Source organism: Phascolarctos cinereus, unplaced genomic scaffold (genome assembly GCF_003287225.1).
Source record: "Phascolarctos cinereus isolate Bilbo 61053 unplaced genomic scaffold, phaCin_HiC Scaffold_5;HRSCAF=322, whole genome shotgun sequence".
NCBI classification, from domain to species: Eukaryota; Metazoa; Chordata; class Mammalia; order Diprotodontia; family Phascolarctidae; genus Phascolarctos; species Phascolarctos cinereus.
The window spans coordinates 330,342,017-330,414,105 of record NW_027555958.1 but is presented as its reverse complement, the minus strand read 5'-3'; the positions used below and the strand labels follow the sequence as shown (position 1 = coordinate 330,414,105).

Sequence of the window (72,089 nt, the reverse complement as noted above, 5' to 3'; positions counted from 1 at the left end):
ATCTGTATCTAATATCTAACCCATTGAAATATTGAAAGCATATAATTAAAGCCTACTAGATTGTAAACTCCATGAAAGCAAGGGTGACGTGATATCTAATCTGTGTATCCCTACCTCAAATAATTACAGATGGCCCCTGACTTCTCAATTGAATCAATCAATCAGAGATATGAACCAGGTGTGAACAAGGCCTAAACAACTCTATTGAATCAATCAATCAGTAAGCCAATGGCCTTAGACTTAGTCTTGGTTAATTTGGAAGGAGGGAAAGCCATTGGAAGAAGAAGAGTAATGCTATGATGGAAGAATATTGGCAACAGCTGAAGAGACCCAGTCAAAGCCTATGGGTCTTGAAAGGGCAGATTCTGACATTCAATCACTAGGAAAGAGAAGTTCTAGCAAAGGTCCTGAGGGGACTCACAGTCACTTGGGAGGCTGGTTTGGCAAGAAGAGAAAAGAGAAAAAACCTCTGCCTCCTCCCCTCCCTCAACCAGAAGATGACCTCTTGAACTGTCAGGCTAATGGAGCTGAAGTATTCATAGGCCTTCTAGCAGTGTTCCCAGAGCAGGGGCACCTGGCAGCAGTCTACTTTAGGAGCCAAGACAATTCTAGGCCCACTGAGGAAAGGTAGCTCTATGAGAAGCCTACAGAAGAGTTACCTCATACCTAAGAAGACGAACTTCATGAGGGCCCTACAAAGAAGAGAAAAGGATTCCCAGCAAAAAGACTTCCAGGAGCTGTGAGTGACCCTCTTTGCTATATCATGTGGTCGAAGTTTGAGCCTGCTTTTCCCTAGACTCTCTGTGTACTGGTGGGAGAGTACACCCTTGGTTTGGGAATGGATGTCTTGCACCAGCGGTTCTTATTATACCCACCTCAGGAAATTTTTGTTGTTGTTCAGTCTTTTCAGCTATGTCTGACTCTTTGTGACCCCACTGGGGGTTTTCTTGGCAAAGAAACTGGAGTGGTTTGCCATTTCCTTCATCAGCTCATTTTATACATGAAGAAACTGAGGCAAACAAGGGTAAGTGATTTACCCAGTAAGTGTCTGAGGCCAGATTTGAACTCAGATGAGTCTTCCTGATTCTATCCACTGTGCCATCGAGCTTGCCCCATTTCTAAAAGTGAAGTAAGTAAGGCTGGCTGATTGTGTTGGCTAAAATCTTTGAGAAAGCCATCTATATCCTGATTTTCTCCTGACTTTTCTATCTCAGTTGCCTTTGCTAGTTCTTTATCCAGGTTAAACCCACTCTCTGTAGGTGTCCCCCAAGGCTTTCTCCTGTGCCTTCTTTTCTTTTTACTCCATGCCACCTCATTTGGTGATCTTATCAGTTCCCAAGGATTAAATGATCACTTTATAAAGATGATTCCAGATCTTCATATCAAAGCCTTAGTCTTTCTCCTGAGTCTCAATGTCATGTATAACTATTTGCCTTTCAGACACCTTGAAGTTCCATAAGTATACCAACTCAACTTGTCCAAAACAAAACTCATTATTTTTTCTCCAAATCCTCATCTCACCTGGACTATTACAATAGTCTTCTAATTGAGCTTCCTGCCTTAAGTACTCCCCTACTCCAAACCATCCTCCACTCAACAGCCAAGGTAATTTTTCTAAAGTTTTATCTAAATCACATCACATATGTACATGCCCTGCCATGCTCAATGAGCTGAGTTGACTTATTACTTCCAGGATCAAATATCACCTCCTTTGGCATTTAAAAATCTTCATAATATAGTTCTTTTCCAGTCTTTTCCACTTATTCTGTGTTCTAGCTACACCTACTTGCAATTCTTCTAACATGACTCTGCCATCTCATGTCTTAGTGCCTAGGTACTATCAACACTAATTGTCCCTAATAACTTGAATGTTCAATGTCCTCCCACCACCTCTTATTTTCCATGGCTTCCTTCAAGAATCAGCTCAAATACTACCTCCTACAGGGCTTGTGGAGACCTTTCCCAATCTCAACACCCACCCCAGCTGACAAGCTAATTGTCCCTTGGGGACCCAGTCTTCCAGTGCTACTGTGAGCTGAAAGAGTTAAATCAGAGCCTGCACTACATTTGTATCTCTCAGAGTGCCTGGTAACCTCCTATGTACATAGCAAGTGTTTAATATTTATTTGATTTGGTTGAAAATCAAATACTTTCAATGGGCACAAAACTAATTAGAGGTCACAGGTAGAGGCTGGTATTTAGCTTAGCAGTTCAGTGTGACCTTAGGGAACACAACAGTAATATTTCATCTATGTCAGTCTTGGGCCCAGAGTCCTTAACATTTTCATTAGTGACTTAGATGATATAATAAAGGAGATGCTCAAAAAGCAAGATTAATCAAAGAATAGAAATAGAGGAGGAGTTTTAAGTAAGGAAATAACTCTTTGGTGAATTGAAATAGTAAGGGGGGAAAAATAACCAAGGAGAAGGTGAATGAGAACAAAGTAGTATAGTAAACCTGGGAGGAAATCAAATTGAACTGATTCAAGATGAAGAACTACAACGTGGAGGGGAAAGAAGAGTAGTCTAAGAGTTAGGAGACTTGGCTTCTAGTCTTGCTCAGACAGAGATGACGGGCCCCTTCTCCGTGGTGGGGGCTCTTCTGGGTGGTGGTAGAATCATTCATGAATATCTTGGTGTCATCTCTGACTCATTGCTTTCGTTGGATCTGAAAATGGCTTGGTGGCAAAAATGCTGGATTTGGTGTCAGAGGAGCTATCACTTACTACTTATGTGACTTTGGGCAAATCATTACATTTCCCTTGGCCTTTAATTTCTCATTTGTAAAATGAAGGGGTTGGACTACATGACTCCTGGGAATCCCTTCCAGACTTTGAATGTAATATTCTTTAGATTATAAGCCTGTCCTATCTAGAGACTGTCTCCTTACTTGCATCCCTTGCAGTCTCTTGTATAATTATGGGCACAGAGTAGGTATTTAAATGAAGAGAAATACATAAAACAGAGTTTCCCAAACTTTTTCAGTTAAGAGATCTTAGTATCTCTGCAAATTTTTCACCCATAAGCCAAAAGAAATACCTAAAAGTTCTGTTTATCCATCAATAAATATTAATTAAACTCCTAGTATGTGCCAGGCACTGGGCTAAGTGCTGGGGATTCAAAAAGAGGCAAAAGATGGTCCCTGCCCTCAAGTAGCTTACAGTCTAATGGTGGAAACAACATGCAAATGCATGTGAACAAAGCCAGCTAGATACAAAGCAAATAGGAAAAAAGATAAATAGAAGCTGTTGGAATTAAGAGGGGATGAGGAAGTCTTCCTATAGAAGGTGAGATTTTAGTTAGGACTTAAAGGAAGCCAGGGAGGTCAATAGTTGGAGCAGAGGTGGGAGAGTGTTCCAGGAATGGGAGGCATCCAGAAAAAATACCCAAAGCCAAGAAATAAACATCTTATTTGTGCAACAGTTAGAAGGTCAGTGTCACAGGACCAAAGTACCTGTTGGGGAGTGCTCTATGAAAGGCAGAAGGTGGGGTAGGTTATGAAGGTCTTTGAATGTGAGAGCATTTTGCATTTGCTCCTGGAAGCAACTGGAATTTATCAAGTTGGGGTACACGGTCAGACATGTGCTTTAATAAAATCACTTTGGCAGCTGAACAGAACAGAGAGAGACTTGAGGCAGGCAGAACCACCAGCAGGCTATTGTAATAATCCAGGTGTGAAGTGATAAGGGCCTGCACTGGAGTGATAGCAGTGTCAGAGGAGAGAAGGGGGTGCATTCAAAAGATGTTGCAAAGGTGAAACCTACAGGCATTGGCGACAGCTTGGATATGGAGGATGAGACATAGTGAGGAATCCAGGATGACTACTAAGTCGTGAGCTTGAGCAACTGGAAGAATGGTGTCATCCAGTGTAGGAATGGGAGAGTGTTTGGGGGAAAGATAATGAGTTCCATTTTGGATCTAATAAATTTAGTATGTCTATTGGACATACAGTTTGAGATGTCTGAAAAGCAGTTGGAGATTCAAGGTTGGAGGTCAGCAGAGAGTTTGGGGTAGGGTGGGTAGATTTGAGAATCATCAGCACAGAGACGGTAATTAAATCCGTTGAAGCTAATTTGATCACCAAGTGAAGTAGTATGGAGAGAGAAGAGAAGAGGGCCCAGGGCAAAACCCTGTGGGACACCCATTGTTAGAGAGTATGATCTGGTTGAGGATCCAGCAAAGGAGACAGAAAAAGAGTGTTCAGATAGGTAGTGGAGAACCAGGAGAGAATGATGTCCTGAAAACCGAGGAGAAGAGAGTGGTCCACAGAGCCAAAGGCTGCAGAAAGATCAAAGAGAATTAGGATTGAGAAAAGTCCATTGGATATTTAAAAATTAATTACTTTATTTGTAGATTTCAACATTCACTTCCATAAGCTTTTGAGTTTTAAATTTTCTCCCCCTCCCTCTTTGCTTCCTTCCCCAACTTGACGTGCAATCTGATATAGGCTCTACATATACATTCCTATTAAACATATTTTCATATTAGTCATGTTGTGAAGAAGAATTGGAAACCAATAGGAGGCCACAAGAAAGAAACAAAAACAAGAAACAAAACAAAACAGAAGGAAAAAAAGAGCAAATAGTATGCTTTGATCTGTATTCAAACTCCATAGTTTTTTCCCTGGGTGTGGATAGAATTTTCTATCACGAGACTGAGAAGAGCTAAGTCTATCAAAGTTAGTCACTGCACAATGTGGCTGTTACTGTGTACAACATTCTCCTGGTTCTACTCACTTCACTCAGCATCAGTCCACACAAGTCTTTCCAGGTTTTTCTAAAGTCCACTTGCTCATCATTTCTTATAGCACAATAGTATTCCATTACATTCATATACTACAATTTGTTCAGCCATTTCCCTATTGATGGGCATCCTCTTAATTTCCAATTCTTTGTCACCACAGAAAGAGCTGCTTTAAATAAATGTGGGTCCTTTTCCCAATTGTATGATCTCTTTGGGATACAGCCTTAGAAGTGCTATTGCTGGGTCAAAGGGTATGCACATTTTATAGCCCTTTAGGCATAGTTCCAAATTGCTCTCCAAAATGGTTGGATCAATTTACAAAGCCACCAACAATGCATTAATGTTCCAATTTTCCCACATCTTCTCCAACATTTATCATTTTCCTGTTTTGTCATGTTAGCTAATCTAATAGGTGTGATGTGGTACGTCAGAGTTGTTTTGATTTGCATTTCTCTAATCAATTGTGATTTAGAGCATTTTTTCCACATGACTGTAGATAGCTTTAATTTCTTCATCTGAAAACTGCCTATTCATATCCTTTGACCATTTATCAGTTGGGGAATGACTTTTATTCTTATAAGTCCTTTGGATTTTGCAATCAAGATCATTAGTGACTTTGGAGAGAGCAGTTTCAGTGTTATAATGGGTCAGAACCTGGATTGTAGAGGGTTAAGAAGAGAGTGGGAGAGAGAAAATGGAAGCACCTATTGCAGACAGCCTTCTCAAGGAGTTTAGCTATAAAAGACAATAGTTAGTAGGGATAGAAGAATCAAGTGAAGGTTTTTCCAGGATGGGAGAGGCATGGGAATGTTTGTAGGCAGCAAAGAGTGAGACTGTAGAGAGGGAGAAATTGAAAATAAGTGATGGATTGGGGATGACAGAAGGGACAATATCTTGGAGGAGACAGGATGGAATAGAATCATTTCAATAAGTAGAGGTTAGCTTTAGTAAGGAGTGAAGCCACTTTATCATATGAAACAGGGGTGAAGGAGAAGATAGTTCTAAGGTACCTAAGTGATAGGAGATGAGGAAGAAGGGAAAAGAGGGAATTCATGGTGAATGGCATCAGTTTTTTTTCTGTAAAATGAGACAGCAAAGGGGCAATGCCATAGGACGTTTGAAGAGGGATGAAAAGGTTTAGAAGAGCCACTTCCCATTAGACAGTGGGATAGTGAGTTGAAAAGAGTTGGTAGGGATAGTAGGATTGCCTACAAGCCCTGAGGGTCCAGTTGAGGTTGTTTAACATAAATTTGTAATGGAACCAATTAGAATGATTAAATGATTTTCTCCACCTTCATTCAGCAGCACATGTGTGGGAGTGATCCAAAACTGAAGCTTGGCTGGGAATAATCAGCAGTATAAGGATGCTAGGGATTCAAGAGAGGAGGACAGCATGGAGATGAATTGGTTCACCAAGAGGTCAAGATGGCAAGAGAGTGGCTAGTGCAGGAAAAATGGCCTGCAAGAGAATTGAGGGATCAAGGGATTAGAGTTCACAGTGTGGATGAAAAATAGGGTTTCCTAAGGGAAGACAGAGGGAGAGGTAAAAAGCCAATAAATTATGATGGGATGAAAGCATTTTAGAATTCTTGAACATAGAAGTGATGTAGATGACAAGTTCAAGAGTATGACCATCATTGTATGTAGCTGAGGTGGGGTAGAGAAGTAGCTCATGGGAGATGAATAGTTGAGGCATTGAGTGGTTAGGGTATTTGAGGAAGAATCAATACTTATATTAAAGTTCCCTAGTAGGAGGGCAGGAGTTGAGGAGAGAAATTGTGAGCCATGTACTTGACTCATTGAGGAAGAAAAGGGAGTGACCTGGGAGATCTGTAGACAATAGCTACCAGGATTTTGATTGAGTTCTTGCTATTCACATCTACCACTCAAAGGAAGAGGAAGGTACAGAGTGATGGAGGAAGGGGGAGAAACTGGAAGTGGTAATGAGGAGCTAGGAGCATTCCAACTCTCCAACCTTAATTAGTAAGTTGAGGAGAATGAGCAAAATTGTAGTCAGTGTTGGAAAGATTGGTTGGAGAGTCTGTCATCAAGAGGGGGTGGGTGAGGAAGTGGGGAAAGGAGGTTTTAATAATATCTAGAAAATAGGAGTGTAGAGGGAAATATTTAAGATGAAGGAAAGTTTGTTGCCGACAGGCTCAGTGGAGTTATGTTGAAACTTCGAAGTAGGAGGATTGAGAAGGGATTTTCAAGTAGTTGGGTCCAAAAATTCATAAATATTGTGGGAAAATATTATGGCATTGTTTGAATTTAACCTTGTGTGGTGGAAAAACTAGACCTGTTGCTTAGAAACCATGTTTGTTTAATGCTTAACTCAGGGCCTAGGTTATGCTGACCAGAAACCCAGTCAGATTGAAAAATTGATGCAAGGAATGTAAGGAGTTTTCTCCCATTATACCTCTCAAGAACCCAATTATCTTATCTGGAAATTGCCTCCATGCTGGCCAATCTTTTACTCTTTACTTGTTCCTTTGTTCCAACTCTATATACTATATAATTTATAGACCTTGGGAGAGAAGCAGAGCACTCCTTTTTTGGTTCTCTCCTCTCTTGGAAGGCTTGAACGAACAAACTTCTTTCTAAATTATTCCAGTTATGGATTTTGTTCTCAGTTAAAAAAATCTGTGTCAGAAGAGGGATCTTTAATGGTTAACTTGAGAGGTAGGATTTGATCTAGATGCAATCACTCTACACACCTAGAACCTGGTGAGTTACACCACCTCCCTGCTTCCCCTGGTGGTCCAGGTTCAGGTGGAACACAGTCCAGTCACACTTGGCCTCAAACTAGGTCTTAGGACCAGACCAGGTGTCCAGAAAGTAGGGGGCTGTATACCAACTTGGCCTGGGGAGTTATTCAGGGAGGGTTAGAACTAGCCTAGCTACTCTTATGGGCAAATGACTAGTCTTCTTGGATTGAATATCCAAGAGTTTAGGGAAGAGGGGGCAGATCTGGCATCTATTAATTCAGCCAGTCCTCCAGCACATCTTTCTTTTCTTCTCTATCTCCTTTTTTCCCCCTGTTGTATTTCTCTTACCTTCCCATGACTACTGGAAAATAAACTGGATACCTGGTCTACAACTATATACTGGCAGCAGCAAATGCAAGGGCCATTAATTGAATCATATGACCTGCCAGGAAAGAATCCATTATCTATTTAGTTGATTGAGTTACCTTAACAAAGTGGTTAGCTAATATCAATCTTACACCCATTCACTCAGGATAATCTAGATTAATGAGGAAAGCTTGGACATACACCAGCCAAAGTAAGTTGTCCATTTTCAAGCTTATGCTCCTATCCTAACAACAGGGAACTCCTCTTTTTCCCTCTCTACCATCCCTATGAAATGTGAGATACACAAATTTAGAGACATCTTCATTCCAAATGTTCATGTAGACTAGTTGTCCATACCCAACCTGTGGTTCTTTAAGCCTTCTGAGCTTGTGTTGGTCTGATCAGCCTCAGTCAGACACACTGTACTTTGACACTGAAATAGTGATGACATTTTGGTCTTCTTTAAGCACAAAGGACAACAACCAAGCAACCCTCCCTATGAACTTCTCAGGAAAACCTTTGTCTTGTGTTTTGTCTAGTGTTTGTAGATTCTGCTGCCTTAGAAGCTTTCTAAGCCAGCCATAAAGACTCCTGTGAAAACAAATAAACTGTAGTCAGAGAGTTTGGAATGCTAGGGAAGGTTAATGAAGTTTCATATTTGAAACACTTTTCTGTAATCTGATGTTAAACTCTCCATCCCAGGTAGCAGGGACTTACTCCCACTTTAGACTTCAGTGGGAGATAAGGTTTTAGGAAGCGGGGGGGGGGGAACCCTATAAGATATTTTCTCTTTGTCATTTCAGCTCTGGACAGTTTAGGGTTACAGAGAAAGTTGGACAAGCGAGGAAAGGAGAACTTTTTTCCAGTTTGTAGAAGTTTATGGCATTACAAACTAATTAGAGACTTAAATTTGTAAGTTAAATGTAATAATATCTTTGTAAATTTCTAAATTATAGTTTGAAGATTTTTGTAAAAGTTGAAATATTTTAAGAGTACATGAGAATGTGAGATTGCCACTGTAAATCCTTACTGTAAATCCTTACAACAGGGATCACTGAAAGCAGTGGGCTCTGTCACTTGAGGTGCTATCAGTTAATGATCCTTGGGAAAACTGATTTGAATGATACCATTTGTGATTATAAATCCAGATTTGATTGAGTTTGTTGTAAAACTAAATTATAATGCAGTCCCATTCAAAGTGTGATGTGTTCTCCTATTAGGAAGTTGTGATTTTTGACCTTCTGTAGATGCATCAGAACTTAATGGGGGGAAAAACAACAATGATATTTGGCATTAAGGTGACATGTTGAGAAAATGCATGGAAGAACTAGGTAGCGCAGTTGATATGGTATGAGTCCTGGAGTCAGGAAGACTGGCCTTCCAATCTTACCTCAGGCACTTACTAGCTGTGTGATCAGGGGCAAGTCACTTAACTATGTTTGCCTTAATTTCCTTATCTCTAAAATGAGTTGGAGAAGGAAAATGGCAAACCACTCCAGTATCTTTGTCAAGAAAACCCCAAATGGGGTCACAAAGAGTTGGAAACAACTCAACAGCAACAACTTTATACTGGTCTTTTGTACTCTGTTAGTATAGAATGCCAAACTGATAGATAGATGAAATGATTTTTCCATTTAAGATGATTTGGACTTGTATTCGACCATGAGAAAATCAAATTAATTCTGATTCTCTATCACCTCCAATGTGTTGTAAACTTACCTATGTCATGCTTGTCTCTGAGTTAAGTTCAGAAGTTCAACTTTCCTCTCTAAGCTAAGTCATACCATCTTAATTCAAAGAAATATATTATCTCTACACATCTTACTATGTACAATTAAAGGAGATCTGTTATCTTGTTAACAAGCCTTGCTAGATGCAGGTGGACACCACCAATGAGTTCTCCCTAGCAACAAGATGGAAGGAGGGGTTGCATCTAGCTCTGCATTCTTGACTTCCAATCACATTGTTTGCCATCATCTATGATACTTCAGACTTCTTAACCAATCATATTGCTTCATGCTCCCTCTTCTTTGTTCTCTTTTACTTCCCAAAACTGTACGAAGGTTAGTAAGCCCTACCTCGTGGTCTTTTGAGTGACTGAGGAGTTGAGAGACCCTTTTTATTGGTAATTGCTAGCCTTAAGAATAAATTGGATGTGCACAGAATTTTGTGCCTCAGTCTACCTTAATTTCAATTGCAACAACCAAATTGATGTTGTTTGACTGGCAAAAAGTTTTGTGGTATGTTTTCAAAATCCATGATATTGTTTACATTGCTGTTAGGCTTATAATTTTTCTTGTATTATGATTTTTTGGAAATCATATAAGAAATACAATTTTTAAAAATTGATATCCAGAGAGTAATAAAATTGTATCATTGGAAAATTAACTCCTCTTTTGGCGGACTGTTGTCATTAAGGTTTTTAAAAAAAACATCAAATATTTAATTGGGTATATTTTACAATTAATAGTAATAAGGTAATAACTTAAAAATAACTTGGGAAAGTGCCACAGACTTTTAAAAAATATCAGAGAAGTTATTTGGGGCCTTGCTAGATTTTCAGTCCCCTGGATCTTCAGCCTTAGCAAGGTCATAAATCTTATTAACTCTGCGAGATGTTGCTGAAAGAAGCCTGAGAAGTTCTAAAATAATAAAAATGCTTAATGAGAAACTAGGATCTCTCATAGCTTAAGTTAAAACATTGCTTACGAAAGTGTACGTGGGATAGTATGTACTAAAGTCACATCTTTGAGCCAGCTTAGCATCAATAGATTCAGATTTAAATATTTTATTTTTTGGCTTTAGTAAGTAAAATGCAATATCTTCAGATATGGATGGCTATCAGCTATGTGTAATCATAGAATGTGATTATTTTCTTAATTTCTAATGATTGATGTCTGTTCCAGCTTGGATTTAAACTTTAAAGGATGTATAAGACTTGTATATATTTATTATTTTTAACTGATTTATTTTGATTTATCAACAATCACTTCCATATGCTTTTGAGTTTAAAATTTTTCTCCCCCTTCCTCCCTACCACCCTCCCCAAGACAGTGCACAATCTGATATAGGCTATATTGTATATAATTATTATTAACTGTTATTGCAACAACATGAGAAAAATAATAGTAGCTATACCTAAGCTGTGATTACTGATTTGAAGTTCCTTTGTTTGAATTCTACATAATATGTAACTTATAAACCCTGGAGGAGGGAAGGGGTGTGCTATCCTTTTTTGGCTCTCTGCTCTACTGAATGACTTAAACTTTTTCTAAATTATTCCAGATATGGATTTTGTTCTGAGCCAAAAGTATTTGTCCTAACAACTTAGTAACCATTTGAAAAAAATTATATTTTAATTCCATTCTTAAATAACTACCATTGCTTACTAATTCTGGAGTGGCAGAACCAACAAAAGGTTGGAATGAAACAATTTCTAGCCCAAGACAACTTAGAAGATTGGCAGAAAAGGTTTGTTCCACTGGGATGAAAGTGGAGAGCAGTCCAGCAAAGGCCATTCCCTGGAAAGCCAGCAGCAAGCCTTGGGAGCGACTGAAACGGGGACCATGTCTTCTGGAACTCTCAGCGCACAGACAGAGCTTGGACAACTGGTCAGAAGGAGATTACAGGGGTCCCTTTGCTGGTACTGGGTGCAGGACTTTGTTGCATTGCCCATAACTGGTTCGTATATCATGGAGCCACAGTTGGGATCACACAAGATTTAGTGGCTTCCACATTAAAGGAGTAGAGGGCTTGGAATATGATATTTAGAGGGCAAAGGAGCTAGGATTACAACCAAAAATCACCTGCCCAAGCAAAACTTGAATATAATTCTTCAGGGGCAAAATGGTTATTGAATAAAATTGAAGACTTTCAAACATTCCTGAGGAAAAGACCAGAGCTGAATAGAAAATTTGACATTCAAGCACAAAACTCAATACAAGGTATAAAAAGGCAAACAGAAAAGAGAAATCAAGGGATTCAATACAATTAAACTATTTACATTCCTCCATGGGAAGATGATATTTGTAACTCTTAAGAACTTTATTAGAGCAGTTAGAAGGAGTATATATAGAGGACATGAATGTGAATTGATTAAGATGGGATAATATCTAAAAAAATAAAATTAAGGGGTGAGAAAGAGGGATGCAACAGGAGAGGGGGAAAGGGAGAGGTAGAATGGAGTAAATTATCTTACATAGAAGTGTAAAAGGGCTTTTACAGTGGAGGGATAAATGAGAGGAGGTGATGGGCAATGTTGGAACCTTTCATAGGAGTTGACTCAAAGAGGGAATAACCTAGGCACTCTGTTGGGTTTAGAAATCTATCTTCCCCTACAGAAAAGTAGGAAGGGAGGGGGATTTAGAGAAGGGCACAGATAGAAGGGAGGGCAGATTAGGGGAGGCAGCGGTCAGAACGGTGAGCTACCCTTAGCTAGTAGTTTGAGTGGTCTCCAACAGATGTTGAAAACTGCTGTTTCCCTCAGATTAAAAATGTCCCTTGGATCCCTGAAGCAGGGAACCTCAGTGAGCTTGGGAACTTGGAGCCATTATCATGACCTTGCTACCTGAAGATACCATTAGAGTTAGACTCTGAAGGCCTGTGTTTAAGTCTAGTCTGCAAAAGTACTGGCTATTTGATCCTGGACAAGTTAATTTCTAAAATCTAAGCCTTAATTTCTTCATCTGTAAATGATAAGAGCAGCTAGGTGGCTCCGTGAATAGAAGGTTGGCCCAGAAGTAAGGAGGACCTGAGTTCACGTCTGACCTCAGACACTTAATAGCTGTGTGACCCTAGGCAAGTCACTTAACCCTGTTTACTTCAGCTTCCTCATCTATAAAATGAGCTGGAGAAGAAAATGGCAAACTATTCCAGTATCTTTACCAAGAAAATACCAAATGGTGTTACAGAGAGTCAGACATGACTGAAACAACACACAACAAAAAAGTTGCATAATAATAATAAATAGCTTTGTGATGCTCCATTGACATAACATGTATAAATTATATTGTAGACCTCATTCTATACACAAAAATCAGTTATTAATACTATTAATTTTTTTTCCTCAGAAAAGGAAATAATTCTACTTCTCCATCTCAAAACCCCATCTAAGAAGTATTTAAGGACTATGGAAAGATTCAGTATAAAATAAAACCCAATAATAATACCACTTTGCCTCTGTTTAGAGATTTATGCTTTTCAAAACATCCTCACAGGACAGCCCTGAATACAGACTGTATTATTCCCCCCTCCCCCATTTTACAGCTGGCGAAAGCTGACACACTGAGATTATTTCATCTGCCCAAGGTCATGGAGCCAGTTAGTTAAGAGACAGGACTAGAGTCTTCATGCATGCCAAAGAGGCTGCCTTTTGGCTGTCTGTTCATGCCACTGTGATATCTACTCTGTATCTTATTTTGCTGATCATTCTCTTTCTGAAAAAAAGGTCTCTCATTAATAGAAGCTAAATACTTTTAAATGTGTTTATGCCTCCTCCAGGAATGTAAACCCTACATTTTATATGTTCTGTACCATTAGCTGATTCAGAAATACCACAAGAGTGGAAAAATAGCTTATTATTCATAGTTTATTAGAGCCGATTTCTCTAGCCAAGTAAATTATCCAGCAAGTGAAGCCAAATGGCTTCCAGCCTCCAATCCTGCCCCAGATGCCCAACTCTACCTTAAGCCTAGCTTTGTTTACATAGAACCACAAGACTGAGACGAGCCCTGGGATTTCTATCCCTTGCAATGTGATCCTGCAACTGCCCACGCATTTCTTCCGCTAGACCCTTCCATCGGACCGACCACTGCCCACAGTCCTGTTGGAGCACAATCTGTTCTTCCTCGGTCAATGCTTTGAGGAGTTTTCTACATTGTCAGCTGGTTATTACTGCTGGATAAGCCAGGCCACATTTCCCCAGCTGAGCTAGAGAAGGCCTTTTCAGAAATAAGGAATTTAGTGTAACAGCAAGTGGACTGATGTTTACACCGGAGGCTCCGTCGCTGCAGTTATATAAAGGGGTAAATGCAACTTTCACATAAAGTCTTCCCCTGCCTTCCCAGCAGGCAAGTCCTCCGCGTCAGTCTTCCACACAGGTCTCCTTGGTTCTCTTCCAAGGCGGAAGTGATTACTATTTCCCTTCTTTGCCATATCATACTTGATACCTTTCTGTATATTATCACAGGCAACTCTCTAAGGCTATAGGTTGCAGAACAGGGAGAGATCTTCACTGGTGGAGAGAAGTCCCCTTATTGGAAGTTCCCTATGCTAATGAAATCAAGGTTCAGTTTTTAACATTTTTTGAACTGGTAAGCAAATTGAAATAAAAAGAGGAAGCAGGGAACATTTATATGGATATGAAATTATTTGAAGATCTTTGAAGTCCCATGTCTGGTTTTCTCTCTACATCCCATCTAACCTGCCTGCCCTGCTGCACGTGCGCACACACACACACACACACACACACACACTGTGTACCTTTTATCCCGACCTATTAAATTGTAAACTTCTTAAGAGCAGAATCTGTCACAGCTATCTTTGTGTGCCCAGCACCAAACACAGTACCCTTTGTACACAGTAGGTTGCACTAAATGCTAGGGAGCTAGGTGGTGCTGTGGAGAGCACTGGGCCTGAAGACAAGACCTGAGTTCAAATGTAATCTCAGACACTTAGCTGTGTGACCTTGGGCAAGTCACTTAACTTCTGTCTGCCTCAGTTTCCTCAACTATAAAATGGGGATAATAATGGCCCCTACCTCTCAGGGTTCTTGTGAGGATCAAATTATTACAACTTATAACTTATATAACTTACAAATTATGTAATAAAGTACATAACTTATAAATTATATAATATAGACAGATTATAACTGTAAAGCGCTTAGCAGAGTACCTGTCATGTAGAAGGTACCTAATAAATGCTGAACTGAATTGGAAAATAAATTAAGGGAAAAGTCCTTGTAAATAGTAAGGATAACTGATGTTTATGTAGTGGTCTTTTGAGAATTGACTGGCTACAGGGATCTGTGTCTAAGAGGGACAGAAGTTCTCATTCAAACCTGAGTGAGATTTTGTGAATATAATAATCTTTTGAGTTGGTAGGCAGACTTGAGTCATGTCTGGGGTTTTTGAAAGACACAGTCTACAAGAGAACAGAATGAAAAGGAGTGAGGATTTTGTGAGCTAAGCAGTAGCATTAGTGAATGAGGAGAAACCCCCAGTCCTGTCTAGAATTTAAGCCGATCAAAGTTACAGAGGTAACAGGCTGTGATAGAGAAGGGAAAGAAAGACAGAGATAGGCCCTTGGGCCCCTGCTAGCATCGAGGCAGAAAGAGCTGACTGAATCCGTTCACTGGACTTGCTTGTTAAGGATCTGAGGAAAGTTCCAAAAGGTCTACTCCAGGGGTGGGGAACCTGCGGGCCTCGAGGCCACACGTGACCTTCTAGCTTCTCAGCTGTAGCCCTTTGACTGAATCCAAACTTCACAGAACAAATCCCCTTAATAAAAGGATGTGTTCTGTAAAACTTGGACTCAATCAAAAGGCTGTGTACCTGAGGACCTAGAAGGTCACACGCGGCCTCGAAATTTCTTCTCCCCATACCTGTCCAGTAACAGGTATTGCTCACTTTTTTCACCTGCTTGCTTTCTCTAAACTGATTTTGCCTTGAATGTTAAGAAGAGGTTAGCTAGAAAAACATAAATTTTAAATGAGGACAGTGAGCCAACCTCTGTCTACATGTCAGGGATTTTACTAACTGGGAGTTCTGTGCTAGTGCAATTGTGCTAATTCTTTTCATCTGATATAAACTCCATAAAATAATAGAGAAAGGGACAAAGTGGATTTGAGGGGAACATTATGTTGGTCATGTTGTTGGGGAGGGTGAGTGAGTAGCTAGGTAGCATAGGGGATAAAGGGCCAGGCCTGAAATCTGGAAGACTCATCTTGGTGAGTTCAAATCTGGCTTCAGATGTCAGCTATGTGACCCTGGGCAAGTCATTTAACCCTATTCGCCTCAGTTTCCTCATTTGTAAAATGAGCTGGAGAAGGAAATGGCAAACCACTCCAGTATCTTTGCCAAGAAAACCCCAAATGAGGTCTTGAAGAGTCTGACATGAGTGAAACAACTGAACAATAAACAACATGTTTCCCATAGGCTAAAAGTGAACTAACTTTTGTAACAAAGTATGGCTGATTAAATCTACAGCCTACAGAATGTGAGAAAGAAAGAAAGGAGGCCTGGATAAGATTTAGCTCTGTCCTTTCAGAAGGTAGGAGGGAGCAGAAAGGATTGCGTACCTTCTGCAGCACCACCCAGTGGTGTTAAATTTATATAGCATTATAAGATTTACAAAATGTTTTATATGTATTATTTAATAATTTCAACCAATATTTATTAAATGCCTACTGTGCATCAGATACTAAACTAAGTCCGGGGATACACATACAAAATGATACATACCTGGCCTACATGATGCTGCAATCTTTAATGGAGAATGCTACTCAAAATAAACAATAGAGGGGGGGAAAAGGTAAGCTTAGACCAGCTCACTTAACACCTGATGGGAAATACAAAAAAGAAACATGAGATTCCATTTCACCTAGCCCCCCTACTCTTAGCACCATCCTCAAATCTCTCAAGCTCCTAATCTGTCCTCCATATAGCTGCAAAAGTGATTTTCCTAAAGTGAAGATCTGACCATGTCACTCCCTCAATAAACCTCTATGGTTCCCTGCTGCCATTAGAATCAAATATAAACACCTGTTTCACTTTTAAGACCCTTCATTCACAACCTGGCACCAACCTTTCTTTTCAAAATTGATTTCTTTCCAGCCATACTGACTCTGTTATCAACTATCTAGGACCTTAGGCAAGTCACCCCTGGACCTGTTTCTTATCTAAAAAATGAGGGATGGAGACAGACTAGATGATTTCTAAAATCTCTTCTAATTCTGAGATTCTATCATTCTTCTTGCCTCTCAGACCCATCTGGAGGTGTGGGTTAGTGAACACTTGAGTTATAGAGGAGCCTTGACTGTTTTCTCTCCAGGGGCAGAACTCACTGGTTCAATGCCCATGGGCTTTCCTCTACAAAGTCCTGGGGAATTGAAGCGGTGTAAATGAGGGCGGGTGTGGAACTGCCTTTAAGGTCCCATTCAGTTGAAACTCTGATTCTATAATTACACAGTCAGATGAACTGTCATCAGACAGGTCCAAATAACAAAAAAAAAAAATTGGTCAAAGGCTACTTTTGTCTTTTTTTTTTTTTTGCTTTTTGGTGAGGCAATGGGGTTAAGTGACTTGCCCAAGGTCACACAGCTAGTAAATGTTAAGTGTCTGAGGCTGGATTTGAACTCAGGTCCTTCTGACTCCATGGCCAGAGCTCTATTCACTGCTCCACCTAGCTGCCCCCAAAAGCTACTTTTGACTAACATTAAACATGAAGCTAAATAAAGGAGTCTCAATCTAAGAAAGGTAAGTGTAGTAGATAGCAAACCCGATCTACTTAGTCTATGGAAAGGGCTTTTAAAATAGTGCTGTGGAAATGTTATTTTTAATGTTCATAATGTATTTCAAAAAGACCATGAATAGGTGGAGTATATTAAAACAGCACATTCAAACACAGATTAAATGTGTGTGTGGATCAGGTAAGACAGGTAAGAAATCATTTCATGTACTTTAAAGCACAATATACTGCAAATGCTAGCTAACCGAGAGTACTAAGTGGTGAGGGAAATTGATCATTAACCACGTAATGGATGTATTTCATTTCTATCTGAAAAAGTATTTTTTCCCTTCCTTGCCAGATTAATCTGTCTAAAGTATGTCATTTCCCTAGTCAAAAGTCTTCAATAGATCTCCATTTTGTATCAAGTCCAAACTACATAAGGTCCTCCACATTAGGCCCCAACCTATCTTTGCAATTTAATCTCTAATTACATCTACTCTCTGCTCCACCCAAACTAATCACTGTTCCCTAAAAATACATCTTTCCCACCCCTGCATGTTTGTTCATTCTGTTCTACCTGTTGAAACCTTACCCATTACTCAAAACTCATCTCAAATGTGACTTTTCATGAAGCATTTTCCTGTTTCCCCAAATTTATACCATTTCCTTCATCTTCTGTAACAATCCAGCCTCTCTTATGGCACTTACCATATTCTATCTTGGGTTATTATAATTTGTGTATGTATTTTGTCTCTGAGAAAAAGGTCCTTAAGGGAATGAACCTGTATCTTACCATTCTATGCCCCAAAGTGCTTAGCATACTGGCTTGCTATCTCAGTGGCTCAATGAGTATTTGTTGAACTGCACCTGTTAGCAGAAAAAAATTCCTTGAGGGCAAGTACTATCTTACCAATACCTCAGTTTGGTGTGGATTTGACACTAAGGTCCTCAAAGACTTTCTGAGCAAACAGAGCATGAGCTTTGGTCATGTTCCGAGATATGGTGTTAGCAACAGTATGTGTCTGTACATGTATGTATTTACAAACATGTACATGCATACTCATATATATACATAGAAGTATGTTATGTCATATAAATGGTATAGATTATATTGTTTATATATGTGATTATATGTGTGTATGTATATATGTGTGTAGATAGATATAGTCTGTTGCTCAGATCATATCTTGGAACTTCAGAGCTTGTGTTCTCATTTGCTTGTAAAGTCTTTGAAAATATTACTGTCAACTCTACACTTAGATATGCAGATAGAGAGATGGATGGATAGATCTGATTTCTGAGGACCAGAGGCTCATGACCTCTTACTGATGGTTAGTCATGTCTTAATGAATTTTTCAGTGCGTGGCAAATCTCCATCACTTGGTACAGTGAGATGCACATAAGTGTGTACGTGTTTGTTGAATTACCGAATGAGGAAGATTTCCACAGAGAGGCCATCAATTGCTGTATCCATAAGTTTGATGCTAGACAGTCATTGATGCTGGATCATATGGACAGCCTCATTCTACAGATGAGGAAACTGAGGCCCAGAAAGATCAAGTGATTTGCCCTGGATCACTCAGCTAGTAAGTCTTTGAGGCAGGATTTGAACCCAGATCTTCCTGGCTCCAAGTCCAATGGAAAGAATTCCACTGCACTTTAATACATTCGGGTTTATTTATTAAAAAACAATACAACAACTGCTTGACATAGAGGGTGGGAATATAGAAATGTCACTCCTTATTAGGTAACTAGCCACTTACCACTAGCACTGTTAACAAATGAAACAAGACTTATGTAGGTGGTTTGTTTTGCTTTTTTTTTTTTCACTGAAGATCAGCTTGAAGTAGACTAATCCAGAGATCTAAATGGGAAACAGCATTTCATCTGTTGGGTCACATCAAAATACAATGATCTACTTTGTCCAGGACTTTCAGCATGGAAGAGATTTTCCCTAAAGGACTGTATGTCATGTAAGACAGAGCCTGTTCTTTCCTGCTGCTGTATATAGTGTTATTGTTGGTCATACTTCTCCCTTGACCATACACACAGCCATCCAAATGACCAGTCTTGTAACTAACTGCATGAAGACTATTTCCCAGAGAAGATTCAAGGATACTTTTAATTAGTGCTAAGCCTTTCCTCTTCTTTGACGACTGAAATTCCAAAACGGGCTCCTAGAGCATTTCCATAAAAATGGAGGTGAAGAATATACACACAATCTATTTAAAATGACTTTATTAAAGGTTATTAATATAAAACATGACCAAGTACAAGTTGTCAGTAAGAATCTGTCTTTTGAAAATGCATATCAAAGAAAGGGAAAAGCATCAAACCACAGACAAGGCCTTAGGTTGTGCTGTCAGGACGGAGGCTGGAAAGCCAGCTGGGGTGACTGACAAGGCTGCCTCATGCTCTACCAGCTGCTCCCAATGTGTCTAGAACTCCCAGCATTCCAAAGGGAGAAACCCTCAGTGGGGCAATGGTGGGGGGAAGGGAAAAGAAGACAGGGGAAACCATGCCATTCTGAGAAGAATCACAGCTTTCCATCCTGCTTGAGGGAAATTAAAAAGATGCTGTCACCTAAAGCATTACTTGAAATCCTTGAGTTGAATCCTAAGGGTAAAGAATGCAGGGAGGAACTCTAGCTGTGCACTCTGCAGTGGAAAATTTTGTTTTAAATAAAAATGCCTGTTTTGATGGCCCACTCTAGGGAAGAGTACATGGCAAAGCTGAGCCTCAATTTTCTTCTCTTTGGAAGTGGAGCATCATTGACTATCATGGGAGAAGTATAAAGATATTCTCTGTATGCTGGAGTTTAGTCCCAAGGATTAAAACAATCTCTTAGTGATTCATATTGTCCTTTTAGTAAAGGACATGACCTGAGGCCTCCCGTAATTCCCTGAAATTTGATGTGTCTGGGGAACATTAGATAGCCATAGGAATTTTCCCCTTGAGCCTTCCATTATTCTTTCACAATACTTGTCCAAAGCAGGTAAAAAAATCAATAATTGTGCTTTGCAAGTATATAGTATTTTTGCTGCTTATAAAGAACTTTCATGCATAGGGCTTTTTTTTTGTCATAGCTACCCTATGAGGTGGGCAAGAAAAAGTGTTATGAGCCCATTTTACAAATGTGAAAACTAAGGCCCTGGGAAGTTAAAGAATTTGTTGACAGGCACACAGCTCATGGCCAACTGACTGTCCATTCCACACCATACCCTGCTACCTCTCACTCAATAAAAACTGAAATAATCTCTCCCTGGTTTCCTTTAATTAAAAAAAAAATAACCTCAAAGGGTTGTGCTATTAAGAATTTTTTAAGCATGAAATTTTTACTGCACTGTAAATTAGAGGAAACCTAGCCCTAGATTGAACACTACATAGGATGAAGACGTTTAATATGTCTAAATAATAGAGCTTTAAGGAGCTGCCCCCATCCCCCTTAGGGAAATGGCTGATTTGGACAAAATAACAGTTATCTCCCCAAAAGAAAGCAAATTCATCTATCAGGGCCCCCAGATCTCTGCCCCCAAGAAGCATAATTTAAAGCAAGCTTAAATCAATCTCTTAAAAAAAAGTTACTTTCTAGGCCATTATAAACCAGACTCAGTTTCTTGCTGAGATGGGAGTGGCTAGGTTGTCAGCAGGCTTTGAGGAGCTCCCATTGTGAAAATGGGACCAGATGGTCAATAGATGGTCAAATATATCATTCCTTTACTGCTCCTCTATCAAGCACTCTTGGCTGAAAAAGCAAGACCCTAGCTCAGGAATTTTAAGAACTTTTTTCCCCCTGTAACTCAGAAAGCTAGAATTTTTTTTCCTTTTAAAGATCAACCATACTTAAGTGCAGAAAAAACCTGTATTTGCCAAGCTGTATTCCTCCCCTCTGACACAGTGAGGAGCTTAAAATGCCAAGCCCCAAGGGGCCCAAGTGTGGTTCACAGACTTGAAGCCATTGGCTGGGCCCAACCCAATAGCTGGCCAGGATGCTACTTTGGCAGAAACTCTCCTTTAAAAAATAAAGTAGTTGCCATGTGTCTTTGGAGAGATGGGGAAAAAAAAAGACCAACATTCTGAGAACCTTTTAATGAAGTCCTATAAACAAAAAAAGACCCACCCATCCCACCCCACCCTTGTATACCCCCTCAAATTCTAACAGGCACACGCTCTGATACTGGAGCCAAGCATTCACTGGCAAAGGCTCAGGGAAATTAAGGCTTCAGGTGAGGAGGACACAGTGAGAGGCAGTGTGTGAATCGTGCTGCATTAGAATTTGTCCCAGCACCCGCATGTGGACAGGAGATGCCAGAGGCAACACCACAGTCGCAGTTTACAAGGAAGGCTCTATGTGTATGTCCCCTTCCATGGGAGCTATATCTAATGTGGTAAGCTAACTGAATAGGACTGGAGTTCTCCAGCAAAAGTTAGTGGTTGTACAGCAAGCAAGGAAAGTCCTGGGAAGGCAGTCTCAGCCCCAGGAAGGTCCCTTGCCATCACATCAGAATCCCAAAGTTCTCCAGGATGGCTAGGTTAGTGGTGATATTACACCTCCATTTCTGCCGATGGTGGGGAGGAATGCCTGGTGTATTCTGGGAGGAACACATGGCAAGGCAGGCTATTTGTTGGAGTAAGCAGTCTTTGAATCTTTTAGAACAGAGAAACTTGGTTCATCAACCAGTGTCCCACCGGGTTCTAGACAACCAATCAGAATAGCCCATTATCCAGTAATGACTGACATAGTTTCCACATTCCTACCTAGATAAGGAATCACCAGGGACACATAAGGAACAAAGCTCTTCGAAGAAGAAACTGGTACAAAACTCAAGTAAGGTGTAGCTTTGAGACAGCTGCTAAAATAGATATGAAATAATACAAGGTTAATACAAAACTTTAAGCATGCAATTTTAAAAAAAGAAGCCATCCACGGTATTGATCTGTATTAGGGCAGCATGATAACAACCTTATTTTCTTTGACTTGTACCAATGCACTGGTTTCTAGGACTGCCAGGAGGATCAAGGCCGGTACCAACAGGGAATTGTTGATTGAGGACTAGACCGCCTGCACAGCTTGGCAGTGTCTGGCGAGTTATTTGAAGAGAAGTAAATCTCGACATGATTGCTGCTGAGATGTCAGAGCCTTTTAGCCAAGGAAACCATTGTAAAGAAAAGAGTTGATCTCTTCAATAAAAAGAGGTTGTAGAAGACAGTCTGCTTTTGTAGTTTTTCTACATGAAATATTCACAAATAAGTATTTTGGGGGGGGAGGGGAGAGATACAGGTGAGGAGAAGAGAATTTGGTGGAGCTTGAGACAGAAGATTCCCCTATAATATTTAATCAGCTTGTAGCAGGCTTTAAAAAATTCTAAATTAAAAGCTGTCATTATCAATCACCAAAAAAAAAATGTGCCTGATCTTATAACAAATGGTAACATCTAGACAAGGCAACATTGAATAGTTTCAAATTATTAAGAAAAAAGTTCACAAAAGCTAGGAAAATTGAAAGACACTGGGGGAAAAAGTTGCCCTTTTCTTTATCCTGCTTCTCCAGCGTGACGCTTTGGGGAAAAAAGTTTTGGGGTTCTTGGTTTTGTTTCATTTTACCAGTTGTCCAGAAAATCAAATCCCGTCTTTAAGATGACATTACTTGTATTGAGCTGTAGGGGGGGGGGAAAAAAAAGACAAGTGAGCTTTTTTTTTCAAGTGAAGCAAATTCTAAATACAGCATCTCATTTAGTATGACCCAAATGAGAGTGCTTGCTTCCTTCTCAGAATCTCCCTGACCTCAATTTACCCCATTGCTTGGAACTAGAAAATTAAACAAAATTAAGTACAGGCTGGCTTGATTCTGCCAGCATCCAGCATTCCCTCCCTTCCTCCTTAATGACATCTGTGAGCACATCAGCTTTGGATTTATCCATATAAGAAATAGCCTAGAGGAAGGGAAAGAATAAATAAAACAGTGACTAGGAAGACAAGGACATGTTGAATCATCACACGCATACACACACACACAATCTTAAAGGCTTTCTTTCTGATAGCACAAGTAATCTTCACAATGGGAGGGGCAAAAGATAGGGAAGTTTGTATCATTTGAAGGAAACTAAATGACTATCTCTAAACTAAGAGCATCCTTAGGGTCAAGGAAAACTCACTTGAAACAAAGAAGCCCAATTTAAAGGAATAATTTGTATAGACAGGCTATCCGAGAAGTCTGAAGCTGCTATCATTTTTGTAAAGTTTTTCAGATCTAAACATGATCCTGGGACATTTTGGAACTGGGCTGGGCACTCCTTCTCAACACTTCTCAACACCAGGCATCTGAAGACCAAGTGTAGGTCTTCAGGAGGCAGAGAAGCACATTTTGCCCAGAGTTCTTCCTTCATTTCAGAATTACTGTCCATTTTAATTGCTTTCCCACCCCAGTGGAAATTCTCAAGGGCTTTCTCACACAAATTAGAATGTGACCAAAGATTAACAAAACAATATATATATATATATCCAAGTGAGTGTTCCCCAAAATAGATACTCTGGGTAGCTACTCACTTTTTTTTTTTGCTTTTTCCTGGGCATTTGGGGTTAAGTGACTTGCCCAGGGTCACACAGCTAGTACATGTTGTGTGTTGTGTGTCTGAGACCGGATTTGAACTCAGGCCCTCCTGACTTCAAGGCTGGAGCTCTATCCACTATGCCATTTAGCCACCCCAGTACTCACTTATTCTAACAACACTCCAGATATTTCTGGAAATTCTCTTACATCTGCCTTTAGAGAGAGTTCGTAAGCCACACAAGAAAATCATTCTCATCACTTCATCACACCTTATTTTTGATCAAATACAGTTACCTAGCTTTCTCATTCAACAATTCATTCTTTCAATCAATCAATACATAGTGCCTATTCTATGCAAAGTACTATCCTAGGGGCTACAGTAGTAACAAAGAAAAGTAATAAACATCTCCCGTCCTCAAAGACTTTTCTACTCAGGGGAGAGAAGACATGCACGTGAATAAATATAACACAAGGCAAATTATGCTAAGTGACACACACAAAGACATAAGAATTTAAAAGAGGAAGAAAACACTCCAGTATGGTGAGATCAAGGAAAACTCCAAGGCCCAATCCAAATGCCACTTCCTTTATGAAGGACAGTTGGGATTTCAACAGATGAAGATGATGTGAAAAGCATTCCAGGGGAAGCAACCAGCTTGAGCAAAAATTCGGGTGTCAAGTAGGCTGAGGACTGAAAAAAGATGATCGGACTTGGTTATTGGAGACCTTCAAAGGAATAGTCTCAGCCAAGTGGTAAGGGCAAGAAGCCAGATGACAAGGTGTTAAGGAGTGAGTGGGTAGAAGGATTGGAAGCCTCCAGCATAGACATTTTTCCTTACACTTCTTAAAAGAGTAGTTCAAGTAGATGATAGGCTAGGGTGAGGAGGTGTGTGTGTGTATGTGGTTTGTGTACACCAAGTAGATCTAGGCAGAAAGGGGTCAACAGAAAGGGAGAGACTGAAGAGGTAATCAAGGGGCTAATTGATGGAGCAGGGTCTAAGAACAAGAGATAAAGGATAAGATCGACAAGGGAAGCCTCAGAAAGAAGGCTTCTCATTGAGAAAGTAAGAAGAAAAGGATGAGTTGAAAATACAGAAGAATTTTGAAATGAAGAATAAAAAGACCTTCATGCAAGTAGGGGCCCAGCTGAGGTTAGGGAACATGAACCCAAAATCCACATAACAGGATTGGTGACATTTACCAGGTTATGCTCCATAAACCCCCAAGTGGAACAAAAGAAAGGAGGTGTTACCTAGACTACTCCAAATGACTCATTCTACCACTGAAGGTTGTCAAGAGAAACAGTGGCAGATCTTGAAGGCAATTCCAATAGAGGAGTTTTAGAGACATTTTGGACAAAAACAATATTGTTGGGAAAATATACAGTATTTCAGACTAATTTCAGGGAGATGACTCTCCATTGGATTTCTCAGTCCTGATGTGTGATTGTTAGCAAAGTATCCTTATACCCATGCTCCAATGCTTCTTACTCCAGTGCCTCATCATGGTGGAACCCTGGAGACTTTAGGTTTAGGTAGTGGCAGTATAAGCTCTGGGAGATCCTACCAGGCCAGAAAGGCTTTGAGGACTGGAATAGAGTCCAAAAATCAGCCAAGTTCAGTTTGGAAGACATTATCACTAAAAACTTGGCCCCATCTAATGAACATGTTTGATGATGGAACCTCATGAAGGTGTGGATGCATTAGGATTTATACTGGTAGATGAGCACCTGGAGGGGCCAATTCAATTTACATTTATATAGCATTGAAACAGGGCAGCTATGTGGTGAAGTGGATAGAGTGCAGGGCTTGGAATCAGGAAGACTCCTCTTCCGGAGTTCAAATCTGGCCTTTGACACTTACTAGCTGTGTGACCTTGGGCAAGTCACTTAACCTATTCACCAAACTGAGTGCCCTTCTCACACCCTTAGCTCTACTAAGCCAAGTTCCTTCCCTCCTTTGTAATATTGCTTTCTCCCACCTACTTCATGAAACTTCACTCTACCCATTCCACTGTGTCTCAGCATACAGATGGTGGCAACCACTCCACTGATCTAGTATTCTTGGGAATGAGCTAAGAGTTCCATGCAAGTGAATTTTTCAGATAATTTATTATCCTTAAGTACCGTTTTAAAAAAATGAACCATTTGAAGTGGAAATATTTTTTAAATGTTTCAACATAGTAAAGCTGGGAAGGAAACAGCAGATGACAACATCAGGATTCAAAGAAACCTTGGGAGGCTAAGAATAAGCCAAAACCAAAGATAACATTTCAGGCATCTTGAACTGGATGTCCAGTTAAACTCAACATGTCCAACCGAATTCATTATCTTTCCTCCTAAACCCTCCTCTTTTCCAAACTTCCCTCTCACTACTCAGGGCAGTGGGCAATGATCCTCCCAGTCCCCCAGGCTCACAATCTGAGTATCATCCTCAACTCCTCATTGTGTCTCATCCCCATATAGAATTGGTTGCCAAGGCCTTTAGATTTCACCGTCAAAACTTTTTCCAAAAACACCTCATATATAGTTCCTCTAATACTGTCGCCACCCTGGAGCAGGCCCGCACCACCTCACGCCTGGACTATTACAATAGCCTGATGGTTTGTCAGCCTACTGAGAGTCTCTGGGCACTCCAGTCCATCTTCCATTCAGCTGCCAAAGTGACTTTCCTAAAGTGCAGGTCCAACCATGTTGCTCCCCTATTCAATAAATCCAGTGGCTCCCTGTCACCTCCAGGATCAAATACACAATGCTCTGTTTGGAATTCAAAGCCCTTCATTTCCTATCCCCTTCTACCTTTCCAGTTTTCTTACACCTTACTCCCCAACATATACTCTTCGATTCAGTGACACTGGACTCCTGGCTGTCCCTCAAACACTCCATTTCCAGGCTCCAGGGATTCCCCATGTATGCAAATCTCTCTCTCTTCATTTCTGCTTCTTGGCTTCTTTCAAGTCCCAGCTAAAATCTCACCTTCTACAGGAAGTCTGCCAGAATCCCTCTTAATTCCAGTGCCTTCCCTCAGTTGACAGTTTCCTATTTATCTTGTCCATAGCTCCTTCCATACATTTTTATTTGCCCATCAACTCCCCCATTAGATAGTGAGATCCTTGAGGGCAGGGGCTGTCTTTTGCCTTTCTTTGTATCCTCAGTACTTAGCACAGAATTTGAGCAGACACCTAATAAATGCTTGTTGACTTAGTAGGAGGCAATATGGTATATTGGCACTCATTCTAGGGTGGGAGCCCAAAGTCTCAGTTTGAATCTCCAGATCATTCTTCCCACACCTTTTTGAAAAGTTCACCACCTGAGACAATCTTCCTTTGAAGCCTTCCCCCTGCCCTTAGACATGAAGATGCTGATATACACAGCCATAGAACAGTGAGGACACTGGAACCCTGAAAGGTTACATACTTAACCCAAAGCCATGTAGGAAGTAAAGGGCAGAGCTGAGACTCAAGCTCAGCTCCCATGACTATAAGTTCAGGACCCTTTCCACCTGTAAGATGAATATTTGGACAACACCTAGAACAGTGCCTGACAAATAGTAAGTACTTAATGAATTGAATATGGCCACCAAAAAGACTGACATAATCCAAAGCTACACAGATAAAAGTTTTGTATCCAGAGAAAAGGAGGCAACATTTTAGCGTGGTCTAGGGCACAATTCATTCCTTATGGTAGGTACTTGATGTCTGCTGAACTGAATGAATTTAACGGTCCCACTGGACTCTGTACTTGGTTGCTGCTACATGGGTCAGATCATATCTGGAGTATTATGTTTGGCTCTTGAGATTACATTTTTAGAGGGACATTGAGAAATGAGAGTGTGTCCAGAGGAGGGTCACAAGGAAAGCGAGAAGTCTGGAAATCATATGATATGAGGAGTTACTGTATTAACTATAGTTACTGAAGTTATATAGATATTAATAGTTTATGGATGTTGTTATAGATAGTTTATAGAAGAGAAGACATGAGTGGAGAAGGTAAGAAGGGGCACATAATAGTTATCTTCAAATATGTGTAAGGTTCTCACAAGGCAGAGAAATTACATGTATGTAGAAGGCAGAACCAAGACAAATGAACAGAAGTCACATTTGACTCAACAAAAGGAAGAACTTTTTTCCTCCCCCACTGTATTATGTGCTCTTCGAGGGCTCGGACTTTCTTTTGGCTTTCTTTGTATGCCCAGTGCTTAGCATAATGCCTGGCACACAGCAAGCACTAAACAAATGTTTACTGATTGACTGGCTGATAGAATGGGGTCTGTCCAAAACCAGAATGAGTTGCCTAATGAAGGGATGAGTTCCCCAGCAGGGGAAGTGGATGCCCACCTAGAAAGTATGCTGTAGAGGGCATTTCATGAGCCATTTCTCTACCTTGTTGACTCAGAAGGAAGTAGTAGTCAGGAGAAGAGAATTACAGATTTGGAGGCTGTGCCAACCAGAAGGTTATATGATAAAATGAGAACAGAAGAGGCCTCATAGGAAAACAGAAGCAACACTCACTGTCAAGTCGGGGTTTTGTTTTGTTGTTTGTTGACCCTGATGGTCAAGAACACTGGCAGCTCTATCGACAACATATGTAGGGACAAGAAGGCCAGTCTCCAAGTCACCCAGTAAATTAACAGTAGGGACAGCCAGGAATAGCATACTGGGCTCTGCCCCTAGACCAAACACCCTCACCCTGGTTGCCACATGATCCCATGATGGAGAACCAAAGGACAACCATGGCTTTCATGTGGCTTTTTCAAAGCTTGGCCATTACTGAGGAGCACAACATGGAAGGAAGTGGTCTGACTACCACTTCTGGCAACTCTGGGAGTTCAGCAAATGCCCAAAGTTAGTAACACGACTATCATTCCTCTTCAGTTTCCAGTTAAGCAGGTTTTCAACTTCCTATCCCTTTTCTACTTTCTAGGACTAGATATCCCAAGTACAGCAATAATCAATAGTATGATGCTGTAGCCAAAAGAAAAACAAATGTAATCTTAGGTTGGAATAACAGTCCAGAGAAAGAGGAGTAATAGCCCCATTGACTCTGCCTTAGACCACATCTGGGATACTGTGTCCAGTTATACCTGTCACATTTTAGGAAGGATATTGATAAACTGGAGAACATTCAGGAAAAGGTGACCAGGAGGCAAAGGGTCTCAAGGTCATGGGGATGAGTGGAAAGAACTGAGGGTGTTTTGTCAGGAATAGAGAAGATTCTGAGACAGGATAGTTGTCTTCAAGCATCTAAAGGGTTGTTATGTAGAAAAGAGATCAGCTGGGGAGGGGAGCATGCCTGCTATCTCTTCTATGGAGCAGGCGGAGAGTCATGGATCTCTTGAGCTCTTGAGTTCTGAGCAGCAGTAGGGCTAAAGTTAAAGGGCGTTGGCACCAAGGTCAGAATTACTATGGTGAGCTCCTGTGAATGGGGACCATTAGGCTGCTTATGGAGAGGTAAACGGGCCCAGGTCAAAAACAGAGCAGGTGAAAATTTCAGTGCCAAATTGGCAGTGAGGTAGGGAGTAGCCACTGTGATCTCAGCCTAAGTAAGATAGGGAGACCCAGACTCCCCACAAAAAAAAAATGGAGGAAAGGAAAAGGGATCAGACTTTTTCTGCCTTACTCTAGAGGATACAACTGGTAACGAAGTCGAAGTTACATGGAGTAACTCTAATGTAAGAGAATACTTGCTAAGAATAAGATCTATCCAAAGTGGAATGGGCTGCCTCAGGAGATAATGGACCTCTACTCTCTTTCACTAAAAGTCTCTAAGCAAGCAGTGGATGGCTGCTTGTCAAGTATATGGCAGCAGGAAGGATTCTAATTGAGATACAGGGTGGACCAGATAATCTCTGAGGACCCTTCCAATGGAGAGATTCTGAAGAGGAAATCACAGACATCCTCTAAAAAAAAAAAACAACACTAAATGAAGAAAAAGAATGACTGCTATGGTCCTTAGGAGCTCTTCACTTAGCTCAATGCTGTAGAAAGAAAATTCTAAGTGAGGTGACTGCTGAAAGTGTTTGTGCAGAGAAATCCCTTTTCAGTAGAAAGACTTCACGGAACCACACCTAACTTCATTCATTACTTTGTTTCTTGCAGAACAATGCAGCTTACAAAGTGGAACACAAAGCAAACAAGGAAGGCTAGGTAGCTGCTGCAGAACTCAAGCTTCCAACTTCAACGGTTCTAAGCCTCCTCTGCTTAGAACTCTAACTTAAGAAATGCAACCCAACTGGCAAAGAACAGTCTAAACACACACACACACACACACACACACACACACACACACACAGAGCAAAATAATACAAAAGCAATGATCCTTGGTTGCCTTTCCTCTTGTTTCCTTCCCCTGTAGGACCATCTCATTCTCCCAAGTCCTTCCTTTGCTTCTCTTCCCTTCAGTGAAAGGAATCTTTCCCTCTCACCACCACCCCCCACTCTGGAATAATGAGTTAACCAATCCCTAAAGACTCCCCCGAGGTATCTAAATCCCATAGATTCATTACAACATTCTTATTTCAGCTTGATGTCCCCAATTCTACCATGCTGCTCACAATAAATACTTAATTCAATTCACCGCAACATACATTGCATAAAACTAAATGTCTGCCTCCATTCCCTCTGCCTCCTCTTCGGGACACCATTATTGATTGAACACCTCCAGCTCCATGGTCTCCCTTTAGTGTCTAGCACAGAGTTGTGCTCTCAAAATACTTACCAACCTTCTCTGCTTCCACATCAATAGATTACCCCCCTCCTTACCCAATGTTCTACACAAAACTCCTTAGGAAACAGGCATGGGATGATATTGGGAATGCCCATTTTATAGACAAGCAGGCCCATGGATAAGAAGGGACCACACAGTTGACCTTGTTATATTTGGCTAGTAGTAAAATCTGGGGGCAAAATCCCAGCTCTCCTAACCCTAGCTTGGCCCTACTGTTCTGTTGCCTTTGTTAAAAACAGAACAGATGTGTATATGTGTATGTTTGCATGTGTGCATGTCAATACTTAGCTCTTCTTCGTGTGAAACGGATGAAGGAAGAGAAAGTGGGGGAGACCATCTAACCTGTGTGGGCTTGGACTCTGAGATTAAAGCATCTTCTGTATCCTCCATTTTGGTGCCCGATGAGGACAGCTTCATCACAGACTCAGAGAGGAAGCCATCATCCAGCAAGCTGACTGAAGACTGGCCAGACCTGGCCTTTTCCTTCTCAGCACTCAGGGTGGAGAAAGTAAATTTCTCTTGCCAAGGGCCACTGGGTTTTTCCCCTTTGGCCACCTCCTTGTCCTTTGGGACTGATTCTTGCCGGTAGTGGCCTGGGGGGACCTTTTCCCCTTTCTCCATGGACTTGATCTGGCTAGGGGTCAGTGACTGGAAATCCGACTCTTGTCCTTCCACTCGGGAGCGCTCTGCATTTATCTTCCAGAAAGAGGATTCCTCCTCCTTCCAGATGGACCCTAGGCCATCCATGCTTGATGTTTTGTTTCCCTGAGAGGATTTGGTGGCCTGGGCACCCTGAGGGACTTTGGACAGTTGCCTTGGTTCATTCTGGGTTGTGCCACTTGGCTCTTGGATGGACAAAGAGGCAATGCTGAAATCCATCTGACTCTAAGAAACATGGAAAAGGAGAAAGACAATAACAAAATACAATGAAACCTTGTCAGTAAGAACAACAGATTTATTAATCCACCATTTATGCCAAGCCCTCCCTCAATCTTTCCTTCACTGTCCTGGTCGATGTCTTCTCTATACCTCGTTCCTCTCAGCAAAATGATGAGGGTCTACTAGGGCAAAATGTTGTATACCTTGTCAGATAAAGACACTGTATTGGGTGTTATAGGTCAACTATTTTTCTTTGTTATAAGGCAAGATTGAAATCCAGGGTAAGGGTGGGAATTTCCAGAGATCACTATGAAGATAACCCATTAGTAAAATTCATTTTAAAAATCAGCGTATTCACCCTCTATATGGTCTTGCTCTACCACCTCCCCTGGTAGCTATTCCTAAGTCTGCCATAATGGAGCTGAGATGCATATTACAAGATAAAATTACTTAAAAAAAAAAAGCAAATATAACCAGTAATGAGCCCAGAAAACAGACAGTGAAATATATCTTGCCCTTCTCAAGAAAAAGGAGGGGGTCTAATAGGACAAACTGTTGTCTCTATTGTCAGACAAGCTCACTGTATTGGGTGTTTTAAATGTTTTTCTTTGTTACTAGGGAGGATTCAATTACAGGCTGAGGGAGGGGATGGGAATTTCCAGAAATGACTGTGATTAAAAAAAAAAACAAAAAGCACCAATAAAACTTTAAAAGTCTATAATGATAAAAAGGGGTTACTGAGAAGCAACGGTCAGCTTAGCAATGCTACCTAACGTCCAGGTATCTGTTTAGATAGCATCTCCGTCAAAACTGAAGACTGATGACCCATGGCATTTATTTGGTTCAAAATTCTTGCTCTTCTGCAATCACGATATCCCCATCATCATCTCCTTCGATAGAAAAATCCCTGTGTGAATTCAGCTGCCTGGCTAAGTAGCAGATGTTAGTTTTAAATATCTGAAACAGCCAGGCTATTTCCTTGAATCCTTTTGGCCACTTCATAGAACACGGAGCCTGTGATAGGAACAAGTATCTACCAGGGTCTGCCCCCACTTACCTCCAATCTAAGTTAGGCTAGGTTTTCTCAAGAATGTGAAAAGTCTGGGACTTGATGTAGTGCTGGTGGTGGTGGGAAGAAGGGAGATGAAAATTGTATGTCCCTTGAGGTAGCTTCGTAGTACCCTCTGGCTGTATTGACATCTTGGTCACCCAAGCCAACACAAAGGCCCACCCACACAGGAGCAGAGCCCTTCAGACTCTACAGATGTCTCAAGACAGTGAGATACCACTCCCTGCCTTGTCAACCAGATGAGTGACTCCATGCTCTGAAGACCACATGTGTTTCCATAAACGAGACAAAGGGGATTAGGTACCTGAGCTTAGAGCAAAGTGCTACTGCACCCTTTTTTATGTTATGCTAAGTAAGTCTCCTTTTGGTAACTGTTCAATGACCTATGAATGCTTCATTTAATCCCAACATCAAACCTGAACCAACAGGACTGAGTCCGGCCTGCCCCAAACCGAGCCCCAGGTCCACCTAGAGGCACTGGTGAGTTCCATAGCCTGTTCCTTACAGCAGGGGAGAGATATGTTATGAAGACATCCCCCATTCCCAACCCCCATCCCCACAACAGTGTGGCTAGCATAAAAACCCGGGACTCCCAACATCTAGTTCCCTGACCTCACCAAACACTTCTTTCATCTAGACTTATCAGAGTCCAGTGGCTAGACAAGAGTCAAGACAACTGGCGATGACCCAGGATGCAATATGTCTCTGAGTAGTGCAATCTACAAAATGATAATGATAATGATGATGATGATGATGATAGTAGCAGAAGCATTTATATAACACTTTAAAGTTTATAAAGTACTTTCATTTATCCTTTACATCAACCCTAAAATTTATTGTGCTATTATACCTCCCCTCCCCCAACTCCCGCCCCTTTATTTATTTATTTATTTTTAGTAAGTCAATTGGGGTTAAGTGACTTGCCCAAAGTCACATAACTAGGAAATATTATGTGTCTGAGGCCAGATCTGGACTCAGGTTCTCCTGACTTCAGGGCCAGTACTCCTTCTACTGCACCACCTAGCTGCCCCCTCCCACCATTTTATTGATGAGGAAACAAGGTGAGACAGATTTAAGTTACTTACCCAGGGCCACACAACTCATATCTGAGGCATGATTTGAACTCAGGTCTTCCTACCTCCAAGTTCAACACTCTATCAACTGTAACACCTAGCTGCCCGTTTATGCCTAGCAAATACCTACAGGAATGGGTTGTGTCTTAGTTTCTTGATGGGCACAACAAACCACCACCATGTATAATGGGAGCTTTTAGAGATGGGTATATTACAAGTTTTGTGGAAGATGCCACTGCCAACCTTTTAAGATAACACTGCTAAATTTTTTTCTGATCAGCAAGTCATTGATTGTTAAACTCAAGGCTTTTTTTTTTTTGGAGTATCAATTCATTGGGATGCCTTTTTTTTTCCTCCCAAGCTTATGTCAAATAAGCTATTTCTGATATCAGGGTTCGGTTTTTTTTAATCATTATTTAAACAGATTAGGAAACATTTCCAGTCCCTCTCTCCACCCTCCTGCTCGTCAGCTACAATTCTCTCCTCTAATTGCTCCACCTCATTTGAGCTGAAAGTAGTGATTTATGATCAGTGTGTGCCCCTTCACTCCTTTTATTTCCTAGCCATAGTCAGAGCAGAAAGCAGACTGCAGAGGCAAAGAACAGAATGACAAGAAGGTCTGCCCCCCCACCAATGTGTTAAGAAAGGCAGACAATGGGGTTCTACTTGTTCCAGCTGGTTCCAAAACGAGTCTCAAAGTAGAAGCTCTTTTCTCTTTCCCTTTGTCTCCATCTCCACTCTGTCAGTTCTCATGAAGGTGGCAAGGCAGCCCTACTGGGGCCAGAAGGGGTCTCATGCTTTGTAAAAGTTCAGGGTACCAGATTGCTGCCAATCTCTTCACCTTAGGAGTTTTCCATACATGCCTGCTTGGAGATCCCCACCTGGGGCTCAGGAGGTAAACTGAAGGGATCTGGGACAGCTCAAGGGTAAACTTGAGTAATACATAGCCAGACAATTCCAAAGCAAAGTCATCCCCATTCCTATAACAAGTAAAGTCTTAGAGGACACAAAAATAGCTTTATGTTCCACCATTTAGAGCTTCAAATCACAAACTATACAGGTCCAAAGTGATAAGATCATCATAGATGTTTCAGATATAGGATTATTACAGATCTTGGGTTGGAAAGGGGCCTCAGAGAACATCAGTCCAAACTCCTTATTTTACAGTAAAGGAAACTGAGGCTCTGGGAGGTTGTTGTTTGCCCAAGGTCACACAGTATCTAAGCATTACAAACAGGATTTGCACCCAAGCCCTCAGACTCCAGGGTAGCTAAGTGGCACAGTGGATAGGGTGTAAGGCCTGGAGTCAGAAAGACTCATCTTTCTGCATTCAAATCTGGCCTCATTCATTTACTAGCTATGTGACCCTGGGCAGGTCATTTAACCCTGTTTGCCTCAGTTTCCTCATCTATAAAAATGAGATGGAGAAGGAAACGGCAAATCACTCCAGTATCTTTGCCAAGAAAACCCCAAATGGGCTCACCAAGAGTCGGACATGACTGAATAGCAACAGACAGGCCTCAGACTCCAGAGCCAACGTCTTTTCCTTCATATCATGCTGCAAACAAGTCACTTCACATTGGACATGATGTAGCTTTAAATAGCATAGCACCTTGCACATAATAGGGCTCCATATTTATTTGATGTAATTTTTAAACAGGCCCTGTTTGCTAAGTGAACCATCCTGTATGCCATGCATATTTAGAGCTACCACAATACTATTCAGGGACACTGTCAACACAGAAATGATGGTTTCTTTAAATAAGCATACTGGCTAAAAATAGCTCGGAAGTAAGGCCCCAAGATTTTTGGGAATGGATTTGACTTTGATCTGGAAATTGTAATGCAGAGGAGGAACTCAAAACTGGATACTATATCAAGTTGGGGGGTGCTGCCTTTTTTGGACTAGCAGCTTACCCTGAATAGGAATCTTTCTTTAGATGCTTCTGCCAGACAGGCAAACATTCCAGAAGAGAACCTCTGACCTCAAAGTAAGTATTCCAGCCGATGGGGAAGGAAGGCAAGAGAGGGAGGTAGGGAGAAAAGAGTGTCCCTCTAGTACCAAATTAGGCCATCACCATGATACAGAAGCATTTAAGCAGAAGCTAATAATCTTACACTAAACTGTTTTAGTCCTTTTTCAAACATAACTACATGGACAGACTCAGAGAATCCTAGCAAGCTAGAAGGAGACTAAGAGACCTTTTAATTCAACTGCCTCCTCTCATTCCCTGCATTTTTCAGATAGAGAAGCTGAGACCCAGAGGAAGTTAAGGAGTCCAAGGTCATAATTCTTGTCTTACTTTCTTGGAGAGTTGGGGTGGGGGGGAGTCTCAGCAGCAAGATCCCCAAAGGAAGAGGTCTGTTAGGGAAAAGTGGATGGATACAGAGAGGTAACTGTACAACAGAGGATTAAAAAAAAGGAGAAGGAAAGTAAATGGTTCTCTAAGGATATAGTTTTAAGAACATTAACTCTGCCCACCGCCCCCACAGAAGCAGAACTACATATGTAGGATGGAAGAGAAGAAAAAGAGTAAAAGATGGACAGAAAGAGGACAATAGCTACCATAAATTCAACCTAAGCATACACAGCCTCTGCAACAAAACTGCCCCTTTGGGTGGTCTAAACCCTGGGGTCCTTTTCTATAATGTGAGTCATTTTAACCTCCTTGCAAAAACAAATATGAAGCAAGGACCACACCCTCATTTCACCAGTAGCTAGAAACTGACATGAAACAATGGAGGACATTTAATATGACCTCCCCAGTTTTTGTTCTCGTATTCATCACTGTTCCAGGTACAAGGGTGCTTAAAAGACTTTTCTACATCTTAGTTTCTCAGTTCTGCAAGTAGCATACCTCATTACCACTGACTCACCTCGAAGGCTCAAAACACTTCTAACACATGTGGTTAAGAGCTCTGAGATCCATCCATTCCATTCTTGAGCTAGAAAGTTATCACAAAATGATGGGAACCATCTAGCTGAGTGAATGGAATTGTTAGCATAAGGTACCCAAAACACAGAAGGTACTCCCACTGCTATCCTGATACTAGTCTATGACTACTCAAAACAGATGACTGTGACTTCTAATCTGAGTCTCCCTGCAAAGGACTGCAGATCTCTCAGTGCTTATTATCCCTTCCCAGTGCCCAAGAAAAGAACTGCTGGAAATTACCAGTAAATTATAATAATAGCTGACATTTATAGAGCACTTTCAATGTTTGCAAAGTAATTTTATATGTCATCTCTCTGAAGCCCTAAATAACCCAGGGAAGTAGGTACTCGGCTGGCCCATGGTCACAAAGCCAATAAGTGTTGGGAATGGACATTGGAATCCAAGGTCTCTCCTGACTCCCAGTTCAGTGCTCTTCCCACAGCACGTTGCTGCCACTCAGAGGGTGATAAACACCCCTTTCCATAATACTTCGATGGGAACTATGGGATTAGCTGCATCCAGTGTATATATGGAGAGCAGAAGAATTCCCTAAAACAACACTACAAAGAACCAGGGGGACCACACTGTTGGCATCTTCTAGGCTACTCAGGATCAGGGATACCTATGGCTAAGGAAGGATGTGAAGATGAAGGTATATAGAAATGCAATGTTGGATTTCCTTTTCCTTCTACCCTGTGATATGCAGACAGTAAGCCAAACAGTGCAGGGGTAGGAAAGAATTGGGCTCAGTTCACTTGGAAGAAGGTCAGTCAATAAGCATGTATTAAATACCTGTTACATACCAAGCACTGTGTTAAGCATTGGAAATACAAAGAAAGGCAAAAGATAGTCCCTGCCCTCAAGGAGCTCACAGTCTACGGAGGAAGAGGACATGCAAACTATTACGTATAAACAAGGTATACGTTGGGTAAATCAGGAGTAATTTCAGAGGGAAGGCATTAGCATTAAGGGGAATCATTATGGGAAAGGCTTCTCGTAGAAGGTGAGATTTCAGCTGGGACTTGATGGAAGCCAAGAGATGAAGACTTGAGATTATTCCAGGTATAGAGGCCAGTGAAAACTGTCAGACTCTGGAGATGGAATTTCTTGGTGGAGGAAGAGTAAGAATAAGGAGGCCAGCATCACTGGATCACAGTGTACCTGGCAGGAGGAGGGGAGGAGGACATAAGTAAGGTGTAAGAAGAGTGGAAATGGAGGAGGGCCCTGGGTTGTGAGGGGTTTTGAATGCCAAAGTATTTTATAAGTTCACTAAACTGTAGAGGGCTTTGAATGCCACAGGACTCTGAACTGTATTCAAGAGGCAATAGGAGGTCACTGAACAATTCTGAGCAGAGAAATGAAAAGAGCAGATGATGCATTTAAGAAATATTAATTTGGCGATGGTATGGAGGATGCATCATCACTAGAGGCAAGAAAGGATACTGTTACGGGGTTAATCACCAGTTGCCTCTGCAGCTGGTGGCATAAAGCACTAGACCTGAAGTCAATTCAGTTAATATTTATTAAACTCCTGCTATGTACCAGGCACTTTGCTAAGTGCTAGGGATATATAAAGAGACAAAAATGATTCCTGCCCTCAAGAAGCTTACTAATCTAATGGAAGAGACACTATGCGAACAAACACATACAAAGCAAGTAACAGAAAGGCTAAATAGGAAATAATTAAAAGAATCAGGAAGACCTGAGTTTAAATCCAGGCTCAGACACTTAACTAGCTCTGTGACCCTGGGTAGGTCACTTAACCTCTGCTTTGGTTTCCTAGACTGTAAATGTGGATCATAATAGCACCTACCTCCCAGAATTGTGAGGATCAAATGAAACAAAATTTGTAAAGCATTTGGCACAGTACCTGGCACACAGTAGGCACTTAATGCTTGTCTTCTTCCTTCCTTCCTTAATTACTTCTCCACCCAGCACAGGATAATAAGATTTAGAGTCAAAAGGGATGTTAGAGGCCCTCTAACCTAACCACCTCATTTTAAAGATGAGGAAAGTGAGGCAAAGAGACATTAAATGACACACCCATGCTCATCCAACTAGTTAGTGTCTGAGGCAGGATTTGAATTTTGGTCTTCTTGACTCTTGGTCCAATATCCTATGCACTATACCACACTGCCTCTGTTATCCAACGATCATTTTCCAGGTCACAGAATACTTCTATCCAGTGGGTACTTATCTGAGGTAAATGAAAGATGATGAAGAAACAGGGTATGTGAAAGCACCTACACTGATTATTAGTTCGCTAACTGGGGCATATTAAGCCCAGAACTTGATATCCATCAGAGCTAACAAGGGTCCGTAATAAAGAATTGCCCATGATACAGGCTGACAGATTGCCACCAAGCTCCTAGGCTGGACTGTCAGGGACAGGATGTGCACGGTGAGGCTTCAAGTCTCTCAAGCCAACACTTGGGATATAATCTCATCATGTGGGGAACCAGGTCTCAGCTGGCAATGTCTATTTTAAAAACAGAAAGACCACGATGAACCCAGGACCTATTTTTATGCCCTATTCACTGGAGAAGAATGTGTAGTATTTCAGTAAAACAGATGAGTGCAAGCAGCCAAAACTAATTGTTTCACTTGGCAGCCTCCAGCAAATCTAAATTGTTGAGAAAGAGGCTGCAGAAACACTGTAAGAACACAAGATAGTTCATTCGAGCAAAGCCTAAGAAATTAACCAACCAAACAATTAAAGCTCCATTTACCCCAAAGGAGAGGGAAAGAGGTAATGAAAGATGGCTCAGAAAGTACTAAGAACCTTTGATTTTGTGAAAAAGCAACACAAAAGAAAAGCCAAAATTTGGTCACTGAGGAAGAGGCTCTACAATAAAAATGTTTGGCCTGTCACTGGCACACGGGGTGATTCTGGGTGGAATAATGAACTGTGCGTGGCGTTCTAGAGTACGGAGGTGAAAATGAAGAAATCGTCAAAATCACAAAATTCTATACATACATCAATGAGCTCATTCAAAACAATATCTCAGGTGTGTCTTAAGGATCAAAGGATCACAAATTCAGAGCTTCAAGGCCCTTGAGAAATCTTCTAGCCCAATGTCCTGATTTTGCAGGTGAGGAAAGCTGAGGTCAAAAGCAGCTCGCCCAAGTTTTAAAGACCAAGAAGTAACAAGAAGCATGTGGATTAGTCACAAAAAATAAGCATGTGCCCAAGGTCTAAATAAGATTTGAAAAATCCTTTAGAGAGGATTTCTTTAAACATCTAGATCATGCTAATGGGGCACCTATTGTGTCCCTCCATGGGCAAGTTGTATTGTTTCCTTTTGGTTAATTGGCCTTATTTGATTGTTTTTAATGTATAAAAGTCTGTCTCCTCCTGTATTCAGGATCCAGGCCTAAGCTGAGGAGGTCTGGTACCAGTTTATTGGGCAATTGCCATGCAGTGCTTAATAAATCAATATAACATGCTCAGAATATCGAGCCTTTGTTTCCTCAGTCATTTCATCTTTCCCCTCCACACTATCTATCCTTAAGTCCTATAGTGAGATACAAAAGCCTCCAGACTAAACACCTCCAGTCGCCATGCTGGTACAGTGTGTCACAGATACGGATGAGGCAAGGGGGCTCCTGATGTAGGGCACAATCCCTTAGGAGTTTTTAAAAATCAGAGGACCCAATGTGCCCTTGGCTGTTGAACAGACAGCTGAATAATATGGGAGGGAAGTAAAGAAGAAATAACCAGACTTTTTAGGGGATGAAGCCAGAACAAAGGCACCAGGGACCTAACTAGCACCACAACCCTATGGCTGGTCTCCTTACAACTTCTCCATTGAGACCTTCCAGGCTGAGCCTGTCTTGGGAATGAATGGAATCCTCTCTATTACTTCCATTTCCCATGTCTGTAGCACACCAACTGCCGAGTTCTTTCCCCTTTAGGTAGCAACAGCATCAGGGAGGAATCCTGCACTGTCTCCAGTGGCAGCCGCCTCAACAGTGAGTGAGAGAGGGAAAACCAGAGTCCCCATCCCTTGACACTTCTGCTGACAGGATCTGTAGCAGGGAAAAATGTTGTATTGTGGCCTTCGAAACCTACTCTACCTTCATAACGGTCAGCACACACCAGAAGGGTTTCAGTCTAGCAGGATCAGAAAACTAGGTATCCCAGGGGGGAAAAGGGTTTGGTCTGAGACATTAGGCAATCTCAGGAAGGAATGGACTTGGTAGTTGGAGAGCTTGAGGTGATTTGTCTTGAGGCTGACCCTGTGAAGCTGATCTAGCTGCAGAGGTCCTGGAAGGGGTCTTGAATTCAAACAGAGACTCTGATTCTGCACTGAAGGTCTGTTAAGAGGATCTTTATGAGCCACTGGTAGCTTAGGGTGAATGGTCACAAGTGGCCCACACAAAAATAAATAAAACAGCCTGCCAGGCAACAATCTGGTATAACAAAAACCTAAGCAAAGGAATGAGAGCTTAGAAATTCTGGTTGCCATTGCCAGCTCTAATACTGACTGCTGTGACATTAGGCAAGACTGTAAACCAGGCCTCAGCTGTTAAACAAAAACACGACTGACGAGCTTCATTGGGGTGTTTTGAGGCCATTTCTGGGATGAAGCTAAAACTTCTATTAAAACTCAAAGTCCAGCAGGAGTCAGACCGCAGTTCACACTCCCAGGGTGGGTTTTATATAAGAGTTTCTAACTTCTTTAGCACATGGGGATTTTCCCAGTGGCTCACTGTGAAATGGGAAATCCAAGAGCTCAAAAGACAGGAATCAGGGAAGGGAAGGAAGGGAATAAGTATTTATATAGCACCTACTATGTGCTAGGCACTATGGTAAGCAGTTTAAAATTATCATCTCATTTTATCCTCACAACAACCCGGTGAAGTAGGTGCTATTATTATAATTATTATTCCTACTTTACAGTTGAGGAAACTGAGGCAAACAGGTTTGTGTAGAATTAACTCATGTAACATGAATTTAACAGGCTCTGTAGCAGGGAAAAAAGTTGTATTGTGGCCTTCGAAACCTATTCTACCTTCATAACTTGTGAAAATGTCAGCACACACCAAAGGGGTCTCAGTCTAGCAAGGTCAGAAAACGAGGCACCCCGGGAGGAAAAAGGGTTTGGTCTGAGACAGCTTATTTTATTAGCCTATTTATTTTATTAAATCCAACAATATTTCTGCATATCAGGTAAGGTATGCCAAAGCGAATGGAGAATGTGACATGACAGTTCAACAAATGTGTGAGATCATATTCACTGAGATACATCGAAAGCAGACAAGCTTGAACACCAATTCTAGTCTTTTCTCTGACAATAACCATGTGGCCTTGGGTGAGCCAATCTCTTAGGTATCAGTTTTGCAAAAAGGCATTGGAACTAGATGGTCTGTTTGGCTCCGAAAGGCAGAACTAGAACAAAGAGCAGAAGTTTCAAAAAGGCAAATTTAGGCTTGCTCTCAGGGTCAATATCCTAAACAAGTAGAAATATCCAGAAGTGGAACCCGCTGCCTCAAGAGGTGGGGTGTTGTCCCACATCAGAAGTCTTTAAGTAGATGCTAGGCAATCATGTATTGGGCATGTTGTGGAAGCCAGTATTTGGGGGGTTTAAGTTGGACTAGAATGCTAAGGTCCCTTCCAGTTCTGAAATTCTATAATCTCTGAGGTCCCTTCTGGTTTTAATGACAAATGGTCTTCTAAAAGCCTCTATGAACTCTCTCATCCCTTAAAAAAAAAAGTCTGGTTTCCCATGGCTTGAAGCCACACTGGAATTAGTGGTCTCAGTCACATAGAAGTGGCAAATGGGAAGATGGAAATAGAGCGACTGTTTCTATATGTAAGTGTCCTAGGACCAGGACCATGGGCTCACAGATCTGGAGCTGAAGGTCTCTGAGGCCATCTATTCTAACACCTTCATTTTAAAGCTAAGAAAACTGAGGCCCAGACAGATAAAGGGATTTGTCAAATAAACAACTGGAAAAGGGGATCTAAAGTTCTGTTTGAACAATACCAGTCTTAGAAATGTGGGTTGGAGTTTCTCCATCATTATTGACATAACTATCTTACTGTTTATAGATGACAACTTTTAAAAACTGGCATCATTCAATTTTCAAGTCTGGAGACATTGGCAACCTTCAGGTTGGAGCCCTGGTTGAAGCTATTGGTGCTTAATGAATGCAAGGGAAAATGGGAAGAGGGATTCTGATGAAGGGAGACTATGTAGACAGTTGGGATTTATAGAATTTCCATAGCTTGAGTAGTGATTGGAATGGAAGGGATGGGCTAGATTCTTCCCTACCAATCCTTCCATTTCTGTTACAAAAAGGTCCCATACCAACCTGAATATAGGACTATTTTGTACCTCTGAAACGGGGCATTTTGATCTAAAAAGGTCAGGTTACAATGCTGGCGCCCCCTACTACTAAAACAAGCTTCACTGCACAGTTGAGACCTGTTCAATTGTATAAACATGCAGGAAACACAGAATGTGCAGAGAACATGAGTTGGGGGGAGTGTTGTAGAAGTGGAAGAACCACCAGTCTTCAGAATTAGAAGAACTGAATTCAAGACCTTGAGAGAAACGATTATTTCTCTCTTGTTATTAATAAGTAATTATTGAATTAGGATCAAGGTTTTTCTTCTTTTCTACTTCCTCATTCAGAAATCAATCAGCATGGGAAATCTTTCTCAAAGACTTACCCAGCCAGGATGGCTAAGATTTAATCAAAGATAGTAGAAGATATTCTACGTTTAGGCAAATGGGTGGATTCCTGCTCATTGTGTTTACTCAGATAGGTCTGGGGAAATGTGGATTCTCCTTTTCGTCAGACATGTGATATGGAAATTGATGTCTCCTCCACCAACATTTGGAAGCTCAGCAGCACTTACCTCAACACTGTCATTGTAAGATAGCCCACTTCTCATTGTATTATTCATTCTCTCATTAATTGTTAACCAATCATAATTGATTGCCACCCTCAGGAACACTCACTCTTGAAGGGCATATAAACTGTGAGCCCCCTGCCATGAGAGGTCTTTGGCATTCTAGAATGCTACTGACCTCTTCTATTAACAAAATTCTAGCATTATTAATAAATTGATTAATTACCCAGAAACCATGTCTCTCAAACTTTTTTTTTTGGAATTTATGTCTTTTATTGGTCAAGTATCCTTTCCATTAATTCAATTCAACAAACATTTATTAACCCCTTGATATGTATAAAGCACTGTGTTAGATGCTAAGTACCTAAAGACCCAAAATCAAAGACCCTTCCTTCAAGGATCTTATGTTATACCAAGAGAATCTCAAACTTTTTAAACATCACAACCTAGAAATATTTACTATCTGTATGACCCTGGGAAAGTCACTCAGCTTTCTCATCTGTAAAAGGGATGATATTTGCTCTACTTGTATCGCATAATGATTGTGGGTAAACCTGTGGGCAAACCTCACACACTTTAAAGGATTATATAAATATGAGTTATTATTATTACAAAATGTTTACAAAAGATATGGATGGGTTCCTACCATCATGGAATTCCCAACCTAATAGGAAGACTTGACATATACACAAAATGTAATGTATTAGAATCATAGTTAAATGCTAACTAAAAGTGCAATTACTATGGGGGAGGGGGTCCATGAGAGAAAGGGTTAACTAGCTGGGAGATTAAGGATAACTTCCTGAAAGTGACAGTTTTTTAGTTGGGTTTTAAAGGATAAGTAAGAGTGTTTTTAACAGATGGTGGAGGCAGGAGGTAGATTAGGGAAAGGAGGAGTATTCTAGGCACAGAGAACGTGTAAGCAAAAGCAAAGTAAGAAAAGTATGGGGCAGGTCAGTCAGTCAGTCAGTCAACAAACATTTATTAAGCTTGTGTCAGACACTATGCCAAATACAGGAGATACAAAGAAGGCTCTGGCATCAAGGGGTGTACATTCTATCAAGAAGACAACATGTAAATAGCTAAGTAAATAAAAGATATATAGACTGAGTAGATGGAAGGTAACATGGAAGGAAAAAGCCCTACCGCCTAAGAATACTAGAGAAGATGGGACTTGAACAGAATTTAGGGGAGAGTGTAGCTGCAACATGGCATTCATGGAAGGGATATAGTTCGATAGAAACCTGGAAACAAAGGATGGGTGCCAGATTTTGAGGGCCTTGAATGCCAAAATAAAACACCTGAATTTCACCCAGTAAGCAATAGAATTATCAGAAGGTTTTGATCAGAGGTGTGTCATGATTGTATTTATACAAAAGGAATAGAAGTCTGGAAACAATACAAAGGATGATTGGGAAAGACCGATTGGAGGGAAGGGAAACAGAATTCTGCCAAGGTAGACACAGGCTACATCCCTATGACAATAAAATCAACCAGACACTACCTAGCAATAGAACTTTGGTCACTTTTCTCCATTTATGTTGGCTTCAGAACCCAGACAGGCTACTATCCATGAACCTTAGCTCACTGGCATTAGCACAAAGTGAAATCCATTCTGGAATGCATTAACTCTACTTGCTTTCAAGGCCAAAAGCTTGAAATCTTCTTTATCCAGCTACTTTCCCGTGCCCAACCACATCAATCCAGGCCTGAATCAGCAGCATCCTCAGTGAGCCACAATTCTTGTACTGGAATGTCATTTGCACCAAGTTAATAATAGAAGTAATGTACCATCCCACTAATGGCTGATTAGAGGACATTTAATGAAGTAATTCTTGGGAGGTCAGCTATTCCCACAGGACATGTGAAGAAAATACTTAAGTTTTAGGACATTTTTGCTGTTTTCCTGTGGAAAGACATGTAAGAAAAAAAAAACCTTTTCATTCTGTCTCCTTATGTTTCCGTGATATATGATCATAGATATAGAACCATATGGGACCTCAGAGACCATCTAGGTCAACCCCTTCATTTTATAATTGAGGAAAAGAAGTGCCATGGAAGTTAAATGACTTGCCCAGAATCACTCAGCTAATAAGCATTGGAGATGATATTTGAATCCTGGCCCTTTAACTGGTGAGCCAGTGCTCTTTCTACTGTACCACACTGCCTCCACAAATGCTTTGCTTTGGAGAGCTATTGGACGAGAGGGTAGAGAAGGCAATGACAAGTTTACTCCCAAAGATGTGTAGGGACCCATGCATAGGGACAATTATTTTCTATCTCTACATAAAGCACATAGGAAAGAAGAATCCCTTAGTTCTTTAGAGGAGTACTCAGACCTTGGCAAAATAGTAATACAATTAATTAATCTATACCTAGTATTCCTTCTGCAGGTGTCAAGTAGATACAGGATCCTTTTTCTCACTGAGGAGCAGAGGTCACAAAGGATGTGCCTGAGAGATTCTCCACATGGTATCCCCTGCCTCCTTAAAACAGAAGCACTGATCTCTATACTCCCACTCTCCCACCCTAACTAACTCTCTAACACACACTCTCTCTCTGTCTCTCCCTGTCTCTGTCTGTCTGTCTGTCTGTCTGTCTGTCTGTCTGTCTGTCTGTCTCTCTCTCTCTCTCTCTCTCTCTCTCTCTCTCTCTCTGTCTCTCTCACTGGGGGCTCTAACTTGCAGCAAAGTTCATAAGTACAATACTCCCTGACAGATTCCCATTGGCAGGTGAAAGTAGATGTGTACATTTTTTTTAATCAATAAAGTCCTAAGTCACTTATTAAAGGCAAAAGAAAAATATGCTTGCCAGGATGAGTTCGTATCCCCATAACGAACATATTTACCTGAATTCATTCAATCAACAAATACTCTATAAATACTTTGATATTACTTATCTCTATACATTATATATCCTCCCTGGAGGAAATAAGCTGCTTGAGGGTAAGAATTTTCAGTTTTGTCTTTGTACAGTTTGTGTGTCTTTATATTCCCTGTGCCTAGCATGGTGTCTGATGTATGGTAGGTGTTTAATACAAGCGTGTAGAATTCAGTTGCTGAATCAGATAAACATGGAGTTGTGGAAAGAGCTCTGGATTAAAAGTCAGAGGATCTGGGTTCAAATTCTACCTCTGCCACTTAATAGCCATGTGACCAAAGGCAAGTCACTTGACCAGAGCCTCAATATTGTCATCTGAAAAAAAAAATGGAGATAATAATAATTACGCTTTCTGCTTCACAGGATTGTCATAAGAATCAGATGAGATAATGTGGTTGAAGTGCAACTCACCCTAGAATGCTATATAAATGTGAGCTATTACTGTATGCCCTTCAAAACCACCAGGAAAAGCCAATAAGGGTAAATGTCATAGGATCAAAATAATTCCTCAATTTTTAATCTCCAGGAACATTTCACACTTTGGGCTTTTCCTTACTAAGCATTTTCTTAAGGCCTATGCTTTTGGTTGTGTATTACATATGCTTTATCCACCCAGAACCCTTATGGGAAAATTGTAATAACTGACATTTATATAGAACTTTGGGGTTTGCAAAGTACTTGAGTTAATGTAAACTCATTTCCACAACATCCCATCCACCCACCCCAATAAAGGTGGGCATTGTTATCATCCCTATTTTACAAATAAGAAAACTGAGGTTAAGAGAGGTTAGGTGATTTACGCATGGGTTCAGAGCTACTAAGTCCAGATCTCTCTACCACACATTTCTGATACTGGAACTCAAGTTAAGGACCATGGGTGACAAAACCCAAATAGTGACAATCCTAATGATTAACAATTAAATTGTAATTGAAAACTGCCCAAGAAAGAATGCATATAAAAACTGAACACGAACCTCATGCAAATGCCTTTGGGAATGCTTAACTACTCAACATATTTAGATGAGTCCCCAGAAAAACCCAGGGAAAACCAATGATTTGGTGACTACTAAATGGAGCATGATACTAAGCTATCCTGTGAGGTCAGAGTTCCAAGATCTTTTATGAGACTCCAAACATTAATTGATCCCATGAATTCTATGGCCCCATCAGAGTACAAAATGAAACAAAGCAACAGATGGTAGGTCTCCTAATTTCAAAGGCCTTTAGAGACAGGCTTTTCATCAAAAACAGATGGTCAGCATTTTTTTTTAGAGCTGAAATGACCTCAAAGATCACCTAGTCCCACCCTCTCATCTTATATAAGAAGAGAAAGTAAAGTAACTTGCCTGCGGATCAAGTAAGAAGTCAGAGGCAAAGCTGGGATGAAAATCCACATCTTGACTCCCAATTCCATGTGGGAATCCATATCATACAGTCTTATTCAAACCCCAGATGTACTTACAAGTGCTTTTTTAAAAGATCATGCCACCTTTTTTCTCAAAATTGAGAAAACATACTCTCCTCTTGCCCTTGTGCTTTGCTAGCATCTGTAAAAATAGCTACGTGGCAGGCTGGGGAGATTCACAAGATCCCATAATATTGGGTAAAACTTCCAGGCAGCTTGGTATAGTGGAAAGAACACTGGCTCTGGAGATACAGGACCTGAGTTCTAATCTTGCCTCTGCTGCTTAATGTCAATGTGACCTTGGGCAAGTTACTTACTTTCCCTGGGCTTCAGTTTCCTGAAGTTAAAATCTGTAAAATGAGGGGATTAGACTAGATGGCTTCTGAGGTCCTTTCCAGCTCTAGCTCTGTGATCCTCCGATCAAGATTCATGCTTGATTTGGATTGGCAGCTTCATTAAAAATAAAGGGGTCAGGGATTTAACAGAGTTATCATTGCTGTTCTCGATGGTTCCCCTCTGGGAAGATAGATTACTATCCTGCTAGTCATTGAGAAAAGGAACAAATGTTTTCTAGGGCAACCCAATCTTAAGTAAGAGACTAATATTACCACTCTGTATCTAAAAAGTAGATAAAGAATCAATTCCATAGGACCAAAGGGCTTTGTCCAAAGTCCTAGTTTAGAAAATCACACACATTCAAATTCTGAGTAGATAAGATTCTGGATCTCTCTTTGATTATATACTACAAAGCTTCCACAGAGCCCACTCCAAATCCCAATTTGTATAAGAAGCCTTTTCTGATCCTCCTTAGTTCTAATGCTTTCCCTCTGTGATTATTTCCAATTTAGTTGTTCACAAAGTTGTCTCCCCCATTAGACTGTGAACTCCTTGAGAACAGGGCCTATCTCTTATCTTTCTTTGCATCCCCAGCATTTAACATAAGTGCCTAGCACATGGTAGGTGCTTTTAAAAAAATGCTTTTTGAGGGATTACAGGAAGGCTTAAGTCCTTATACCCCTACCACACCCACAGCATCTACATTAGGAAATTACTCCCCAAAGGGGAAAAAAAAACCATCATATACTTTTACAAAATTTAAAAACCCACTGATTCTTTTGAATTTCCTGTTCATGGGCCTGACACACTTTAGGCACTCAATGTTTGTTGAATTGAATTCTCCTCTCCTAGCTACCTAGCCCAAAGGATCAGCCATTAACTAGTCTTGAAACACATTAAAATTTCCCCCCATGTTGCAACTCTTCTCAAACTTCCTAATTTTGATCATAACAAAATATTAATCCATGGATCCAAAGAGTCTTGTTCATAGAAGCCCTTCCTTTCTCTGAATTTTCTCCTCCTGGGAGTCAGAGATGGGGAATGTGAGAGTACTTAGATATGAGGAGAAGCACACCCACCCATCTCATGACATGTTCTCTTGTACCCAGGACAGATTATTACCCCAGGCAATAGAATGTAATTAGCCTGATCATATTAACTATTGCTTTCATCTCCAACATGCTTTTTCAAAAGCCTCCAAACCACACCATAATAGTTTTCTAACTCTTAACAGTTCTCTTACCCTTCTTTTCTTTTCTGCAAACAATGGGCATGTCAACTGTAGGCTGGCTAGCAGTCCTACCACCCTCTAAGGCCATCAAATGTTAGCTTGCAAAGAGAGACGTGTAATTACTCAATCCTTTTAAAAAGTAAAAATAAATCTTAATCCAACTTACCCTTGTTTCCCAGGAGAAAGGGGCAGAGTGTTCATCCTGCCAAGTTATATCCTGAAATAAAAATTCAAGAGTAAGCATGAAATCCAAACTCAGGCTTACAAAACCTAAACCCATAACCCAGTCATAGACAAACCATGCCTCTGAAGCTGTCCTCACTCCATGCTTCTAATATATTGATCTTCAGGGGGCCAATATTCTGACTTTAGAATCTTTTTCACCTTAGATATGAAGAGTCAAGTTTGCTTATTGCCTTCAGTTGATTTGTTATCTTTACTGAAGGGCTGTGTGACTACCCCAAAGCCTTTAAAGAAAGGGAGTATGGTTTTAATCAAAAAGATAGATGTAGTATCCATTGAATAATGAACTTAATAAAAGAGACTAAGAAGGGTGGGAGGAGTTTAGAAAGTAATTTTCTGGGCTAAACAGAACACAAAAGAGACCATGAAAAAGTTACCATGTACTTGGACTTTGGTCCAATGTAAAATCCACAAGGGCAATTATAAAATCTTACCTTTACTTTACATCACACCTAGCACCCAGAATAGTGTCCTGTACACAGTAAGCACTTAAATGTTTATGTTTAAGTAGGCACTTACATCCCTTTGAGATTTAGATTCATGATCCTACAATCATACCTGTTATTTCTTCGGCTCTGCTCTGAACGGTTATCAATGGAAACCCAAATGAGGGCAGGTGAAGGGTAGATGAGAAATCCCAGAAATTGGTTTGTATGGGCAATAAGGTTAAGGACTACTGTCCTCTATGAGATTTCCTAGTCAATAGTGTTTCTGCTAAGCCACCTGCCAAATGATTTGTCCATGCACAACTGAAGTTAAACCAGACAGCCCTACCCAAAACTGTGAAGCAGAGTAAGTTAATTTTAGTACTCAGTATTCTTTTTCTATGGCCTTTCTCAGGCCTTAGTGGTATCCTCTTCTGCCAGTGGTGCACACAGGTCACAGGGTCATCAATTTAGAGCTGGAAGAGCTCTTAAAGGTCCTCTTATCCAAACTCCTCCTCTTACAGGTGATAAAACTGAGACCAAGACAGTTAAGAAACTTGCCCAAGGACAGAGATGGACAACTCTGACACCAAATTCAGCACTTTAGCCACTATACTATGCTTTATAGAATTATAGTAATTTAGTCCTGGAGAGATGATCTCATCCAACTATTTCACAGATACAGAATGAAGGTAAGTAACTTTGACCAAGACCACCTAGTGGCAAAATCAAGATTAGGACCCAAGTCTCCTGACTGTTGGCCTTTCCACTCACCATTCTAGTCCTCCATCTTGTATTTTCAGTTTGTTTTCTTCCCAGGAGAACTATGGTGTATTTGTTCTCGTTAATCTTAATCCTATTTGCTTTTTACTACTTCAAGTCAGCAAGGTTACTTCTGAATTATCTTATTCTCTTTCAATATGTTAACCATCTCTTATCTCCACCCTTCCATTAACCTTTTAGGACCATACTCTGTATTGTATTATTCAAGTCACTAATAAAAAAATGGGGCACAAGAATGACACAGATAGAATACCATCACTGTTGTATTCCCTAGACTAACATGGATATACTAACACCAACCTCTGGTGCCAATCAGTTTTGTGCACATTTATCTATGACCTTCACTTCTATTAAGCATTAAGTGCCTACTGTGGGCACAGGGCTGGGCTACATGCTCTGATAATTACAACGATTAGCTGTCACATGTTCCCTACACTCATAGGAACATGTAGTGTGGGGGTTCGGGATTATATATTCCCAATTTTTCAATGAGTACATTAATACTATCTATACTTGAACAAGTTTTTCTTAAATATAGATTCCTCTATCATTTTCCTTGATCTACCAAATCTAAAAAGTTCAACTCAATAAGATCTTCATGGCTGTGGTCCATTATAGCTGCTGGTCAAAGTCACTTACTTCTCTGCTATTATAGGACTGCTCAAACAGAGGCAAACTCTTAGCACACAACCACTCTTGACAGGATGCTGAGAGTGTTTCACTTTTTTGGTGACAAGTTAGAGAAATGTCAATCTCCTCCTATCTGCATATTCTCATTCTCTCCCTCTCTTGTTCCCTCTCCCCCCCCCTTGCCCCGCAATCTCTCTCTTTCATCTCCAGGTCCTCTAGCTTCTTTTCCTCTGCCTACAAACATTCTCGAGTCTCCTCTATTCTCTTTTTTTTAATTTAAAACTTTTATTTTTAACATTTTCCTATTTATTTTAAAAATATTTATTTTTATTATGAATTTAGCAAAAATCAATAAATACGAACATTCCACACGCAAAGAACATAGAATATTGTATATGACACTGCAAATCTCTATTACATAAAGCTTTTTTGAAAATGAATATAGTAAGAAAAAAAGAATATGCCAAGAAACCCCAAATGTGGTCACAAAGAGTCAGATATGACTGAAATAAACAAACAACAGCAATAAAATGTTCAATTAAATGTCATATCCATGAAGCCCATTTTCACCATCATCATTTAAAGGGGCCTCTGAAACTGAGATCACAGAAGTAGTCCTGGTTAGTGCTTTTGTGTTTTGAACTCTCTTCTGCCCTTTTCTCTTCTTTAGACCACTTAGGTCATTTGTTTGCTCCTGGTGTTACTGTGGCTAATGACTCAAAGCAACTGCTAAGTAGGACATAGGAAGAAGTACGTTTCCTCTCTTCTCAAGAGACGTTGCCTTGATTTCTCAAACTATCATCTTATCTATGTTTTCCCCATTCACTGCCCTATTTCTTGAGTAGTTCATACTCTGCTGCCTCTTTTTTCTCATCATTCTTTCACTCCTCAATACCTTGTAATCTGGTTTCCAAGACTGAAAGTTTCTTTAAAAACATTAATGACTTCCTTATCACTTCTGAAAGTAGGAGTTTCCCTCTCCTCCGTACCCAAGTCCTATCCTTAGTGCTTCCATCTCTCCTTACTCTCTTTCTTTCGGTGACCTCATCCACTCCCAATGTTTCAGTTATCTCTATACACATAGTTCCCAGATCCACATCTCCATTTGCAACCTTTCACCAAAGTTCCCCAATCAATCTCTCTACCTATATGTTCCAACAACTCAAACTAAACACATGCAAGATTCAATTGCTTATCTTCCCCCCAAAAAACTGCTCTTCCCCCAACTTTTAAAATTTCTGTGGATCATCCTCCCATCTAATTAGGCTCCTTAATCTCTTCTCTGGCATCCAATCAATTATTTGCCAAATCCTGTTGATTCTAGCTTCAAAACAGCTCCCTTGTCTGTCCCTTTTTGCTTTGACTCTAGCTACCCTAAATCAAGCTTTTATTAGACATATTCTCTCTCCATCCTATCCTTCACACTGCTAAATAATCTTCTAATATAAACTCTGATTATATCACTCCTCTACTCCAAAAAAGAAAAAAAATCAATGAATCTCCATTATGTAACAAATAAAAGATAAACTCACAATACTGGCATTTAAGGCCCTCCATAATCTGGCTCCAGACTACCATTATAGCCTCATCTGATATTATTCTCCACCATCTCAGAGGAGCTAAAAAATTTCACTCTTTTCTTGCCCTCTCTCAAATCTAGGTATTTGCTTACTCCATCTTTGGTTAATGGAATAGATTCCACCTTATCTTTTTCTGTTGAAACTATTTCAAGGACGAACTAAAGTACTACCTCCTTCACTGAAATAACTTTCTTTGGCACCACTTTCTTCCTCCATGTCATTCCCAAAACAAAAGTGATTTCTGCTTTCTCCAACTCTCATAGCTCTTTGTCTGGAACTCACCTGTGTATCATTTCTTATTAATGTACCTATTATCCCCATCTCCCTTCCCCCTTCAACTACAGACACCTTCAAAGTAAGAACTCTGTCTTTTTTTGTTCTTCATATCCCTAGCCCTTGACTCTCGATACATGCCATATACTCATATTCATATTCTTCCTCTCTCTCTCTCTCTCTCTCTCTCTCTCTCTCTCTCTCTCTCTCCCTCTAGCTTTTTCAAATAACACACACACACACACACACACACACACACACACACGCACACACACACACACACGCACACACAATATCCAAGAAGATACCCCTCTTTGAATGACACAGACCTGAGAAATGGGGGAGGGGTGAGAATTGCTCCAAAATATGTAACTTTATTATCTTTTTAAGTTCAAGCAACATTTATTTATTTGAAAGGCAATTGGGGTTAAGTAACTTGCCCAGGGTCACACAGCCAGTAAGTGTCAAGAGTCTGAGGCCGCATTTGAACTCAGATCCTCCTGACTCCATGGCCAGTGCTCTATCCAATGCGCCACCTAGCTGCCCCTTAACATTTATTTTTTAAAAATCTATTACGTAGGACTAATCAATCAACAAGCATTTGTTTATATATTTACAAGGGCATGTATAGGTGACTCCCTTGTGGCACACTTCCCTTTTGGGAGGCCATGGAGGATATGGATTTTTTATTTTGTCATCTGGAGTTCCCTCCAGCGATTCAGATTGTAACCCATCCATGCCTGACCATTTTGTGTATTTCTCATCCATGACATCCCCAAAAGTTCACCACAGGGGGTTCACTTATATGTACCTATGCAAATGTAAAAATCAATGCTTGTTGAATGATTATAAATGAGTGCTTAATAGATGTTAGTTGAATTGAAAAGAATAATAAGGATAGACATTTTAGAATAAGAGTTGCCTTTTTAAATTTTCTTTAAATTTTTTCTGTTTCAGGTCTGTTTTATTCAGGGGGGAGGTATCCTCCTGGAAAAAGCCTGTTGTCCATCCTGGGTCCTACCAGTCTAAATCCCAGGGAAAGGGAGCAGCATCTGTCTTGGGAATAGTCAAGACTTGGGGAAGAACAATGGCCAGAGATTGGTACTACCTGACCCAAAAAACTCAATGATGAGGCTGAACAGTTAGGCTGTCATTCATTCCTTCAACCATTACTGCCCCAATTTGGAAAACAGATGATCTGCCTTACTGGCTAACGGAATGTGGGAGAAAGTCCATGAGACCATATTTCCCCCACATACTCCAACCAATTTGATCCTAGCTGGAGGCTTTACCTGCACAGGTTTAAGGATTCAGAGGACTTAGAGTCAGGGTCCTGCAAGGAATTAAGGGCTACAAAAGTTATATACAAGATAGAAAGGGCAAAGGTTATACTATACGACTGGCTTAAAAAAAAACACTAAGTTATTTTTACCCCTGCTTCTTCTCATTTCAGGAATCAAGTATCTGTTTATTCTTCCTCCCTTAGCCATCATATCAAATACTGACCTGGTATTTGTCATTTTCATGTTATTGCGAATGCATTTCAGATGTTGAAGTTCTAGAGGCTTATTCTTACCCCTGACGGAAGCAAAAGAATATTTCTCAGATGGTCATCAGCTTTTCATAGTCACCAGGCCAGATTCTGAAGTTCAAAAACAAAACTCTATCTCCCAACTCCAGGCACTTTTACTACTTGTCCTCCATGCCTAGGATGTTCTCCCTCCTAACACAAGCTCCTTTCCTTCAAAACTCTGCTGAAATCTCACCTTCTGTAGGAGGCCTACCTACCCTGCTCATTCCCCAACCCTTCATCCAGTACCTTCCCTCTTAGGTTACCTTCAATTTATTTCATATCGCTCTTTGAGAGAAGGGACTGTCTTTTACCTTTCTAAGCATCCCCAGCACTAGCACAGTACCTGGCACATAGTGGACATTTAATACATGCTGGTCAACTGCATAGAGTCATTTGTGTATTGTCCTCATTGGAACATGAGTTTCTTAAGGACAAGGATTATGTTTTTGCCTTTATTTTTATCCTCAACATTTAGCACAGCACCTGAGGTTGTTGCCAGCTACAGTTCCAGCATAAACAAAGATTCTCCAAACTGGCTGGTTTCCTTTCTCCACCCCAACCCTCATATCCCAGTCTTCTCTAATTTCTTCTTTCAATACAAAAATCCTAGGTGCTGAGGTTCTAGAGTCTACTCTTATTTCATCCTGTCCCCGTTCCAAGCCATCATCTCTGCAGCCTCTCCCAATCATTGTAATGTGGTAATTATACCAGACTGGACATCCATAGCCTTGGAGCTACTGCTTCATACCCTTTGGCACTTTGGGCTCGATCTTCTGGGTAAAGGGTGGGGAACTCCAGGAGTAGTCAGATTTGATATTTAAGGACCTGTCAGGTAGGATGGCAAAAAAAGGATGGGGGGGGGAAGACCTCTGAGTTTTTATAAGTGAACGAGCGTGTGTGTGTGTGTGTGTGTGTATGTGTGTGTGTGTGTGAGAGAGAGAGAGAGAGAGAGAGAGAGACAGACAGACAGACAGACAAGAAAGGGACATACACAGAGACAGGAGGAGGAAAGAAGAGGGAGAGGGAGAGAGAGGGAGAGGGAGAGAGAGGGAGAGGGAGAGAAAGGGAGGGGAGAAGGAGACAGAGAGAAAGAAAGATGGGAGTAGGGAGAGATATGTATGGTACTGGGGGAAACTAAGTATAGAGGCTATTTAAGTGTCCTAGAGAAATGCCCAAAGAAGAGAAAAAATGAATTCCTTGCTTGGCTGTGTAAAAGTAATGCTAATTATAGCCCTTGATAAGAATGGCTTATCAGCTATGCCTAATTATTACATGCCTAATTATCATGTGTATGTATATATATATATATACGTATGTATACATATGTGTGTATGTATACACACACACACACACACACACACACACACATATATAAGCCAAGCTCATTCGTAGTATCCTTTGCATGCAATATCAAACTCTATACATTTATGTTTTGTCTTCCATTGTTCAGGGAGTACGATCATACATTCACAACCTCAACTAGTAAAAAGGAACACTGGCCACTCTTCCTCCCCTTTGCCATAAGATTCCAATTAAACCCAAATTATTTTTCAACTTACATATTTTGATCCTCCCAAAATGAAATGTGCTACTTTGTGAGATAACTGAATTTTCCATCACAGGAAGCAGTCAGGCAAAGACTGGGATGTTGGAGAAAGCATTCCAACATTAGGCAGGAAGTCAGGTTAAATGACTTCTCAAGTCCCTTCCAATGCTAGGACTTTATGATTCCAAAACTCTTCAAGTTCTCCTTTGTAGTAGCAAGGCATCAGCATGAGTTTTCCAGGTGGGAAAACTGAAGCAAAGACCAGGGTCTAAGTCCCAGATTTGTGTAATCCTGAGCAAATCACTTCAACTGTTCTGAGCTACCATTTCCTCATCTGGTGGTGCACTGGAAAGAGTTCTAGTCCTTTAATCAGGAAGACTTGAGTTCAAATTCAGTTTTAGATACTCACTAACTATGTGAATCTAGGCATATCATTTCTGTCTGCCTCAGTTTCCTCATCTGTAAAATGGGGATAATAATAGCACCTACTTTCCAGGGTTGTTGCACAGCTGAAACAAGATATTTATAAGGTGCTTTGTAAACCTTAAAGTACTAAATAAATGCTGGTTCTTATTATAATCATCTGTAAAATGGTGAGAATACTACCTGCCTTGCAAGGTTGTTGGGAGGGAAATGGCTTTGTAAGGACTGCATAAAATGAGAGCTATTATTATCACATAATTACTAGCTCTGGATTATAATAAAAATTTCACTAAAGCAATTTTTAAAGGGGGGGAAGGATTTTTAAAAGACATTTGATTCTTCTACTTAGAACTGTAAAATTCCACTGGCTTGGTAAATAAAATTCCACTGACTTAGTAAATAGACCAATGAAGGCTATAAGCAAATTTAGTCATCCTCTTCAAGTAGGGCAAAAGAAAGACTAGAAGAGAATAGAATATAATCTTACTAATGTCCTGGCATTTCAACATGAATTTCTTCCCAAATTGAAATTATGGACTTTGAAGCACTTCAGGTTCTACAAAGATTAAATCAAGACTTTTAGTTCAGATATTTTTGAAGCCAATCAAATACCACAAAGCAGATGTAAACCCTGTGGGGTTTGCACAAAGGCCTGGGGAGGCAGCCAGCAGGCCTGTAATATCAATTCTTATAGCAAAGAGTGTCCGGCCCATCAAAGCTTGGAGAATCATTGCACAGTCATCTTTCTTCCAACCCAAAGTCAAGTCTTTTGTTCACTCTTGAAAGAGACTGAATAAAGGGGTGGATTCCTCAGCTTTCTGCAATTCTGTGCTCATAAAAATAATACAGTATTTTAAAACACACCCCCCACCCCAAACCAAAGTATGATCTGATGTCAGCCATCAGCTGCAGACCCAAGCAACAAAAAGCTTTCACAAGAGAACAGGCTCTCCCAGCAGTTGGATACAAATGGCATCAGAATTTCAGAGTAGCAAATACTTTCTCACACAATAGCATCTTTCTTTTGCATCCCACCAGAACCAGCAGGCACACCAATGTGTCGCCAAGCACACTCTTCTCTAGCCAATTACATACATTCTGTGGCGCGCGTGCGTGCTCGCACACACACACACACACACACACACACACACACCCTTCAAAACCTGAAATTCCCACTGAACCAAAACACAACTGAATTTCTACAACAAATGCACCCTAAAACAACTTTGCTCCTGGTTGCTACCGTGGTTGATGTCCTATTTTTTTTTTATAGTGCTGTTGGAATGCTCTCAGGAGATTCAAGTTTCCCTAGAAAAAAGAAATTCACCATGGAGAGATGCTAAAGGAGGACAACTCAGCCACCCTGAAAATAACTTCTCCGTTATAGAAAGGAACAGGAGCACACAGTCCTGACATGTTGGTGACACAGTAGTTGTTATCACTCTGGGGAGAGCCTGAGAGAGAAGTTGAAGACGAGAAAAAGAGGCAAATGAAATGAATTTGAGACACACACAGTATCTGATAATGAGGTGCCTGATCAACATGGAGGGGAGGCACTGCCAGCTTCTCCAACAGACAATGTCAGGAAACCCAGATGAGCTGGTGCTCACTCACTCTCCTCTCTCTCTCTCTCTCTCTCTCTCTCTCTCTCTCTCTCTCTCTCTGTCTCTTTGTCTCTGTCTCTGTCTCTCTCTTTCTCTCACAAAACACCTTTTCTTCTGAAATGCCAGCAGCCTTTAACATTGCTCTCTTATCTGGGAACCCAACACCAACCAACATCTTCTTCCAAAAAGTCAAATGAGGCCTCAATGTGGCAATTGTTTCAATTCATAAAGCATTCTTTGCCAGGACCACTGGAAAGACATCCACCCCCACACCTACAGTGAAGACAGTCAAGAAGATTTCTTCCCTGGTGGATAATGAACATCCATAGCAATCTCTTACAAAAGCCTCCCTGAGAAAAAGAGATGGGACAAGAACCAAGTGGTTATCAAAGCAAGCCTAAGAAGACACAGCTGAAAGCCAAACCTCCTATATCAATAAAGAAAGGAGCAAAGAGAAGAACTAGCAATTAAAGAAGGGGGGAAATATTTTGACACCTGTAAACACTTTTTAGACTGACTCTTAGTCACTTTTATTCTATTTTTGAGGAGGTTGGTGGGGGACCCTGATGACCTAGCAACGCTTCCAAATTAAACTTGAAATTCTAGGATTCTCCTCCATCACTCACTGCTCCAAAGATAGACTTACCTTTTACTTGACTTCAAAGTAAATAATCTTTTCTCTTTATATACTTCATAGGACTTTTAACTAGAAAGGAACTCAGAAATCATGTAAGACCTATCCTCTCCATTATTGTGGAAGTTCTTTTATAAAAACTTCCATAATCAAAAATTTATCTTGACCTAGCAGAACAATTTGAGAAAGGTGCTTGAACAGAATGCCCACCAGGGTCACAAAGTATCAGAGGTGGAATTTGAATCCAGGCCCTATCCACAATGCTAGTCTGCCTCTATAACCCTCTCATTACAGATGAAGAAACTGAGGCACAGTGGGAAAATGAAAGTCATGCTACTAGTAAGCAGCAGAACTGAGATTCAAACTCAAGTCTTCTGACTAAATCTCAGACACTTCCCACTCACCACATTGCTCTCCATTCAGATTTAGTCTCTGTGTTCACGTATGTCAGTGTGGGGTAACAAGCTCCTGGATTATTGGGACTCTGTCTAACTTGTTCCATGTAGCATCTTAGTATACAAAAAAGTGTTTAAATGAATGCTTGTAGATGATGCAAGTTATCCCTAAAATACATCCATCTCAGCTAAAGGGACTGATATTCATCTTTTTCCACCACTGAGTACACAAGGATTTTTGGCCAACACTTGCTTTATCTCTGCCCCCCCCATCTTTTTGACATGGAAAATAATAATCCTATGGCTCAAAGTGTTCAAGTAATCAAAAGAGCTGGCTCATGAACCAACACAAGATTCAGGGGGCAGGTAACTAGCAAATTCCAGTGCTTTAATAATTATTTAATTTACTTTCTCCTCCCTCATACACAGAGATGTCAACATACATATTGATGATCCCTCAATACTCAAAATTCCCAATTAATCTATTTAATTCCCGTTACCTACTCAACCTCAGCTATACACTTGTTTTGCCAACACACACAAGTGTTCCACTTCACCTCCAAAATTCCTTTACCAGATCATAATCTGTTATCATTTCATCTTTCCTCATACCTTATGACCCCTTACCCTCTCCTTTGTCCTCACCATGACTTCCATTCCCTTAATCCTCAGCCTTTCTCTGTTCTTTCCCAGGCCACCACCTCTGCACTTGTTACACTCTCCTTCATGCCCTATCTTGACCCGTTGGTGGAACAACTCAACTCTACACCATGAAATTCCTTGACCCCTTCTATTGTCAAATCTGAAATCACCTTTTGCCTAGACTATTGAAATAGCTTTGTTACTGGTCTCTTTTCTTCAAATCTCTCCCCATTCCAATTCATTGTCCCCTCAGCTGCTAAGATTATCTTTCTTTTTTTCTAAGATTATATTTCTGAAAAGTATGTATGACCGTATCACCACTCTGTTTCACCACCCCACCCTCACCTCCACTCTGCATAATAAGCTGCAGTCACTCCTTAATACTTCCAGGATCAAATATATCATTAGGCACTTAAAGCTCATAACCTGGCTCCTTCCTCCATTTCCAGTCATCTTACACTTCACTCCCCTCTGAATAGGTATGAAATAAATAGCAACTCTAGAGGTTCAACAGAATACCTGACCAACCATATCATTCCAAATCCTGCTTGTACTACACAGGAGGTTTACTGTACCTACTCTACTGTGTTGTACTCATGTTTGTGATGGACACTTGATTGTTGAGTTGAGGGACACTCAACAATCCAACTGTAGGCCACTTGAGTGGGCCTATCCAGCTGTGGGCCACGACAATGGACTATTTCCATTTGTCTTTCCTAGAATCACACTCCAACTCTAGTCTTCATGTCTTCACACTAGCTGGCCCCCATGCTTAGAGCGTTCTGTACTCTCACTTCTGACTCTTAGTTTCTCTGGTTTCTTTCAAGACAGTTCAAGCCCACCTTCTGCCGGTGGCCTTTCCTCCTAAAGTTTTCCAGATGCCATTACTTTTGTCTTTTACATCACCTTCCACCATGTGTGTATGTGTGTGCACATACACCTGTGTAGATGTATGTGTATTTTGTATGTACCTAGTTATTTACATGTCATCTCCCCCACTGGAATATATGTTACTTGAGAGAATTAAGTGTTTTTAGACTTCTTTGTATTCCCAATGCTTAACCTAATGCCTAGCATATAGTAAATGCTTCAAAAATAAATGCTTATTGGTTGATTAATTTCCACAGTGATACTCTATTTAACCACTTCAGTAGGTTCTGGGATCATCCAATCACCTAAGCAACACTTTCAATTGCTCATCACACACCTTCATGTAGTAAACCTCATATGTAGCATGAGCTGGGTCTGAAGTGATCAAGTTGCCTGAGTATTCTGGGTAAGAGTTGCTATTTATATCAAATCTATGTCAATTGGCAATTATTGACAGCCTGATGAAACACTCTTATGAATATAATTTCATCTCTTTCTCCTAATTCAGAAGGTGTTTCAATACCATGTAATACCTTGTGATCATTATTGGAAGTACTACAGTTGAGTGCACTGGTATTCAACTATGACTGTGCTGCTGATTGCGGGTTATTGAAGGAGCCACAGAAAGGGCCCTGGATTTAGCATCAGAGGACCTGGACCCAAATCCTAGCTCTGCTACTTACTATTTACTATCTCATTGGAGAAGGAAATGGCAAACCACTCCAGTATCTTTGCCAAGAAAACCCCCAAAATGGTGTCACAAAGAGTCAGACGTCACTGAAACGCCTGAACAACCTGATCTTATCTTCTCTGAGACTCAGTTTCCTTATCTGTAAAATGGAGAGAATACCCGCTCTATATATTCAGATGGCTCAATGAATGGAGTGCTGAACTTCAGGTCAAGAAACCCTGGATTCAAATCCAGTTTCTGCTATGTACTACCTGTGCAACCTTGGACAAGTCACTTCATCTCTGGGCAATTTCTTCATCTGTAATGTGGCAGTTATAGAGATTGTGTGGAATAATACATGGAGTGTTGGACTTGTAAGACCTGGATTCATATCCTATCCCAGACACTTAACCTCCACGGTACAGTGGAAAGGGCATTGGATTTGAAGTCAAAGGACCTGGTTTCAAATTTGAACTCTACTATTTACTCCCTATGTGATGCTAGACAATTCAATTCACTTCTTTGTACTTTAGTGTCTTTGTAAAATAATGAAACTAGACTAAATCAGTTATGAGGTCTTTAATGATAAGACTATTTACCAATAAGATTAAAACAGATTGTACTCTTTGTTCTACTGTATATACTGAATGCATAAGAAAATAAAAGTGACTCAGTACAGGATTCTAAGTCTATAATCCTATGTTCTACTAATTCAGAGACAGATCTGCATTGATGGAGGTAGGCTCCACATAGGGAGCTCCTCACTCCATCAAAATCACAAGCCTACATCCTCATACTCATACCTACCTCATACATGCACTATATACTTACCTAAATGTACATGCCTACATACTCAAACTATATACCTCATACCTATGTGCATATACTATATACCTACATACATGCACTACATACATCATAGGGTTTTTCATAGAGATTGCTTTGTAAACTTTAGTGATTATCCATTACTGTTTTATTATTGATTAATGAAATATAGTATTTCAGTTGTAAAGATAAGCAAAAATATGGAGAAATACTCCAATCTACCTGAAATGTGGTCGAGAGGGACATAAAGGTCTAGGCAAATTCTAGTCAGAGCAGCAACTGGAGCTCACTGTTCCATGTGGAATCTACAATGCAGGCTCCTGTGTTTCACAGGTAAAGTAGTTTGCCCAGCTAAATGCAAGGCTTAACTACTGAGTGGTTGCCGAGTGCCCCAAAAGTAGAAAAATGGTAGGAAAAGTATCTGGTCTCCCAAAGCACTGATCTCTTGAAAGACTAAACATAACGCCTCTGCTATATTTATTTTCACATTTTGAAAATGGTTCATGTAAGACGAAATGGAATGATTACAATGTGCTCTTCTGTAACAAATGCCTGTATAGGGACTGTTAACCTATACTTTAAAAAATGCATCTTTGTTCTTCCTTTGGGACTGCAATATATTTAGCCTTGCTGAGGTAAGACAATTTCCATAACTGGATAAGCAAACCTATAGTTCCGACAACAAAAATGTACCACTAATGATTTAATCCATAAGTGAGCAACACTGTAAATAAAAAAAAATAGATCTTCAACCTCCGTGGATCACAACAAACACAAACCCTCAGCTTTACTGAAGGGCTTCCCAGAGTCCCACTGCACATGGAAAAGTGGAGGAAGAAAAGAAGAAAATTGAGAAAAGACCAGGGACAAAAGGGGGGGGTGGGGGAGGAGAAAAGAAAGGGGGATAAAAGGGAAGGTTTTTATGATGACAAAAGAGTTATGAAACATTTATGTTTCATATACAAGTCCTCAAATTGGTCTGCCTAGTCTGTGTGTGTGTGTGTGTGTGTGTGTGTGTGTGTGTGTGTGTGTATACTATTCACACACATATATTTTAAGAAAAACAATGTATTGAAAAACAATGGCCTGAACTGAAAGTTTTCTAAATACAAGTATCAAAAATTTCTTATTGTACTGAGAAAGACACTAGGGTTTTGTGGAGAGAGAAACATAAGATTTAAAACTCTCTCCAGCCCTGCTACTCATCCCCTGTGTGATAGTGAACAAGTCACTTAATTTGTCTGCACCTCTGTTTCTTGGCAGTCAATGGGCCACCTCTCTTCCCTAGGGAGCTGTGCTGATTAATGAGCCTGTCTATGTAAGTGCCTGAAAACAAAAAGGGAAGACAGCCCCCTGTCTGCCTTGAGTAATCTCCTCTTCCCACCTGCTGAATACGTGCTTAGCTCTCAGAGCCTACTTTTTAAGAATGCCAGTTCAGGTGTCACTATCACTCAACATCGACTGCACAGACAATTCAAATGAAAATGACTTCTGCTGGAGCAGGGTGAGGGTAAAGGAAGAGGGCAGCATGTGAATCCAGAAGCATTCTACCTTTTCTTGTTTATGGCACAATGAGGATAGATACCACAACAGCCTTGTAACTCAATGGAATCTTTTCAGGATGACCTTTCCAGGTAGTTAGTACCCAGTAGTCAGAATCTACTATTTAAGACAGAAATAAGGAAAGTTAACATCTGTCCTGGAATCTTTTTTGGAAAATGAATCAGCCAGAGAGAAAGTGGCCATCATAATTATATATTTCACCTCCAAAAAACAATGGCACCAAAGCACAAAATTCAGATGATTTCAACTCCTTGGCAAAAGCCTAGAGAAGAGACAAGATGAAAGTTTTCTGTGTTGTTATAGATCTGGTTTCCAGAAGCTAAACATTCAGATTATTAGTAATATTAAAAAGGACACTTGAGAAGATAGAAGGGATTATATGGTATCACAGGTCTCATTTCAAGAAGCAAAATATATAAATAATATTTATATATTATGATATGGTTTACAAACTGTTTTCCATACAATTATCTCATCCAGTCTTCAGAATCACCCTGTGAGACAGGTAAGGCAAGTGTTATTGGCCCCAAATTACAGGTAAAGAACCTGAGGCTGAAAGTGATTAGGTGACCTTTCCAAGCTTACAAAACTACTTAGTGTCTGAGTCAAGCTTTGAAATCAGGTTTTCTAAGGCTGGTGCTGTTTTCCCTATACAATGGAGAGGAAAAATCCACAAATATTTACTGATGGCCTACTATAAGGCACCCTATTATGTATGATAATAACAGTATATGAAAAAGAACTCCAAAATGAAATGGGTTGAAGATACATGGTTGGGGCTGGGATAGGTTTGCCATCTGTACTGACCTCAAATGGACACTCTTTAAAATATCATGTGGGAAGGCTTAGTATGTATTCAGGAGTTGGGAGGAGGCAGTTGCCCCAACTGCTTGCTTCAAAATCTGGCTTCAACCTACCATTCCAGTCTCATTTCCTAGTATTACCTTTCAACACACCCACTCTACCTTCTAGACAAACTGGCCGGTTAGCTGTCCCCAAAATCTGACATTCTATTTCCTATCTCCATGTATTTGTAAACTTTGTTTTCTTCCTCCATCTTTCATTCTCCTATATCTCCCTTCAAGGCTCAGCTTAGGAGCTTCTTAACGGACCTTTGCTGGTCCTCTCTGTTCCACTGTCACTTGTTAGAGTCTTTCTCAAATTACCTTGTACTTACTCATCTGGGTATGTGGCATATTGCCTGTTATAATGTAAACTTCTTAAGGGCTAGAACTATTTTTTTTTCATCCTCCATGGCTGGAACAATACCTTGCAAATAGGAGGCATTCAATAAATGTCTATCAAATTGAAATAAATCAAAATGCCCATCAAGGGCAGAGATGGGGATGCCATTCCTCTTTGCTTTCAGATATTTTACAGACTCATTCTAAGAATAGCAGCAACTGAAAACTCACAGACAGTGGGCTCCTTGTGGAATCATGAGAAATAGTACCAAATTTCAGGGATCTAGGACTTAAGAGCTAGAATGGAAGATTACTTCTCATGGAATATTGGGGGAACCAACTATTTGATCATAAGTTCTTAAAAAAGCATATCCCACAAAAAGAACATCCAAGCCAGTGTCACAAAAAACTTACACAATGGCACCAAACTGATAACTTTGGGTGAGTTTGCTGGGAAGGTGGGAGACCAAGGGAAAAGACAGGTAGAGAGTGAGTCACTATGGCTATCAAGTAGGAAAAGTCCCAAACGTCCATCCGCCTGTGACTGCTAGAAGCCAAAAATGACAATTGCCACATTTTACTACACTGGAAGTAGTATTATTTCTGAGTAGATTATCAAGGTCGCCAAATCAGATTATCAGAGTAGAATGAGTCAACAAGTGGTGGTCCTTTTAAAGGTCTCCATTTTATTGTTCATTATGTGATAAAAAGCAAGGAAGGAAACGAGAGGTATACCATTAAAGCCTCCAAAATGCAAATGGCTGACCCCTAGAAGAAAGACTTACTAACAATTTGTATTCGAATGGCAAGAGACCAAGGTAATTGAGACAGGATAGGAAGAGTCATCCCGTTAAGAGCATTCATCTCATAATGTACACTGAATTTGTTACCATGATGTTGGCCCCAAAGAAAGCATCTTCACAGGCACAAAAACCAAACCATGCATATGAATGCTCCTAAGGCTCAGGAAGTACTTGTTGGATTGACTACCAAGAAAGTAAGAGTCCAGGCAATACAGAAAGTTAACAGCTACAGGCTAAAAGGGCAAGGCTATCAGTCAACACCTTTTACTGAGCTATTATAATGTATAGAAAACATTCAGCAAGGCAAATGTGAAACTAAAAACAGAACCAGGAAAACTTTCTGGCTGCTAGATAGCTGTATTAAAAAATATATATTCAAAATGCACCTGGGCCTTCAAGAATTTGTTAGGGTGATATGAATTTCAATCCCTGACAATTCCCTTAGGGGATGCCAAGACCTTCTACTATAAGGAATGAGAGGTCTAGGATACAATATATAAACTAGGGTTGCTACAGGTTGGCCAAGTCACCAGCAATCACTGTCAATGTCCTGGGCAACCCCTAGTCCAAATTACCTGGCCCACAATCTGGGGTTCTTGGGACAAATACCAGGGAAAGGGATACAGTTCAGTACTAGGTATGGTAGAACATGTTCTAACCTATAATGATTTCAAACCTGGGACCCCCCAAAGCAGACAAACCAGTTCCAGTGTTTCTTCTTGCATTCGACTCTACTCTTAATTGCTCCAACATCTCCCCACTCTAACCCTTTGGCTTTGACCAGAAAATTGCCATAGGTCCTAGTCTAGAGAAGATCACCTGAAGCAGAAGCAATTCCACTGGACTTGGTCTATTTTTAAACTTAAATATTTTTAGGGTGCTTCCTGAGGAGGCCTGTTTAGCCGAGTGGGATGAATGCCAAACATCTTAAGCTTGTTAAACTATGGTATACTACATAATCCCCAAAGTACCCTATGGAGTAAGATTTAGCCTGTATCCTTTACAACTTCTGTGCTGAGATTTTTTCTGGCATATTCCTATGCTTGTCACAGTACAGAATCCATGTTACCAGCCATTTTTGCAAAGGTAAGAATAAGCTTTGAAATAGATTGCTGGTGCACTCCTGCAGGATTATAAGATGGGCAACCAGGGCTAATTCTAGTTCCATTTGCTTTTAAATCTCATTAAAGGTATAAGTTTAGGTGAAGCTTAATTCGGCATCTGACCAAAGGATTCCAGAAGAGAAAGAAAATAATTTGGCTAATTTTGTGAAAGAGATTATGTACCATGTTATGTGTATATGTTTATTTTGATAAACAAATACACATAAAGTATTCATAGTCAGAAATAGGAAAATATTTAGTTATTTTTCAAGACATGTATTTCTAAAAATATTTATTTCACCACCTATTCACGTATTCGTAAATCTTCCAAAAAGATGCTTACTTTTCCATAGCCCAAGCCTGAGCAGTCAAGTACAACACCATGTGTGCATAGAGATGCCTATCTTCATACTGAAGACTTTTCTGAGTAGGAATAACTTTTTAAAAAAAACACCCTATACTTTTGGCTTGCTTTTTTGCTACACCCATTTTTTCCTGGCAAAACTATTATAGAGCTCAATGGAGAATTTTCTTTTAATTCTTCCAGAATAAGGTAGCATTGGCAGTAAATGCCTATGTTTTCACACTTTCCTTTCACTAAAATGAGACTGTTTCACAGGAATAAATGCCACAACACACATAAATTGGATTTAAACTTCACTCTTAAGGTGAATGACTTCAGGAGACAGCATTTTCCTACCTCAATACATGCTGGCTCCAATCTCCATACCTCATGTACTGCTCTTCTATTATATATTTGATGATTTTAGCCTAAGTGATTAAGTGATTATGGGACAGATGTTCCTGCTGCTGTCTGATGCCCAAGCCTACTGCGTCAGAGTATATGGCCCGTGTATATTTCCAAACCACAAAAGGGGAGACGGTTTTCTGTACTAAGTACTCTGGCTTTGGTGGCTATTAGCTCCCATTTTTTTCTTTTTGGTTTCAAAGGTTACTTGCCCCATACCCTAGACAACTGTACACAATTTGACTGCAGGATCATATGTCAAGAGGCTTATGAATGCTGATATCTGTGGCTTGGAAGAGAGCATTTAAATTAGGAGAGAGCAGTTAAATTAACCTTACCTTGGTATTTCAGTTGATAAATGGGAGCATGATGCTTGTCCCAAACAGTAACTCGTGCTTAAGGCTTTTACTGGTTTTTAAGTCTTTTCTCACCAGGCTTCTGTTTGGACCCTAGCAGTTAGTTTCTACCCTCTCAACTCCTTTTCCCAGTTTACCAATAATGAGAAGGTGCTTTCGATTAAGGTAATATATAGGGAAACCGTCCTCGTACACTTTGATGGTCAGAGCTATTATCTTTCTGGTATCTCTTGCTGGAGGCAGGGAAAATAAATAGGCGATCTTTACAAAGGTTCCCTTCCAGTCCAGGACCTCAGAGTCAGAGTCTAGATGAATGTATTCTCTCCTCCTTCTTTGGGTTCAGTCTCTCCTGCAGGTCAGATTTTAGCTCTGCCTTATTCTGGGAAGCCTTTTCATACCCAGTCCCCAATTAACCTAGGGCAGGTAGCAAAGATACCGTAGAGTAGGTGTTCTGACCTAACTGGGGAGGATAGGGCGCTAGGCAGAAAAACGATTCAAGGCACACCTGCAGCCCCCTATCCCCACCCCCCGGGTGTGTCCCCCTTCCCACCTCCTCTCTCCTTCCTCCTGGTCCCGGTGCAAGCTCCCCTGTTACCTCGTCTCCGAAGTGCACGACCTTCTGGCCCGTGGACACCCGCAGGTTGGGGTAGCAGGACGGGGTCTGGTCCCGGGAGGCCCCGGCGGCGCGGTGCGCGGCGTAGCGGGCCTGGATGTGGGGCTCCACCATGCACTTGTCGATGATCTCGTCCTGCTGCTTGGGGGGCAGCCGCTCCCACTCGGGCCCGTACCTCTCGCGGATCTTCTCCTTGTCTTGCATGATCTTCCTGGCCATGGGGCTCAGCGAGGAGAAGTAGGTAAAGCGCTTCCGCTCCTTGTCGTCCAGCGGCCGGTTCCCGTTCATGACCGCCGTACGAGAGGCTGCAATCGCCGCCGCCATAGAGGCCATGGCCACGGACCCTTGGCCTTGCTTTGCCTGCCCACCGCCCAGCTGCCCCTTTCCCTCCACGCCTCCGCCACGCTCTGGCCGCCCTCTGCCTCTGCCTGCGCCTCTCCCTCTCTGACTCGGGAGCTAGGAGGCAGGAAGGGAAGATGCCAGAGAGAGCTAAGGACCTCCTCTCCACCCTCCTCCTTCCCTCCCTTCCCGGATAAACACCTCCCTTCCTCTCTGGCTCTCTACTCCCTGTTCTGTCCACTCCTCCAGGTCCCTCCTCTCCCCCGGGACTTCCTTTCTTTCCTTCCTTCCTCCTTCCTCCTCCTTCCTTTACAGGACCTCCTCTCTCCCACTCTCTTGGTTGCCTCGGACTCTCCCAATTCCCTTATCTCATTTCCCTCCACCCTCTTCTTCCTTCTTTCCTGGTCCCCTCCTCTCTGAGTCGGCTCCTCCCCCTTGCAAACACCTCTCCACTCCTCCCGGCTGCAGACACGCCTCCTTCCTCTCCCATCTCCTCCTCATTCCAGCTGTGGCGCCCCATCTTTTCCACTACAAGCTTCATCAGCCCATCTCACCGACCTGGGAGCCTCCTGAGCCCTTGGCCTATGGATATTTCGTTGGGGTGGTTTACTGTGGGATTTGATTTAACCCAGCGAACATTTATTAAGTGGGTATTCTGTGCAGAACACTGGGATAGACTCTGGGGAAAACAAAGTTTGGGTAACACATGCTTTCATGGAGCTCTTCCCTGCCCCGAGGGGGGCCCCTTCTCCCCCCCACGCCCCCCACTCCAGTTAAAGGATATGACACATACACAAACAGAAATGAGTAGATTGGTGAAGAGTGATGGATTCAGATGCAAGTATGCAAATCTTTGCATGAACATCTTCCATTAGACTGTGAGCTGCTTGAGAGCAGGGAACTGGTTTTTGGGTTTTGTTTTGTTTTTTGCCTTTTTTTTGCTATTATTCCCATGCCAGGCACATAGTAGGAGCTTAATAAATGCTAATTGACAGACCTGTGTGACCTTGGCCAAGTCATTGAACTCTGGGCCTTAGTTTCCTCAGCTGTAAAATGAGGACATTGTACTAGATGGCCTCTAAGGTAATAGTAATAATAACAATAATAATAATAATAACCAACACTTACATTGTGCCAGGCACTTTACAGTTTTCTCATTTGATCCTCACAACAACCCTGGGAGGTATGTGCTATTACCATTTTGCAGATGAGGAATCCAAGGCAAACAGAGATTATGGGACTTGTGCAGGGTAAGACAGCTAGCAAGTTTCTGAGGTAAGATTTGATCTCAGGTCTTCCTGACTTCAGGCTCAGTGCTCTATCCACTGGGCAACCTAATTGATTTGTATATTGAAGTTCATAAGATCCTAAATAGGAACAGCCAGGTATAGAGATATAGAACGATAGAGATAGCGGGGATAGAAGTATCAAGTGAGGTGGGTTTTTTTCTGTAATGGGGAAGACATGGGCATGTTTATAGCAGTAGGGAATAAGCCAGTAGGTAGGGAGAGACTGAAAATAAGTGATAGAGTATAAATGACAGCTATAGCTGACCTTTAGGATTTTGTTGTGGGTTCTCTTCTCTTTTCCCTCTATACTACTTCACTTGTTGATCTCATCAGATCTCATAGATTTACTTGCTGTCTCTATACTGATGATTCTCAAATGGACCTTTTCTGCCCTAATCTCTCTGCTTACTTCCAGTCTTGCATCTCCAATTGCCTATTAGACATCTTGAACTAGATGTCCAAATCTTAAATTATGTCCAAAACCAAACTCATTATTTTTATCCCTAAACCCTCCCCCTCTCCTTTCTCCTATCTTCCATGTCATTGTAAAGGGCAATACCATCCTCCCACCCTCAGGCTCACAACTTAGGAGCCATCCTCGACTCCTTGCTATATCTCAGTCCCGCCCCACCCCCATATCCAATCTGTCGCCAAAGCCTGTCAATTTTACCTTTGCAACATCTCTCATAAATATGCCCCTTTCTTTCTGCCAATATTGTCACAACTCTAATGCAGGCCCCCATTACCTCATGCCTGGATTACTGCAGTAGGCTGCTGGTGGGTGTGCCTGCCTCAAGTCTCTCCCTACTCTAGTCCATCCTCCATTCAACCACTACAGTGATTTTCTTAAATTGAAGATCTGATTATGTGCACCCGAGCAGGGGTGGGAATCAATAAACTCTAATGGCTTCTTATTACCTCCAGGAACAAATGCAAAATACTCTGTTTGGCATTCAAAGACCTTCATAGCCCAGCCCCATCCTACCTTTCCTGTCTTCTTACACCTTACTCTGTGGTGACATATATACTCTTTGATCCAGTGACATTGGCCTTCTGGCTGTTCCATGAACAAGACACTCCATTTCTCAGCTCCCATTTTCTCTGGCTGTCCAACATGCCTGAAATGTTCTCTCTCTTCCTCTCCAACCACTGACCTCCTTGACTATTTTTAAGTCCCGACTAAAATCCCACCTTCTACAGGAAGTCTTCCCCATCCCTTCTTAATTCCAGTGCCTTCCTTCTGATATTTCCTATTTATCATGTATCTAACTTGCTTTGTATATATTCATTTGCATATTATTTTCCCCATTCCATTGTAAACTCCTTGAAGGAATGACTGTCTTCTTTTTGTATCCCCAATGCTTGGAATGTATTAGATGATTAATAAATCTTGATTGATTGACTGGATGACAGAAGGGACAGTCTGTTGGAGGAGATGGAAAGGAATGGAATTGAGCAGGTAGAGGAGTTAGTCTTGGTAAAGAGTAAGTGGACTTCTTCATATGAGGCAGGGGTGAAGGAGGAGTTAGTGGCAGAAGGTGTATGAATGATATGACATGAGGAAGCAGGGAGAAGATGAAGATCATAGTGAATGGTTTAAATTTTTCTGTAAAATATGAGGCAAAGTTCTCAGCTGAGAGAAGCTGAGGGGAGAGAGGGAGCTCTAGGAGGCTTAAGGAGGGATAAAAAGGAAGAGAGTTTTGGACAGTGGGATAGTGAGTTGATAAGGGAGGTATAGAAGGATTGCCTAGCAGCAGTGAGAGCCCAAT

General features: G+C 40.9%; 1 protein-coding gene across 2 annotated transcripts; it reads right to left on the bottom strand.

The window, feature by feature from the left end:
* Positions 1-19,482: 19,482 nt before the first annotated feature.
* On the bottom strand, positions 19,483-69,436 carry CUNH1orf198 (chromosome unknown C1orf198 homolog). Of its 2 annotated transcripts, none has more exons than XM_078156222.1 (4): positions 68,630-69,436; positions 49,373-49,423; positions 30,878-31,420; positions 19,483-22,918 (listed from the first exon to the last, which is right to left on the bottom strand). In XM_078156222.1, the coding sequence occupies exons 1-4, from the start codon at positions 69,023-69,025 to the stop codon at positions 22,862-22,864; spliced, it is 1,047 nt and encodes a 348-aa protein (XP_078012348.1). In that variant the 5' UTR covers positions 69,026-69,436; the 3' UTR covers positions 19,483-22,861. The 2 variants fall into 2 exon arrangements, with proteins under 2 accessions (XP_078012348.1, XP_020856095.1); XM_021000436.2 differs by having other exon boundaries at positions 68,675-69,434.
* Positions 69,437-72,089: the final 2,653 nt, after the last annotated feature.

What these genes read in the sequence shown, in the direction of transcription:
- CUNH1orf198 (XM_078156222.1), bottom strand. Translation starts at nt 69,025, where the DNA reads ATGGCCTCTATGGCGGCGGCGATTGCAGCCTCTCGTACGGCGGTCATG. An exon ending in CTTTCTCCTGGGAAACAAGG is followed by an intron (nt 31,421 to 49,372) that starts GTAAGTTGGATT and finishes CATGTTTCTTAG; the next exon opens with AGTCAGATGGATTTCAGCAT. An exon ending in CAGAGTCCAAGCCCACACAG is followed by an intron (nt 22,919 to 30,877) that starts GTTAGATGGTCT and finishes CCCCCCCTACAG; the next exon opens with CTCAATACAAGTAATGTCAT.